The sequence below is a fragment of the Felis catus genome, chromosome B4 (genome assembly GCF_018350175.1).
Source record: "Felis catus isolate Fca126 chromosome B4, F.catus_Fca126_mat1.0, whole genome shotgun sequence".
Classification (NCBI taxonomy): Eukaryota; Metazoa; Chordata; class Mammalia; order Carnivora; family Felidae; genus Felis; species Felis catus.
This window is the reverse complement of record NC_058374.1, coordinates 74323397-74395485: the sequence shown is the minus strand read 5'-3', so window position 1 is coordinate 74395485 and position 72089 is coordinate 74323397. Positions and strand designations below refer to the sequence as shown.

Genomic DNA, 72089 nt, shown 5'->3' with positions numbered 1-72089 from the left:
GATGAAAGGCGAATCAGGAAAAAATAATATCATCCTATAATTGATTGAGATGAAATCCAGAGGACATAAAACCAACCATGTTTAAGCGAATAATTCAATGGATTTAGGGCACTCACAATACTGTGCAAGTACCACTTCTATCTAGTTTCAAAACATTTCCATTAATCCAAAGTAAAACCACTTACCCACTTAGTCATTTCTCCTCATCATCTCGTCCACCCCCAGCCCCTGGCAGCCACCTAATCTGAATTCTGTTTCTATAGATTTATCTATTCTGGATATTTCATATAAATGGAATCATGCAATATGTGACCTTCTGTGTCTAGCTTCTTTTACTTAGCATAATGTTTTCAAGCTTCATCAACATTGAACCCTACAACAGTACTTTATTCCTTACTTCATTTCAGTACCTCCTTCTTGAATGATGTTCCATTGCATATTTTTTAAAAGTTTATTTATTTATTTTGAGAGGGAGAGGAGTGGGGGAGGAAGAGAGAGAGCGAGCGCACAAGCAGGGGGAGGGCAGAGAAGGAGAGACAGAATCCCAAGCAGGCTCTACACCATCAGTACAGAGCCTGATGCGGGGTCCAAACTCATGAACTGGGAGATCATGACCTGAGCCGAGATCAAGAGTCAGACACTTAACTGACTGAGTCACCCAGGTGCCCCTATTCCCTTGCACATTTTTGCCACAATTTGCTTATCCATTCATCAGCTGATGGACACTTGGGCTATTTCTACCTTTTGGCGATTGTAGACAGTGTTGCTATAAACATAAATGTACACATCCTTGCTGGAGCACCTGTTTTCAGTTTTGGGGGGTAGATACCTAGCAGTTGAATTGTGGGGTCATATAGTAATTCTATGTTTAACTTTTTGAGGAGCTCCCAGACTATTCTCCATAGTGGCCGAGCCATTCACATTCCAGTCAGTAAGGCACTAGGATTCCAGTTTCTCCACATCCCCGTCAACACTGGTAATTTTTTATTTTTTGCTATTAGCCATCATAGTGGGTCTGAAGTGGCTGGTTTTGATTTGCATTTCCTTAATGATTAATGATGTAGATCTTTTCATGTTTTTGTTGTTGTTGTTTGCCTTTTGTATATCTTCTTTGGAGAAATGTCTATTCAAGTCCTTTGCCCGTTTTAAAAATTGGGTTGTTTGTCTTTTTGGTTGTTGAGCCATCTAATTCTCTACATATGGGAGTCTAATTCTCCTTCAGGATTTCTAGAGGATACTAAGATTTTTTTCCTTTGTCATGGATGCAGATGAACCAGCCAGAGAGTTTGTGTTCAAACACAGATTAATGGCCTCCTCACCTCTCCCTTCCTAGATTTTGACTCAAGGGGTCTGGGAGGAGGCCAAGAATTTGCATTTCCAACCAGCTCCCAGATGATGCTGAGGCTATCGGCCCATGGACCACACTTTGAGCAGCACTACTAAGATAGACAGCTTTTTGAGTGGCTGCTCCATCCTAAACTTCTGTTCTGAGACCTCCCTCTTATTTTTTCAGAATAATAGTTTCCTGTGCCCATACATATACTCCATGATTGCTTCCCTCAGTTACAAACTGTTAGACTCCAAAAGCATGCCTGACCCAAGGTGGACCAGCCAGATTTTCAATTTTGGGAGTTTGTAATTGGCACTCAGAGATATTAGTCAATTTTCTACCGGTCTCAGGAACCAAATCGTGTAGGGGCTAAGCTGTGGTGTGGCCTCCCTCTGTCATGTGCTTGTAGAGAAATTACAAAGATGATGCAGAGCCCCTGTATGTTTCACCCAGTCTCTCCTAATATGAACATCAAATATTGCATATTTGTCAAATTTGTCAAAATTAAGAAATTAATGTTGGTACATTACTATTAACTAAATTTCAGACTTTATTTGGATTTTTACCAGTCTTTTAAAAAAAAAATTTTTTTTTAACGTTTATTTATTTTTGAGACAGAGAGAGACAGAGCATGAACGGAGGAGGGTCAGAGAGAGGGAGACACAGAATCTGAAACAGGCTCCAGGCTCTGAGCTGTCAGCACAGAGCCCGAAGCGGGGCTCGAACTCACGGACCGCGAGATCATGACCTGAGCCGAAGTCAGACGCTTAACCGACTGAGCCACCCAGGCGCCCCTTTACCAGTCTTTCTTTACAGTAAATGATTACCCCCAGTTTGGGTTCCAGGATCCAATCCATGGTATCTCATTGAATTTAGTCATCATGTCTCCTTAGTCTCTTGGGGTTTCTGACAATTTCCCAGATGTCCCTTGTTTGTCAGGACCTTGACGGTTTTAAGGGGTGCTGACCAGACACTTTGTAGAATAATCCCAATTTGAATTGGCCTGATATTTTTTTTTTAAATTTTTTTTTCAACGTTTATTTATTTTTGGGACAGAGCGAGACAGAGCATGAACAGGGGAGGGGCAGAGAGAGAGGGAGACACAGAATCGGAAACAGGCTCCAGGCTCCGAGCCATCAGCCCAGAGCCCGACGCGGGGCTCGAACTCACGGACCGCGAGATCGTGACCTGGCTGAAGTCGGACGCTTAACCGACTGCGCCACCCAGGCGCCCCGGCCTGATATTTTTCTTATGGATAAACTGAGGTTAGTGGTTCTTGGGAAGAATTCCATAGAGTGGAAGTGCCCTCCTCATCATTTCATATCAATGGGTTGGGGGGGGGCAGTTATGATATCTACAAGATTTTTAGAGTGAAATGGCATGTGCTCTGCAGTGTGATCCCCTTGTGACTTGCCTGTTCCCAACCTTCAGTAACGTTCCTGGAAACTGGTAAAGGCTTCTCGTCACTGGTGTAGGGTCAAGACAGAAGCAGACAGCATGCACATGGGGAGGATGATGTCTAGGTACAGAAGGATGTAAGTAAGAAAAAGAAGCATGCATCAAGTTTCAAATTTTCCATGATGCACACATATGTGTTATGTATATAATAATACACAGGTTGACTACAAAGAAAAAGGCGAGCGTGAAGTCAGGAGATGACTAACAAAACCCAAGTCTTTGCTGGGCCTTCACCTCGCCGCACTCATGGAGTAAGACTGAGGTCCCTTCCTGAGTCGGCTTCCACTGCCCTAGGATGTGCCACGTGACTTGTTCCCGAAGGTCAGAAACACCTGCTGTGCCACCACCCTTCTCCTGCATGATCCTGCAGCTCTCCTAAAGGGCCATTTCTCAGCCCCTGGGACTCTCTTCCTGCCAGCAAGCTGTGATGCACCTCTTGGTGGTACTCACTGGGTTGCTTTGCCCACATCCACCGCTGGTGACAGGGCCATGGCTAAAATGGTAAGCTGGCCTGTTGTTTCCGGCCTCCTTGCACGTGCGCAGCGATGACGAGGCAAGATTTCTTGACTCCCCTCCCCCCGGCTGGCAGCCCCCCTCCTCTGTGCTCAGGCTGGGCCATTCTCCCTGGGGAGCTGCAGCTGGACCGCTCTGCTCTTCCCTGTCATGGGGGAGAATAAGTCTCGTCCTGCAGGTGGGCAGGCACCTCTGCTGTGGCGGCAAAGGGCATATCGCCCACTTCCCCGGATCTCCCCCCAAACTAGGCTGGTTTTTCACTGCAGTGGAAGAGAAAAGGATGCATTCTGTTACTCCTACAGGGATGTGTTCAAAAGGATACGTATTTCTAGATCTGCAAACTTATGACCTGATGAATAAGTTGAACGAGGGGAAAACAAAAATGAATATACTGAAAACATAGCACGATTACGAAACCAGGCAGTTTCCAGGATGATCACCCACGCCCCACGCTGCCGCGGGCAGCTGCCGCAGCAAAACAGAAGACAAACAGGCACTGAAGGATGTATCTTCACCACAGGCCCCCACGCAGCCTGTCCCCGCTCCGTCTACACCCACCACGTGTCCTCTCAACTTCAACAAGCCCGTTGAACCAGCCAGGCCCCTTGGAAGTGCGGGACCAGATGATTGCCCTGCATCCTCCCTTGGGACTCTGAGTCCTTCACCTTTTCCGGACAGCCCGGTGGGGAGCATCGGGAAATGGCATGACAGGACTGGAAGATGAGATTTGACTGGTACCCTATAGCTAGTTCTTCCTTGATGAGTGAGGAGCAGAGCCCCTAATAGCACAGCTTTTTCGACATTGGCCAAGGAGAGGGACCTTTGAGAAAAATGTTTCAGCTGAGTCAAATGCTCTGCTAAGGTGGCTGTAACGGTGGGCTTGGGAGTTGCTCATGGGTGACTTGGCTCAGACTGGATTTTGATTTCTCTGGGCCTTTCTCCTGCCTTTTTTGCCCCCTCGTCTTCACCCCGGACCTGAAGATGGTCCTCTCAAGCATTACTCTCCCTGCAGGTAGCACTCAGGGCATGTGAGCAGAATGGGTATCCCAATGAAAGTATGTATGGTGCTCGGGGAGAGACTGGAAGGAAAAAAGGGGGCAGAGGTGAAGGGTCAAGGCACCCAGGACAAAGAAAAGCAGTAAAAACTTCTATGCAGCACTCTAAAATTGTTTGTGGAGCAAACCAAAGACCAGACCCCTTATGGAGGCTTGCCTGGACAAATGCACTGGCAAAGCATTTGGGTGGCTAACATGTGATTTTAAGGATTTTGAGAAAAGTGACTTTGGTGCCAATTTGAGCTTCCAATAAAGGAAGAAGTGGAGTGACATCATAAACTCAGTGGCTGGATATGCTCTTCTGCTTTACCAGTTCCGAGTTCCTTCCTCTGACTTGTTGGAGGTGAGTCTTTCTCTTGCAGAGAAGCCGCACCCTTGGGGCCTGAGCCCCGAAGAAGGAACCAGGCCAAGTCTTCCAACGAGGGCCTCCCCCTTCATGCCAGCAACGAAGGAAGTATGTTCCAAGCGTGGATTTTTCTGGCAGTCAAAGCACAGAGGGTGGGAGGCTTTCTTGAATACGTAACAAGGGATGGTAGTCACGTCCATAAGGTGGGCTGGTTAGGCTGTCTTGTTGCAGGACTCGCTTGTGTTGCTTCATGTATTCATGGGAAGGTTGCATTTAGGGCTCTACGCATAATTAGGGTCTTAGCCCCACAGCCGGGCCTCATGGGCACTGAGGTATGATAAAATAACCACACCCCAGGAGGACATGTAACCAATATCCCTCAAAATGCAGAGCCACTCTAGGATTTTCCGGCCATCACTTGAGTGTTTCCAGGGCCCAGGGCCCAGTGCTTTGCTCTTCCTCTGCTCCTCTTCATAATATAATACGTAGAAAACCCTAACAACTCCACCAAAAAACCATTAGAACAAATAAATTCAGTGAGTTGCAGGATACAAAATTAACATACAGAAATCTGTTGTGTTTCCATGCACTAACAATAAAATAGCAGAAAAAGAAATTAGGAAAACAGTCCCATTTAAATTGCACCAAAAGGAATAAAATACCTAATAATAAATTGAACCAAGGAGGTGAAAGACCTGTAATTTGAAAACTGTAAAACATCGATGAAAGAAATGGAAAGCAATGCAAAGAAATGGAAAGATATACCATTTTCATGGATGAGAAGGGTTAATATTATTAAAATGTTGGGGCACCTGGGTGGCTCAGTTGGTTGAGCCTCTGACTTCGGCATAGGTCATGATCTCACGATTTGTGGATTCGATCCCCATATCAGACTCTCTCCTGTCAGCACAGAGCCTGCTTTGAATCCTCTATCCCCTTCTCTCTCTGTCCCTCCCCTGCTTGTGCTCTCTCTTTCTGTCTCTCTCAAAACAAATAAATAAACTTAAAAAATAAAAAATAAAATGTCCATACTACCCAAGACAATCTACAGATTTATTTATTTATTTACTTTTTTTTTAACGTTTATTTATTTTTGAGACAGAGAGAGACAGAACATGAACGGGGGAGGGTCAGAGAGAGGGAGACACAGAATCTGAAGCAGGCTCCAGGCTCTGAGCTGTCAGCACAGAGCCCGACGCGGGGCTCGAACTCACGGACCATGAGATCATGACCTGAGCCGAAGTCGGATGCTTAACCGACCAAGCCACCTAGGCGCCCCTATTTATTTACTTTTTGACAATCTACAGATTTAATGCAATTTCCATTAAAATACCAATAGAGCCTTACACAGAACTAGAACAAATAATCCTAAAATTTGTGTGGAACAACCAAAGACTCTGAGCAGCCAAGGCTCTCTTGAAAAAGAAGGACAAAACTAGAGGTTTCATAATCTTAGATTTCAAGAAATACTATAGTAATCGAAACAGTATGATCCTGGCACAAAAACAGACAGATAGATCAATAGAACAGGTTGCAGAGCCCAGAAATAAGCCCATGCTTATTTGGTCAATTAATCTATGACAAAGGAGGCAAGAGCATAAAATGGGGAAAGGCAGGCTCTTCAGTGAATGTGCTGAGAAAACTGGACAGCTACATGCAAAAGAACGAAAGTAGGCCAAACCATACATACAAATAAATTCAAAATGAAGGCCTGTGAGACCTGAAACCATAAAACTTTTAAAACATTGCAATAATCTCTTGGCAAATGAGACTTAGCAACATTTTTCTGAATATCTCTCCTCAGGTGAGAAAAAGAAAAGCAAGAATAAACTATTATTGGGAACTACAACAAAATACAAAACTTTTGCACAGCCAAGGAAACCAACGAATCAAAAGGCGAAATTACTGAATGGGAGAAGATATTTGCAAATGATGTAGCCAATAAAGGTTAATATATAGCCAAAATATACAAAGAACTTATACAACTCAACACCGAAAAACAAATAATCCAATTAAAAAAACCCGGAAGCTTTTCCACATTGAGCAGGAGGTTAGCCATGCGTCTGTCACACATGACCTGTCATATGTGATATGTCATATATGTCAAATAATCTACTTTTTGATTTGGAAGGGAGGTCGGAGACTGCCCAACTTTCTTGTTTTATATGTGTGGAAATCGATGCCCTTGAGTGCCAGGCATGAGGTCATCAGGGCAAGCTGCAGACATAATCACGGCTCTCTGCTCCTCCTGTCTCTGCGTCTAACTACTTTATTTTTCACCACTCTTACCATTCTATTCAGCATCCATCAAGCAAGAATCACTATCAGTTGGCATTTTCATATTTTACTTGCACCAGGATAGTTAAGGTTTCCAGTGGTGACCCAAGAGATAAACAGGTAAAACTGTGTTCAGTGTTTGATTATTCCATCATTTGCCATTTCCTGAAAACTGAGCAACTCTTGTTACTACACTTGGTAACACTTCCTAACCCCTAACCTCATTTTCATCTCATTCTATACTTGAATGGTTCAGGAGGTATTTTAGGAGGATTCTTCACTCTTTCTTCTTCGCTGTCCTCCTTTTTTGCTCGGTGGAACTTGGAATATTTCTTTTTTGGGGTAGGTGATCCTTTGGTCCCCCACATGGCAAGCTCTTAATTAGAATTTTTAGAAAGACCTTTAATTGGGCGGTATGGATTAGACTAGTTTGGACTGTGCATAAATGTTCAGAATCACACCTCAGGTTTTAAGAGTCCCTCAACTTTGCTCGCAAGTACTGGCTGGATCATATTTCACTTTCTTGGTACCCCTCCCCCCAATCCGCCCAGCCTTCCTCAGTTCCCTTTAGTGGAATTCTCCAAGGCAGTATCTCTTCATATAAAACAAACACACACAAAAAAGTTGATAGGAGAAACTAACTCCTTGGCTCTTTTATAACTATGTTCTCTCTCTCTCTCTCTCTCTCTCTCTCTTTCTCTTTTTTTTTTTTTTTTTTTTTAACTTCCAGGCTACTGGCTGAGACCTGTTCCTCCTTCTGATCTCTCATGGACCTTGCCCCTTTTAGGAAAATAAAAACCAACATAGATTGCTTTGAAACTGTATTCCCCACAGAGGTGATCTCAGACATCTAAGTATACCTTGTTCCTTTCCCAGAATAGATTCGAGACAGTATTTTAATCAATCAGTAGCTATTACAAACACAATTAGTGTTTGCTCAGCACTGTGCTCAAAGCTGTGGGTTGACAAACAAGTATGAAGTATGATCCCTGCTCCTGTGTTCCAGAAGGGAGCACGATTTAGGGCCCCAGTTTAAAACCACTTACTACTTGACCTTGGGCTTGCTTCACCTCTTCAAGCCTTAGTTTCCATGCCTGTAAATGAGGTTAATAATCCTCCTATTCCATGGAATTTTAGTAAGAATTTAATGAAAGAGTGAGTGAAAATGCTTAATGTAGTGCCAGCTGCATACTAAAGGCTCAATAAATTTAGCTAAATGACTATTGTTATTTAGAGAAGCAGAAAGATATATTTGGGGTAGATGGTGAAAACTGCATAAAGAACTTAGATTTCATGGGGTTTGGAATGTTAGAAAGGCATTTATGCCTTCAGTCTTCCTCATCTCCCTTTAATGGAATTCTCCAAGGCAGTATCTGTCTCCCTCTCTCCCCCCCCCCCCCCGTCTGAAAATAAATAAACATTTAAAAAAAACTAAAGAGAGATTACCTATACAGAAGGAGTAAGACAACAAAAAAGGAGAAAACTTAAAAGCCATTCCTAGTTTGACTAAAAGGAAATAAAGGAACTGTATCAGTCAGGCCAAGTTATACTGTATATACTGTATATACATATACAGCTCCAGAATGTCGTGATGGAACACCACACGTTTCTTTTTCATTCCCAACACATGTCCAACCCAGGTTGGTGGGGGGCACTCTGCTCAACCTGGTCGCTCAGAGACCTCTTTGGACACAAGACTGCTGCTTCCTCATATGCTCATTGTCTGCATTATTCCCCTGTGATTCTTGTCGATTTCCTTCCGGTATCAACGACCAGCCTTCTCCCTATGGAGCCATATTCAAACTTTCGAAGAGAGGAAATCTAATCGGCTCACGAAGTCAAAACCCTTCCAATTGCACCGTAGGCCACTGCCCAGACTCCTGTTTGCCTTTTTGTCTAATTCTCTGTGGCCAAGAGGTCACGTTAAATTAAGTGACAGCCCAAAAAATTAACCTGAAGTCCTCAGAGCTTCAACTCTAGCCACAGGAGGTTTGTCCTGAAGCAGCCCCACTTACAAGGTTATTCCCAAAGGGAGACCATGGAGCCAGTATTCGAGTGAGAGCCCAGTGCTTTTTAGGGGGTGGGGTGGGGGGGGAGCTTGGTCTATTTGTAAACAGAATCCCAACTAATTTGCACTCATAGACGTGTTCTTGTTTTCCTCTTTTTCTTCAATTTCTAAAGTCATCTCAAGGTAAAAGTGTCTCTTTTTGTGGTCCATATGAGTGCAGCAAAAAGAGATAAGAAATGCTTTAATTTACTACCTTTGGTTTATTTGTAGTATGAATGCAATTCAGGGAAAATACATAAACTGAGTTATCATTACTAGAAGAAATGTTGTAATGTCAACTATCATATTTATGAATGTACAATGGCGAACAAACAAAGGCAATTGGAAATCAGCTCCCAGATGCCTTTCCGCTGAAACTCAGCATCTCGAGCTCAGACACTCAGTAAATTAGAGGACTGACCAGGGCCTAGTCCTACACGCAGCAGCCAGAGTGCTTTGCTACCTGGAGAGAAATGCCTTTCGTTTGTGCAGAATTTGAGAGCTAACAAACTGCTTTTCCCTTTCCCCTCACTGGTGTCATCTCCAGTCTTTTAAGGTAACCAGGTCTCACTTACCCTAGTTGTCAGCTGAGGAAACTAAGGCCAGAGAAGTTGTAATTTCGCCAAGATTTTGAAAGAAATGTAGACACACATTAGTATGCAGGCCTTTCTAATTCCCAGCGTTTTGTTCTTTGGCCTTGTAAGATGCTGCAGACCCAGCCCTCTCCCGCGCAGCACCTCCTGCAGGGACTAAAATGCAGATGTGGCCCTCAGCACTGCCAGCTGTGTGACCTTGGACAAATCACTTGGCTCTCTATTCTTCATTTTCCTTCTGTATAAAATTGAAGTAATTATAACCTAACTCCAGGGCCTAATGTGATTTAGATAATGTCTTTAAAGTACTTAGCATATGCTAACCGCTTGCTAACCGGTGGCTGTTATTACCATTAGAAGGATCCATTTGGGTTAAGCTGTTGCGGTTGTGTCAAAATGTAAATAGGTCTTTTAGCAGGTCAAGCACATTCACCTCCAGCCGCAGTGAACTTATTAAGAGGGAACTGAGGCAGGCAGGACAGCTACGTTACTAGAGAGAAACACGGGTGGGAGACAGTGCCCGGAAGACATGTCCAGATGGGGCTCCTTAGGTAGGGGCCCAGACAGCCAGCATAGTGGTTAGGAAATTGGGGCATGGCGGCTCAGAGCCCTAAGGGGGGAGATGGGGTCACGACAGAGATAAACCCCACACTGTCATCTTTTTTGCCGTGGGTTGGCGTTTGCTGCTGGGAATCCCTAGGATCTCTTCAAGCGAGTGAGGTTAAGAATGTCTTCAGTCACAGCTCAGGAGAGGCCATTCATTTTTGCGGACCATTAAAGAAAAGTTCTCATTCAAATGAGGTGGGGACACACTTGGAGAACCGCCAGGGACTAGTCTGCCTCCCCACCCCCCCACCCCCAGCCCCGTTCCCAGATAACAGAGGTCAGGCTGGAGAGCAAACTTGTTTGGGGAGAAATAGAGACGACTAATGAACTGAAGAAAATATTCTCACTCTCACTAGAAATGCAAGAAATGAGAAGTGTACTGATTTTTAGATTAATAATAACATACTTTGGAAGGGTTGTAACCAAGGGAGGATTGTGGTCAGAACGCTTTCTACAAAAAATTTGCCTCCAACTCTCTGGTGCGTCAACATGGAAATGGTCAAGACACAAAATTTGTATTAAAAAAAAATAACAGAATGCCCCAAACTGGTATTGCAGTCACTATAGACATCATGCTCAGTGTCTCTTCCACTCACTTGGATGTGCCTGCCTCCCTCTGCGCCTGGCCCGACACACCCCATCGCTCCTCCCTGCTCATTCATTCTATTTTCCTGTTTGTGTTGCCAGGGATGCCACCAGACTCCACTATCTTTTTCCTTCCGTAATCCTTTTATGTTTCTTCTTCTTCTTTTTTTTTTAACATTTATTCATTTTTGAGAGATGGAGAGAGACAGAACATGAGTGGGAGAGGCACGGAGAGAGAGGGAGACACAGACTCTGAAGCAGGCTCCAGGCTCCGAGCTGTCAGCACAGAGCCCGACGCGGGGCTCGAACTCATGAACCGTGGGATCGTGACCTGAACTGAAGTCGGACGCTTAACTGACTGAGCCCTCCAGGTGCCCCCCTTTTAGGTTTCTTGTCTGTGTTGCACAGTTAGAGCATTTCACCCACTGCACGTGTTGGAGTGCTTGGCAAACAAAGGCAGAAATCTCTGCACTCAAGTTGTTTACAGCCCACTGGAGTTGAAGAGAACCAGGATACATGTCAATGTAACACAAGACACAAGGGGGAAAATGTCCCGTTTTAAATATAAATGACATACTGCAGTCTTTCAAACAATGAGGAAGGTAGAGTTAGCTGTGAATGTGTTTTTCGGTCTCCCATTTTAGAGAAGGTAGGGTTGAGGCCCACAGGGAGAAAGTGATGATCTTTGGTACCAGGAACTGGTTTGGGTACCTGAACTCAGGCACTTCCTTTGTATCTGCCTTGGGGAGCAGGACTCTGAGTTGGCCGGGGTTCCGGTGAGCATTCTGAGGAACTTGAGTCAACCAAGGGGCTCCGCTTTGGTGGTCAAGTGTTTGGGAAATGAACGCCCTTTCCTGGGAGGGTCAGAGTGGCCATTCACACATAAAGTTTCCTAGAAGTTCAACAGAGAAGAAAGCTTTACTCAACCCGGAGAGGCTGGAGTCTCCCCACACACTTTCTGACCCCTGTGGACCCAGTCTTCTCTTCAGAGAGGCTACCAAATACCCCTGGAGAGGCCCTGTCTTTGTCAGTCCCTCAATGACCCTTCCTCTTCCCTTAAGTTGGGAAACTAAGAGGAAAGGAGAGAAAAGCCTCTGAAGGTGAGCTTTTCCCGATTCCTTCCTCGGGCTGGCTCGCTTCCCAGGCACATATTTGTGTTTTCATTACGAGTAACTTTTTCGATGAAGGACATTTATCTCAGCGTGTTGGTTAGCGACAAAATTCTGGATCACGTGTCTGAGCCCGTTTGTCATTACCCGTGATATATAATTAACCCCTTCTCCGGGAACTTTCTATTTCAATTTTTTCTAGTTAATTCTTTTCTGTTTAATTTTATATGCCAAAATAATGTGTTAACTTTTACTCGTTTTAATATTGTTTGTTTTTAAAAGAGGTAATACAGTCACGTGGCACAAGATCCAAAAGTCAAAACAACAGCAACAACAAACCCAAAAGAACCCACAAAATTCAGAAGGCAAAAGGGCCTGAGGTGAAAAGTGTCCCTTTCAAACATTGTCCCCCGGTAGCCCAATTTGTACTGTGTGTGTGTGTGTGTGTATTTTCTTTGCCTTTCTTCCCACGCAAATGGCCTGATACACATTGTTAGCTTTTCACTTCCTGCACTTACAGCTGCATCTGGAACAGTGCATTTTGAGTGCATAGAGCGTCCTCATTTGTTTCTCTGGCCGCATGATGCTGGATGCGCTACTATTTATTTAAACATAACATTTAGGTCATTTCCAGTCTTTTGCTCTAGTCAGTGCTGTAGTAAATAATTTGAGAAACTGAGGACACTGGTAAAATCAGTAGCAGCCTCCTGCCCTCAAACCTATCCAGAAAGTTAGCTGCTGATCTCTGAAAACCCTCTTCATAATGTGCAACATAGCAAGGTGGCCTGAAATTCAGGTCATTCATGTGCACTGGTGAGCACACAGCACACGGGGAACAGAAGACAGGATTCAAGGCCCCCGAAGGGTCTGGGGGTTTTATTTCAGCGTGAGATGGAAGTGCCTCATGGATGGTTACCAAATGCTCCCTGGGTGCTTAAAGGGCAATGAAACTGTTCACGTAGTATTAATATGTACTGGATTTCTCAATTTTTAAAACTAAGAACGTTAAAAACTTCTTACTTTTGCACAACGCGGGGGTTAAGGGCGCCAACCCCCTCACAGTTGAAAATCCGCGTGTAACTTTTGACTCCCCCCCCATCTAAGTAATAGTTTACTATTGACCAGAAGTCTTACCAATGACATAAACAGTCAATTAATACATAGTTGGCGTTTTATATGTATTATGTAGATTGTGAAATTGAATACATATTATATTCTTACCATGAAGTAAGCTAGAGAAAAGAGAATGTACTGAGAAAATCATAAGGAAGAGAAAATGCATTTGTGGTACTGGACTACAGTTCTAATTAAAAAAAGAAAATCTGTATATAAGTAGAGCCGCATCATTCAAACTGGTGGTGTTCAAGGGTTGACTGTAATTTTAGGGGCACCTGGATGGACGTTTTAGCCGACTTTGGCTCCGGTCAGGATCTCATGGTTTGTGGGTTTGAGCCCCATGTCGGTCTCTGTGCTGACAGCTCAGAGCCTGGAGCCTCCTTCGGATTCTGTGTCTCCCTCTCTCTCTGCCCCCTCCTTGGCTCACATTATCTCTCTCTCTCTCTCTGTCAAAAATAATAAACATTAAAAAAAAGGTTGACTGTAATTTTAAAAGCTATCATTTATTGAGCACTTACCATATTCAGACACAGTTATGAACACTTTACAGACATTACCTTATTTAATCTATTAACATCCGATGAGACTGGCATTATTATTATCCCCATTTTAGAAATGAGGAAATTGAGGCTGAAGGAGGTTCCGTAGCTCCATCAAGAGCACACAGTCAGTGGGAAATGGAGCCAGGTTTCTGAATCCAGAGCTTCCCCCAACCTTGGCCACTGCTTGGTACCTACTGTGGGTCTTCACTTTTAAGTCTTCTCCGCTTTAACCAACAGCACAATAAAAAGAGATTTGAAATTTTTATATTCCTAAATGCGTCATGGGGTTTTGTGGTCAGCTTTGAGGACGTTAAAAGCCGTCTGAGTGGCCCATAATTCGAATAGATGAGCCATTGATTGTTACAGAACAATGTTTTCCTTTCCTCCTGTGTTGCTCTTTCTGCTTCATGTGCCATGATTGTATTTCGATTCTTGTTTTTGTTCCCTCAAAGTAATCTGCTTGCAGCCCAACATGAAATCAACACTCTGAAAACGACTTTGGCATTTTGTTAAAGATAAATGTCCTTCATAGGCTGTGATATTGGGTTTATTCTTCCCACCCTGTTCTTTCAAAGGCTGAATTTATCCTTCAAATAAGCTTCCAGCTGCTTTATGGAGGCAGATGGTGGTGCAAATCCCCTCTCTTAAGGTCCAGTGGGATCACCGAAGGCAAGGGACAAGTACTGGGAGGCTCACAAAGACGTCAGGAAAGATAACGACCAAGAACGGTTTACCAACAAAACGTAACGCCTCTCTGCGGGCTCGTTCTGTCCCTGTTGGTGTTCGAAATTTGGACAGCTCTTGCGTTTCGGGTAGGATTTGCTCTAATTTGTGAACCAAATTATTGGTGATTCGCGCCAGTCGAGACCGGCGGAAGCGGTGTCCTGCCGGCCGAAGGTGGTTATTTATCATCCACACACCATCCAATTCCAAAAAGCACTCGAGTGGCTACTCAAGTGAGCTAAGCGCCCATGAGGTAGAGACTTGAAGACCTGCCGGTAAAACCAGTCCCACTGGAGCCTCAGGTCCCATGTCCTCTCCCGCAGAAGGCCGCCTTTGGTCTTTCCAAGGGGAAGCAGTCTCAGCGCATTCTTGGGGAGCCCAGGTGCCAGCTTTCTCCTCCCTTGAAAGGAATTCCTTTGGCGCCTTTGGAAAAAGGGAAGTCTTTGTCAGACGCTCTTTCCGGTGTCACTCAAGGGCAGCCGGGGTCACGTGCTGGCACCAACGCGGTCCGCTCTCCGTGGTCTTCTTCTCCCTCTTGGCTGAGCACAACTCTGGTACCGGTACCGAGGGGGGCAAGGGAGGCAACCAGGGCCCCACGTTTAATTTCAGGAGGCATTTTCTGTAGGGATTGTGTAGGCTCAAGGTCCATCCTGGCCCTACCCGGCCGCCCTGAACTCCACGGACTTCAGTCCTTTGTTGAGCAGGATGCAGGTGCGGTCTGACCCGCGTCACCTCAGCAGCAACGTTACCCCGGGGCCGGAGGACACGAACCGGAGGGATGGACATATTACTTCATCTCTTTGTACCTCGGCGTCCTCGTGCGTAAATGGGTTGACGACGGTAAAAAGCTAGCCCACCTTGTCGGGATGCTGCGCATTCAGACAGGTGAAGCGCAAAGAGCAGCCTCGGCACACGGTAAACCCCCAGTAAAGCCCACCCTTCTCCCCTCTTACTACTCTTCCGGTTCCCGTCTCACATACTTCCGGGCCACCGCCCCACGCTGTAGATGTGGATGAAGCTTTCTAAGAAGGTAGGAGGAGATTCAACAGAATTTGAAAGGAGAATTTTCAACTGTCAACCAAAACATTATTTCCTGGAGACTCAAGGGGAAAGGTCCCAGCAGCGAAGGGCTAACAGGAAGTGACGCACTTCCCGACTTCCTTTCTCTCCTCGGGCTTCCGTCCTCTCCAGGGTACTCCCATTTTCAGTTCTTCGTTTTCTGGATCTTCTGCCACCGCCTGCTTTGCGGCAACGTCATTCTATCCCCACAGAACTCTCGCCTCCAAATCCGTCCTGTTTCCCCAACTGAATACTTTCCCACCCCAGACTTTTCAGGCCAGAATAGCACCTGCAGCCATCAGCAGCCCAGTCCAGGGTGGGCCGTGGTAGACCGTGTCCAGTCTCCTACGAGGTCCCCTGGGCAAATGTGCCTCTCAAAGGGACATTTTCTGGTTGTCCTCCCCATCTGCCTTTCCCCCTCTCTCACCAACACCACCTTGATTTTCTATTGAGGGAGTCACTCCTTCCCTATACTCAGCCCTGAAGTCAGGGTAAGATCATCTCTTCCCTAGCTCTAGCGCTGAACTAAAGCCAACAAGTCCATTCCATACTCCTGGCTCTGGTGACTGGTTCCAGATAGAGCTCCATAAGGCTAGTCCCCAACAATGAGATAAGAGGAGACATTTGCTGGGGCTTCTGACAAAGCTGGCTTCTTCTGCAGGACTTTTTATAAAAATGTTTATTTATTTATTTTTGAGAAAGAGAGAGAGCGACCATGAGCAGGGTAGGGGCAGAGAGAGAGAGAGAGAAAGAGAGAGAGGGAGTCAGAGAATCCAAAGCAGGCTGCACAGAGTCCAAGGTGGGGCTCAAACTCACGAACCGAACCATGAGATCATGACCTGCATGGGAGTCGGATGCTCAACCAACTGAGCCACCCAGGGGCTCCCTGCAGGACATTTCTGAAGTGGCTTTTGACCCTCACAATCTCCCTCCCTCACCAGATATATATGAGGGGGGATATAGCCTTGGAGTGCTGCAGCAGGAGGGCAGAGCCTGCCTAGGGATGATGTCAACACCAGATACACTCACACACACAGAAAGTGAGGGGGAGGGAGGGAGAAAGAGCGAGAGGGACAGAGAGACAGGCAGAGAGAGAAAGGGAGGGAAGAATGTTAGGCTCTATATCAAGTCTCTTTTGACTGTTCAGTTATGTGAGACAATAGATTGCCTTTATTGTTGAAGCCAATTAGAGTTATGTTTCCTGTTATTTACAGCATAGTGACCTAATTGATTTTGGTGTCTTTGTTTTCTAAGAGTCTAGCAGAGAGTGTAAGGGTCAAAATCAATCTCTCTCTCTCTCTCTCTCTCTATTTCTCTGCCTCAATCTCTCTTCTTCCCTTCATGAAATGCACACATTCCTTAGGGAAAATATTAATTCTTAGATGTTATAAAGTCACTGTCATTCATAAGAAGGAAGAGCAGCATTTTTTCGCTTAGCTTAGAGTCTTCAGGGCATTCTTGCCCAGAGAAATGATAGTCTCTGTACATTATTATGCACGACCATTTTAGTACATGTTTCTTATCTGCACCTCAAATCTCAACTTGTGCACTTGAGACCCGCCTGGAGTAAGAGACCAAGCCATTACTGAGCTATTCACTTCTTAATGGCTGCTTCGTAAGCTCCTTGGAAACTAAGTTAAAGCTTCAAAATTATAACTTGTAAAGGCCTGATTAGTTTTCCCACAAGGCCATTCTCTTCCCTAGTTGAGGAGGCTGGAAGGAACCTGTGTCCTTCCCCCCCCCCCCCCCCCCCCCCCAATACTTCTAGTTATACTTATTCCAGAGGTCAAGTTGAATTAGGAGCGTCATCACATTGCCTGAAGAATTGTGCGGTCTGGTTGATCACATCTCCTCATCTGCTAACCCAGGTTAACCAAACTTCTCTGAACACTTTTGATACTCAGAGCAATGAAAGATATTAAGCATTGTCCTTGACATTGACTCTGAAGTCTTTGCCCTTCCACAGTCTCTGAACTGGTTGCCCTTCCGGATAAGAATGCGGTTCAAGGACAACTTTCATTTCCCTGTAGGGCTTTGGAGAAAAATTAAACATTTGAGATAAAAATAAGCCTCAGGATGCCATATTTTCATTCTATTTTACATTCATAATTCGGCAGGTCTGAGAAGGATGTGCCTATCTCACTTTAATGGAAAGGTTCTACTTTAGGAAAGGCTTTTGTCTGAATGTTGGGGAAAGTATTATAAAAAGAGAATACATTTATAGCAAACCGGTTTGCAATGGTGTTAGCTATTATCTGTAAGTAGAGTGATGATGTTGTATATTGTGCAAACCAAACCACTTTTGAGGATGAAAGTGGGGAACTATTAATAAGGACATCAAGGAACACCTGGGTGGCTCTGTTGGTTGAGCATCTGGCTTTGGCTCTGGTCGTGATCTCCTGGTTTGTGAGTTCGAGCCCCATGGCGGGCTCTGTGCTGACAGCTCAGAGCCTGGAGCTGCTTTGTATTCTGTGTCTCCCTCTCTCTCTCCCTCTCCCCCACTCATGCTCTGTCTCTGTCTCTCTCTGAAAAATAAATAAAAGTTGAAAAAAAACCCACAGAAAAAACAAGGACATCAAGACGTCCATAACTGGTCAAGATGGAGAACAGGGACAGATTTACCCTCCCACCTGAAACAACTAAACAACCAAACAAAATATATGAAACTACAGTTTTTGAGACATTGGACGTCAGACAATGGAGGGCAGGGATCCCTGAGACATAGAAAACGTATGACGTGAGCCTGTGATTGCCCCATATTACTGCTTGAGAGAGTTTCTGGTCTGTAACACTAGGAGAGGGGACCCAGGTAGAGCCAGGTGGACTCCCGGAGTTGAGGAGACATTGCTGGGCACCTAACACTGTGCTGCTGGAGTTCATGGGGCAGAGTACTAAAGAGGAAAGAACTACAGAGAGAAAGGGAGAGCGAGAGAGAGAGAGAGAGAGAGAGAGAGAAAGAGAGAGGGAGAGAGCATGCACTCTGGAGATCTGTATAAAGGTCCCTGTTAAGTACTCAGCTGATGACTGATTGGCGCACAGGTTTGAGGAAACAACCCAAGGTCAGGGAAACAACCAAATGAATGGATTAAATGAATTTCTGGAGCTGACACAACGTGAGGGACTAGCTCTCCCTCTCATCAGCCCGAGTGGAAGACCTCATAATGCCTGGGGCCTCAGGAAGATTTTTATCTCAGTAGTGGGGCAACATTAACATTCAGCTTTGCGGTCCCACTTAAGAGAGCTTAAAAGTGAGGCCCGAGATGCCCAAATTATTTCCAGCCACTTTAGTTCTGTCTCAAAGCAAAGTGGAAGAATTTTTATAGAAATACGAACATATCCAACACCCTAAAAGATTAAATTCACAGCATTTAGCATCTAATTAAAACTTGCCAACGTTCGGGGCGCCTGGGTGGCGCAGTCGGTTAAGCGTCCGACTTCAGCCAGGTCACGATCTCGCGGTCCGTGGGTTCGAGCCCCGCGTCAGGCTCTGGGCTGATGGCTCAGAGCCTGGAGCCTGTTTCCGATTCTGTGTCTCCCTCTCTCTCTGCCCCTCCCCCATTCATGCTCTGTCTCTCTCTGTCCCAAAAATAAATAAAAAATGTTGAAAAAAAAATTTTAAAAAAGATAATTGAAGGGCGCCTGGGTGGCTCAGTCCGTTGAGTGCCCCATCTTGGTTTCAGCCCAGGTCATGATCTCATGGTTCCTGAATTCGAGCCCCACATTCGAGCGCAGAGCCTGTTTGGGATTCTCTGTGTCCCTCTCTCTCTCTGCCCCTCCCCTGCTCACTCTCTCTCTTTCTCTCTCTCTCAAAATAAATTAAAAAAAGATATGTGACTTAAATGTTTTTTAGATGTTTATTTATTCTTGAGAGACAGAGAGAGACAGAGCATGAGCAGGGGAAGGGCAGAGAGAGGGGGAGACACAGAATCCGAAGCAAGCTGCAGGCTCCGAGCTGTCAGCACAGAGCCAGATGCGGGGCTCGAACTCACAAACTGCGAGATCATGACCTGAGCCAAAGTCGGGCGCTTAACCAACTGAGTCACCCAGGTGCCCCGAGATAACTGACTTTTTAATACAGACTATTAGCAGTGTCTTGTGGGGTTTATAACATACGGCGACATGAAATGTGTGGCTACGATAGCACAAAGAAAGGAAGGAGAAATGGAAATACATACGAGTGGCATAATATTAGTAGAAGAGAGGCTGCATTGCCTTAAAAATATATAAACTGTAATGCAACACTAAAGATAACCGCACAAAGTGATAGCTAATGTAGCAACAAAGTAGATAAAAAATAATCATAAAAAATACTCAATCCAAAAGAAGGCAGAAGAGGAGAAAAGGAAAATGAATGGAGAACTTATGGAACGAATAGAAAAATGAATAGTGATTATTGGGGTGCCTGGTCGGCTCAGTTGGTTGTGCATCCGACACTTGATTTTGGTTCAGGTCACGATGTCATGTGTCTGGTTCTGTGCTGAGAGCACGGAGCCTGATTTAGATTCTCTCTCTCCCTCCCCCTCTGCCCCACCCCTGCTCATGTGTGCTCTCTCTCAAATTCCCTCTCTTTCTCAAAAAAAAAAAAAAAAAAAAAAAAAAAAAAAAAAAAAAAAAAGACCTTGGTTGTCAGATTGGATAAGAAAAAAAGCAAGAGCTGACCATATGCTGCCTACAAGAACCACTTTTAATGTAAAGAAAATAGGTTGAAAGTGAAAGGATGGGGCTTACAACAGAGGCTGGAGCCACGTCACCTGGGACGTGTGGGATTTCTCTAGGGGAGGGAGGCCACCTGTTCCACAGAATCATGAATCTTGGAATATGGCCAATTTCTCAGACTAGAGAAAACTTACCAACGAGAATCAGGAGCCCAGTCAGCTTCGAGTAACTGGGTTGACTTGGTGTCTTTTAGTGGAAACTGGGTGTGACATGTGTGAGAATGATCCAAAATTAGGAGGAACTGAAAAGAGAGAAGCTATTCCTGGATTGACATAATAACCATGTGCAGAGATAAACTAGCAAAGTATGAAGAAAATGCTCCTCTAGGAACATTAGAGGATGTTATTAGGAAATAACAGATGAATGCAAGAAACACTTGCACATGGAAACAGGAGTTGTATCTTGTTTGAGGCAAGGATTAAGATACTTTATAAAGAACATCTATACTTGGATGGTGCAGTTCAGTATATCTGTGATCAAAGTGGATACTTGGGTGTAAGGCATGCAGAGGACAAACCGATTCAGGTTTGTATGGAGAAAGGAGACAGAATGCTTCCTAGGAGGGACTTGTCAACACCTTACTCTGGATGAAAGGAGCCATAGAAGGGCAAGGAAGCTGTTTGTTGGAGAACGGAAACTGCTGAACACAACTCACCAGCTGACCATTTTGATGTTCAAGGACAGCTTACAAAACCTGGGGGCACAAACAGCCCAGTGGTGCTCTCTTGAAACCAATAAGCCCTTCAGAGGTCCTGAGTGTGATAATTAAACAGGAATTACATCGTTTCCCCGTTGCTTTCACATTGTGAACTCGAAGCTAGGCTCTTTCTCCTTGGCTAGATCATCTGGTCAGATTTTTTAAAATGAAACAAAACTGGTTTTGACATGAGATAAACTGTGAAAGTGTGGATACATTACATTTATGAAATTCCTTATGATTCGTTTTCTCTAACGAAATCAAGAAGAGTGGTTCAGTGGATCTGTGTTGGCATAGACATCCAACCACAACCTGCATGAAAGCTTAGTCTTCCAAATTATGACGACTTAGCATATTGTACCTGAATATTACTCTGAGGCTTTAAGTCAAATATCTATTAATGCCATCCTTGCCCTATAAGGAATAATAGTAAATAACATAAGCAAGCAAATGGAAGACACTTCTGCCCACCACCCTTCTTTTTCCTTATTTTGAGGCGTTGGGGAGAAAGCCTATCACTGGACACGCTCTCACTTACACAACTTTCTTGTTCAAAGACAACAGTCTTAATTTTACATAAATGAATGTCCACACCTTCAATTCATGCATGTTTAGTGCTTTTGTCTAGTTCCTTGAAATCACCTTTGTTCAGAGTCTTTGTTTCAGGTTCTGTGTATCTCTGTGAATGAAAAGGTGGCTCCAGCTCGGAGCAGAGTGCCTAGGCTAACTCCCAGCATCGCAGGGGGGTAACAGGGCCATGTTCTTTGACGTTCATGTTCCAAAAGGGATGGTTCCCAGGACCTTGAAGTTGTAAATCTGGCAAAAATTTACACCCATGTCAAAGGGAGAAAGAAAGGGTTCACCAACATTAGGCTTCTCACAGAAATGCTCGTAACAAGAGAGGAGAGGATTGAAGCCTCTTTCTCCTCTGGCATTTGGAAAATTCTAAATGCTTTTATTTGCCCCTACCTTACCCAGAAACCAGGTGGACAGGGGGACATCGCTGTGGAGAACAGAGGAGGCAGGAGACCAAGAACCAGGAATAAGTCAAGTCCCCTTCTCCCAATCATCATGAGGATACAGAAATCCCTTTCTTAAACTTCCAGGTGTTTATCTGGAAGAACAGCCAGGGAGGAGAAGAAAATTGGAAGTTGAGCATTTATCCTGATGATATGAAGTTTCCTTAAGAGATTATGCTTAAAGCATTAGCTAGAACTGAATTTATCGACTGTGCTATGTTATTCTTTTGCTATTCAATGGAGTAGGAGTTCATGGAAAAAAAAAAGAACAGTTATGACAAACATAGAAGTAACATTTTCTTTACCACTGTGTATCTGATACATAGACTTGTGTTTCTGCTGGACAGCTATCTATAATTCACTTGCACCATTAATTAATTCATTAATTAATTATTATTTTTAAAATTTACATCCAAGTTAGTTAACATCTAGTGCAACAATGATTTCAGGAGTAGATTCCTTAATGCCCCTTACCCCTTTAGTCCATCGCCCCTCCCAGGACCCCTCCAGTAACCCTCTGTTGTTCTCCATATTGAAGAGTCTTTTATGTTTTGTCCCCCTCCTTGTTTTTATATTATTTTTGCTTCCCTTCCCTTATGTTCATCCGTTTTGTATCTTAAATTCCTCATATAAGTGAAGTCATATGATAATTGTTTTTTTCTGACTAATTTCACTTAGCATAATACCCTTTAGTTCCATCCACGTAGCTGCAAATGGCAAGATTTCATTCTCTTTGATTGCCGAGTAATACTCCATTATATATATACCACATTTTCTTTATACAGTCATCCATCGATGGACATTTGGGCTTTTTCCATACTTTGGCTATTATCGATAGCGCTGCTGTAAACATTGGGGTACTTGCACCATTATTTTTAATTTGCATAATTGGACCTGGCTTGGCTCATGTGTGGGAAAATCAAACCAAAACATAGCAAACAAAACCCAAAAAACTTTTAAGTACAGGATAAATCACTTGAAACTCATCTATGCATGGCTGTAGTATGAGATAAATACATACGCTTAGGAGTTAATATCAAGTCTTGAACACTGTGGACAGAGTTCAATCTAAGACATTCTTAAGGTCTTGTTCGCCCTTTTCCAAGACTCTCCTTCTTTCTGCATACAAACAAATGAACAAAAATTAGAAAAACATGTTATCATACATATCCTACCGTATCAGAGAGAAAGAACAAATATTGTGTTGAAATATTTGTTCAGTATTTGGTTTAAACAAACCTCCCAACATCAAAGGTTCACAGCAAAAGGGGTAAATGTTGGTGAAATTAGCCAGTGGAGCAAAGAACTCTTAAGTGGAATCCCATTTAAGCAAAAAGAAAAACACTGTTTCAGAACGGGTTACATGGAACGAAGCTCCCTAGGGCAATGCTTTTGGTGTAATTATTTGAAGCTTCCTATTAAACAGCGAGCACTCTGGAGATTGAGTTTGCCTGTTGTATCCCAGCTGAGAGAAACCCACACTAATGGCCTTCCAGCTTCCAAATTGGGGCCTAAAACACACAATACTGAGTGTAGCCGAACCTTTCCAAAGGACTGGTTGCCAAATCTTTTTTTCCTTTTAGAAGCAGTGAATCCAATTTCCTAGGAAGTCTAGAATAAACTGCAAGGAATAGATGGGATTTTTATGTTAAAAGAGCAGTAATTAGATTGTATGCACACAGCTTCCTAGGACCCTGTGGCTCCACACTATTTAGAGAGGGTTGTATTCGATTCATGTAAGTCATAGTCTCTTTGCTCAAGACATGGCAGTCAGCTGATTCCAGAAAGGAGACAAACACATTCCGCAGGCATGTGTGGAGGCTTAGAGCTGTCTAGTCTTAGGAACTGGTCCTTGATTTGTGCTGACTCGTTTTGTTCAGAAACAGTAAGGGAATTTAGATTTATGCACAAAGTGTCTCCCATTCAAGAATTTTGAGAAGTTCTCAAAAATGAATCACACTATTTTAATGAATCTTACAGAAAAAAAAAAAAAACACCCACTGCCAAACTCAAACTCCTAGACAAATCAAGAGACTGATTTACTGAACTTTGTTTTGGTTCTTGGCCCAAGATGATTTTTAAAAGGTTATTTTTAAAAGGTGAGCACAGCCCATCCAGAAACATCTCACAACGTTGAATGTTAAAAACATTTCTTTGCTAGGCTGCTTGATTGAGAAAGTATTTGCTGATAAAACCTCTTTGTTGCTGTTGCTGCTGTATTATATGATGAAAGGGATACATCCTGCTACTCACAGACTAAAGACTTGGATTAGTTCACAAGCTTGTATTTGACTCCAAGATGTCTCTGGGACAGTGAAAAACAGCCATCTGGGGGCGCCTGGGTGGCGCAGTCGGTTAAGCGTCCGACTTCAGCCAGGTCACGATCTCGCGATCCGTGAGTTCGAGCCCCGCGTCGGGCTCTGGGCTGATGACTCAGAGCCTGGAGCCTGTTTCCGATTCTGTGTCTCCCTCTCTCTCTGCCCCTCCCCCATTCATGCTCTGTCTCTCTCTGTCCCAAAATAAATAAATAAACGTTGAAAAAAAAATTAAAAAAAAAATAGCCATCTGTATATATCTAGATATATCTACATATAGAATGTATATATGTATAGAATAGATATACATATATCTATATATAGCTATATCTATCTATAGCTATATCATCTATATCTATATCATATATCTAACTTGGTAGAGATTCCTGTAATTATTTGCTCAAAGGATATTTGTAATTTCATTCCAAATTCTGCTTCTAAGAGACTAGAACTCACTATTGTTACTAATCAAAACCCAACATTATGTCTGACAGTCAGAAAGGCGTTCATTTTTTTTTAACTGAGTAAGAGAGATTCCACACTTAACTTTCATTGGCTACCGCTCCTGAGTAATTTTGGAAATGGAAGAGGGGAGTGGTGAGAGAGAGGACTGGCACTGTGATTTGAGGCCTATCACTAAAGCACATTTAACACTAAGCTCCACAGTGCAACTCTACCCTAGGTACCAAAGGTGGCCATCAAAGGTTTTCAATGTGGAAAAGAGGGATGGGATGGGAACAGTATTTTAGGAAGAGTAATCTAGCCTTTAGAGACTTGAAATTTTCAATTTCAGTGCTGGGTGTAATTTAGGCATGGAAAACAATTGATCTACCCTGTGTCACAAACACAATTCCCTTTATCATCTCTCTGAGCCCTGTAGGGTCTTCTCACTGTTTCCAAACATGCAGAACTCATGCCCATGGTAACACCCTTGAACTTGACATTCATTCCCTTGGAACGTACTACTTTTTTATTGGCAAATCCTACCATTTCTTTAACTCTGCTTAAGCCTTTCCCACCCCCTAAACACATACACTACTGTGATCTCTGTCTTTAGAGAACTCCAGTAACTCTTAGCTGCACCATTTCCAAAATGCTATCACAAACTACCTTGTAGTGCAGGCTTTGTGTCTCTGGAATCAATGGACTACAGTGTCTTTGAGTGAAGGGACTATGACTTTGTGAATTGAACGTGGCCCCCTCCCCCAACATTAAACTGTAGATAGTACATGAGCTTGATGGATGCCATGTGCACAAATATTAACTGATTTCACCCCCACCCTTACCCTATATACTCTGCTTGTCTTTTCAATGTAGTCAGAAACTAGAGATAAGAATCTTAGTCTCTCCATCACTTTGTACGTTCCATGCTCTCTGCAACAAGGTGGCTTTCACGTTCTCTAAGGAGGATTATATTTCAATAGTAGGGACAGAATGGCAATATTAGCTTGCAGTTCATCCCATAAAGAAGTAGAGTCTATTTCTCTCCCCTTGGAATTTTGGTTTGGCCATAGGGTTTGTTTTGGCCAAGGGACATTAGCAAGCATGGCATAAACAGAAGTTTGGCAAGTGTTTGTTCACTGGGACTTGTTCTCTGTCTTGTTGTTTTTGGAACCAAGCTGCCTAATAAAAAAAAAAAAAGCCCAGAGGAGCCTGAAAGACACTGGAGATATGTGACCCAGTTACTCTGTGGCCCCAGCCAAACACCAGACATACAAGTGAGCCATGCAGCACCAACCAGTCCCTGGCTGGTCTACCAGTTGACTGCAATGGCATGTGTGCTCCTCAGTAAAATTAGCAGAGGAAGTCTAGTCCAAATGAGTGATCTACGGAGTTACAAACTAATAAATAATCATTTTTAGTCTCTAAGTTTGGGGTGTTTTGTTACACTGCAAAATCAAACTGATTTTGTATAGAATACAAAGTTGATTTCATATACAACAAAATCAAGAGATTAAAACATCTCCTTTTCATGCATATTTGTAGAAGTCAGCTGTGCTTTGAAAAAGAGTGCACACAAGGGGCACCTGGTGGCTCAGTCAGTTGAGCGTCTGACTCTTGGTTTCGGCTCAGGTCATGATCTGACAGTTTTGTGAGTTTGAGCCCCACATCAGGCTCTGTGCTGACAGTGTGGGTCCTGCTTGGGATTCTCTCTCTCTCTCTCTCTCTCTCTCTCTCTCTCTCTCTCTCTCTCCCCGCAATCTCAGAACAAATAAATAAACATTTAAAAAAAAGAGTGCACACAACTTCTATAGAGCAGCCTAAGAATTAAGTTATCATCTATAGCTGAATCTAAGGAAAACAAACAAACAAATGAACACACAAACAAACCGCAAAAGAAACCCATGACGTAGGTAAGTTCATTACTTCTAAATTTTATCACAGAGAGGCAGGAACAGCTTCTTTCCTCTCTTCCTAGAGGACAGAGTAGAGATAAAAGCCCTATACCATGGAAGAAAAGAACAGATTGCAGCTGATATGGTTCTTTTCTCCACAAATATTTTTTTGGTTGCCCCAATACTTCAGCAGGAGACAACAACGTCAACAGAGCTAACGTGGTCCAGGCGCTAAGCTGAGAGCTCTTCATAGATGGTCTTACTTAATTCTGTCTGTTATTCTATGAAGGGGGCAATGCTCTGATGTCCGTGTTAAGGATGAAGAAATGCATTTAAAGCACTGAACTAACTGAACTAACTAGCTCAGGAGATTATTGAACTAGGAAAGTGGTGAAGCTGGAATTCAAATCCAGGCAGTTTGGATTCTTAACCAAGATCTACACTCTTAAGGTGCTATGCTGCCTCCCAAACAGAGGGCTTAAACAAACACCCTGCAAAGACTGGTTTGTATTTTAGTATCCTAGTTTGGCTAATGATAACGTGATAGTTTCACTTTTATTTTAACTATGATTCGTAGGCCTGGAAGCTAAAAAAGAAAAGGTATAATCATTAGGCTACTTTCATGTTGGATACCATCATTTTTCACTTTCTACTATTTTAAATTATTTCCTTTTTTTTTTTTTTTTGTCTCTATGTGTAGAATTTCAGCCATAGCAGGAAATGATGTATCTTTACAATAATGAAGCTTTGGTAAATATCGGGAGATCAGAGAAAATGGCCCCTTCTGTTCCAGAAGAGTTATAGCTATAGGATCCAAAGCATAGGATTAAAGACGTTTACAGATCCATGCAAACACAGATGTTAACACTATAGAATTCACTCACAACTCAGTTTACTAAGTCAACTAAATGAATTCACATATTTAAAGTACTCTGTGTGTTGTAAAGTGTTATACTGGGTTTCGTTTCTTTGTTTGTTTGCTTGTTTGTTTTGCTAAATCAGTTCTCCAGAAATATAGACACAATAGGGAAAAATGATGGCAAAGCCTAAAGGGTAACAACGATTGTACTTCGTTAGTGCTTTTGTTATGAGGTTCTGCCTTATAGCGAAGCATCATGGAAATATCTTTAGGCACCTTTGACTGCTCGATGCCAGCCTAACAACTCTATTACATGACAAGCTGCATCCTTGAGTCATTTTGTAGAGCTTATGTAGTGTTCTAAAACAGACAAGCATTTACATTCTCTTATCAAGTCATTTAGATTTTCGGAGCCTCAGTTTCCTTCGCTGTAAAATGGGCATCATGAGATCATTGTGAGATAAGGATTAACGTATATGAGGATGTTGCTAGAAGCATCCGTGCATCTCAACATTACAGTCACTTTATGTGAAAAATATGGACCAACCCAACACAGTGAGTTCAAAACCACCAAGTCAGTGGTCCCCAAAGGCCTCATAACTATTCGTTTGCATCCAAATTAGAAAGAAGTAAACACTCTATCCTCAACAAATTCTCTCTGTCCTTACAGTGTTTCCTGTGTTCTTCTCTCTCTTTTCTCTGCCCTGTCTTTTTCAAAGACTCTTTAGCAACTACAGTTGTATATCTAGCCATCATTAATATTTGATTATCACAAATAGCACTCTGTAACTGTCTCTCTATGACCTTTATTGTCCCTTGTTCACAGAAATGTACTGAAAGATGAGACAATCCTGGCCTAATATGTGAAATATGGTGAAAATATGATGTTTTCTCAGAAACTGGAATAGAGAACAGTCCTTGGTTAAACCACTCTTAATACTTAAGATCAGAATGTCCCTTTTATTTTATTTTATTTTATTTTATTATTTTATTTTATTTTTTCATGTTTATTTATTTTTGAGAGAGAGAGAGAGAGAGAGAGAGCGAGAACAAGAGAGAGCACACACGAGTGGGGGAGGGGCAGAGAGCGCGCGAGAGAGGGAAACACAGAATCCGAAGCAGGCTCCAGGCTCTGAGGTGTCAGCACAGAGTCCAATGAGGGGCTCGAACCCACAAACTGCGAGGGCTGGAACTCACGAACCAGCCCTCACGAACCGTGAGATCATGACCCGAGCTGAAGTCGGCTGCTCAACTGACTGAGCCACCCAGGTGCCCTGGAATGCCCTTTTTAAAACTTACAAAGAATGTGTGTTGCTATTAATAAACATTCTCTGAGTACTGATTGAAAAAAGCTCTCATAACATAATGTTTAAAGTCTGACAACGTGCTACTGGTTTAAAAAATTCTCTAGGAGGAGCTGACTTAAAATAATCAAGTCCACTGGGCCACAAATGAGAAGCTATTTGGGAATTTGGGAAGGTGTATTTCTGCTGGCTCTGTCCTTGGAAGAGACCCTCAGAAATCTTATCTTTCCATAGCAGGAATTACCCGAAGCATCAGTAATGACAATGATTTTGCTGTGTGTGAGACCTGCTCTCAGGCACCCTTCTATCTTTCTCACTGCTCCCAGGGGGCATTATTTATTTTTTTTTACATGGGGACAGTCTACAGGTCACTGAGTCAGTAAGAGATGAGTAGGGACTGAACCCAGCACTCTGACTCCAAAGCTCTGTGGTTCCTCTTTGACGTAACCTCCTGAAACTCCCTTCCTCATGGGAGGATCCTTCTCAGCTGTTTTCCAGGGCTGATCTTGGCCAACTGTGATGTCTTCTTCAGTACTCTCCTCCTTGCCTTTCTTCGTTCCCTTCCTTGCTCCTTCCCTTTGCTTGACCTGGCATCATCCAGTCTGCCCCCTGTACCGTGACCACTTAGCTGTCCTTTACAGGCTCTGGCAGGCTTGGACCTCTCAGATTCTACCAGGAGGGAGAGCTTCTCCATCTGCCTTCCTCCAGATCCGCTCCTTCGAGGCTACAAAACTCACTAAGGGTCAACAGCAGCTCAGTGTCATTCTTCTTGGGGGTTGTTTGGATTTTTCGATAGGAGATAGAATAATGGCAGAGTTAAGCAGCGAAGCAGGCAGAGGTAGCTGGGACAGGGCATTCGGGCAGGGGAATTGTCCTAGCATGTGTTAGTTGGGGCAACGGATGCTTTGACACTGGAAAGAGTGTTGCAATCAACTGGTGATGCCAGCTTTAGCCAAGGGTGTGGCTACCCCAGAGAGGGGTAACTGGCAGAAGCTGAGGCTTGAAAGATGTGTACCTCAAGGCATGTTCGGTGCATTGTGAATACTCAATTTAGTTGAAGGAGTCTTTCTGCTATCGTCACTTCTGGTTTTTGCCTATCTATATCTATATCTATATCTATATCTATATCTATATATCTATAGATATATATCTATATCTATATATCTATATCTATAGATATATAGATGTATATATTTCTATATATACATAGATATATATACATATATATAGATGTATAGATCTATATCTATATATCTATATCTATAGATATATAGATATATAGATGTATATATTTCTTCTTGCCTCCATTTTGACACTTGGTTGTGCACAGATCTGCAGCCCTGGGGCAGGGGGGTGGGGTCCAGCCATCCATCCATTCCTGGGCCTGTAGAAGAACATTGTAAGTAACAGACACCAAGCTGGCTGTGAAGCCTGCGAGTATGAAATGGATTGGGAAGAATAATCATAGCCCTATTCGTTAGGACTCAAAGAATCAGGGTCCTGGGAAATTCTGTGGCTCTGTGTAGAGGGAGGACAACAGGCCCACTGCTCCAGAGGGCCAGTGGGCACTGCTCGGTGCTTGTAATGCTGTTTCCTGGTGGCTGACCCGTCACCCTCGGGGACTCCCCTTTGAGGGGCAGGAGCCCAGAGACATGTGCAGCCTGTCCCCTGGAGATAAATGACCTTGGGATGATTCACGCCTTGCTTTCCTGCTTCTTCTCATTTTCATATCACCTGTCAGTTCAGTTTTACATGGTGCTTCCTACTTAAAGCATCATTTCACCAAATAACGGAACCATTTCCCACCCCCTTCCCAGTGTTATGCCTAAATCTGTGGGTTTATTTTATTCCAAAAGTGTGAGTAGAGGTCCATTATATCCCTGTCTTTTTCAAATATGTAAAAAATAACGGTTTCTCTATGATTCAAGACAGCTGTCTACAATGACAAAAGCAGAAAAATAAATAGATGGGATAGAAAATAAAACTAATAGACGTATTATATTCTGTCCAGAAGGGCCTCCGTTTCTGGATCATCAGCAAAGATTTCACCTAGGTCTAGATGAGAAACAAACTGGTCAGTGGCTTTCATTAATTTATTTTTTTTGGGGGGGGGGAGGGAATATTTGTTACATTCTTAAAATACACAATGTTCTGAAGACAACTATAAAATATTTGAGGTATGGCTATAAGCCTGGGAGAAGATGACAAAACCATGATTCTTCTGCTGAAGCCTCTTGAGATACAGAAAATATTTTCCTCTTCCTCAAGACTATCTCTCAGGATAAATCCACTGGGATCACATCATGAGAGAGAATTCTTCAAGTGAACTGAGGCTAAGGAGAAAAATAGGCATTAAAAATTTTTCTGGCATTCTGTCTTCCTAAAACAGAACGCTAGATACACAGGCTCTTATGGAGTATGTTAAACACGATGCGGAGATGCGATTACATTACAGAAGTAAAACATAAGTCCCTTCACCTTGTGAGAATTAAAATGTCACAGGCTAAATTATTTCTGCTTGCCACCCAAATTCTAGTGCCCTCTGTACAGGAAGACTTTTCTGTGTATTCTTACATATTTTTACTTGCATTTACAAGCATTTGTTACTCATAGAAAATGTATGTTATTGTGTTAGTGAGTATGCTTGTTTTCAACGTTTATTTATTTTTGGGACAGAGAGAAACAGAGCATGAACGGGGGAGGGGCAGAGAGAGAGGGAGACACAGAATCGGAAACAGGCTCCAGGCTCCGAGCCATCAGCCCAGAGCCCGACGCGGGGCTCGAACTCCCGGACCGCGAGATCGTGACCTGGCTGAAGTCGGACGTTTAACCGACTGCGCCACCCAGGTGCCCCGAGTATGCTTGTTTTAATACGAATGCTAACATTCTGCATGTGTCGTTCCGCAACTTTTTTCCATCAACAATGTGCCTTTGAGATATTTCCATGTGAGTACGTGCAACTCTCTCTCGTGTAACGTATACCCCACATCACACACATAAATGTCAGTTTTTGAACTAATCCGGAATGTACCATAATGAGTACGTGCTTAGGTTATGTGACCATTCAGCTCCTGATGGAAAGACACATGGGGTGTTTCCACTTTCACTCTTACGTATCTTCAACATGCCTTCTCCATCAGATGTGCAAAGTTTCTTCAGGGAAGATACTGAAAAACAGATTTGCTGGGATATAACATAGCTACCGTTGTGGATTCTGTTAGCTGGTGATCAGAATAGATATTTGCTTACATTCTCTACCTGCACTAATATTATCAAACATTTAAATGTTAGCCAATCTGATGGGTTAAAAAACGATATATTACTGTTTTCATTTTCATTTTCTTGATTTCCAATTGAATTGAGCACTGTTTTTGAGGTGCTTCATGCCCTGTTTGTAGCTCCCTTCTGTGAGTTGCCTGCTCACATGTTTTGGGACTTTTTTTTTTTTTGGTCTGTTTTTACACCGGGTTATTTGCTCTCCCTCCCATTTTTAGAGATTTTTTTCTTTGTCTATTCCAGAAATCAATCTTTTACCTATCACATGTCAAAGTATCTTCTTCTAGTCTATCATTTTTTAAAACTCGTTTTCTGCATGATGTTGTCACGATGTTATATTGTCATATTGGAAGTAGCTAAGTTTATGAGTCCTTTCTAATGATTTTTTTGTTTTTGTATCCCACAAGGATCTACCTACCCAAGGTCACGAATGTATTTTCATTTACTTGTTTTGAATACTTTCATGTATTTTGATCTTATCTTTAGGACTTTACTCCAGTTGTAATTTATTTTGTAACTAGCATGAAATGAAAATATATCTTATTCGTTTCCCAATAGATCTCCAGTGCACCTAATGCTATTTATTTTATTTTTAAAAATATTTATTTATTTTTTGATAGAGAGACAGTGTGCGTGCATGTGAGCAGGGGAGGGGCAGAGAGAGAGAGGGAGAAAGAATCCCAGGCAGGCTCCAAGGTGTCGGCGCAGAGCCCGATGTGGGGCTCAAATTCATGAGTGGGGAGATCATGACATGAGCCGAAATCAAGAGTCGGATGTTTAACCTCCTGAGCTACCCAGGTGACCCAACACAATACTATTTATTAAGCAACCTTCCCACTGATTCGAAATGGTTTCTTTTGCAAATACGAAAGAAATTTCCATATGTGTGGAATTTCTGTTCTAGTCCAGAGATGCACCTTATTCCTGTTCCAATACCACATCGCTTAAAAATTAGTATATCTTATAATAAAGTTTGATACTGGAAATATCAAAAGTCCCAGAATTTGTTCATTTCCAAAATTACCTTGATTACTGCTTGCATTTACTGTTTCATGTGAATTTTAGCATGATCTTGCCAAGTTACATAAAAAGATAATTTGAGGATTTTCATTAGAAGCACGTTGAATTTACAGATTAATTTGTGGAGAGTTGAATGTACAAACACTAAATCTTCTTGTTCACAATCAGATATATTATTATTTTTTTTAATGCTCATTTATTTATTTTGAGAGAAAGAGAGAGAGAGAGCAAAGTGACAGAGGGGCAGGAGAGAGGATCAGAGAATCCCAAGCAGGCTCAGCACCATCAGTGTAAAAGCCTGACGCTGTGCTTGATCCTATGAACCATGAGATCATGGCCTGAGCCGAAATCAAGAGTCGAACGCTTAACTGAGCCACCCCGATGCCCCACAATCAGATACATTCTTGAGTAATACTTTTGAATTTTCTCTAAAAGGGTCTTGTGCATCTTGGTAAGTTTATTTAGATACTTTATAGCTTTGTTTTGTTGCAAATAGCATATTTTTCGATTGCTTTTTGCATGTGTTATAGGAAAGGATAGTACGTTTAAATTCTTTTTTTGGTAACAAGTTCCCTATGCAAGGAAGACTTACTCTTTTCAGTGCTGGGAAAAATGTATTTGAAACTTTAAAATGTCTTTAAAGCTTTAAAAGAGTGAGCAGAAATGCATACAAACGTTTTTTCATCAAGAAGTTGGGTCTTTCACCAACTGTTTGCAGTAACGCTGGGAGTTACCTGTTGTTCTAATTGTTTCCAATACGGATTCTGCTGCTCCTCTCATTTCCCTTAAGAAGGAGTTCTGATGGGGGCGCCTGGGTGGCGCAGTCGGTTAAGCGTCCGACTTCAGCCAGGTCACGATCTCGCGGTCCGTGAGCCCGAGCCCCGTGTCGGGCTCTGGGCTGATGGCTTGGAGCCTGGAGCCTGTTTCCGAGTCTGTGTCTCCCTCTCTCTCTGCCCCTCCCCCGTTCATGCTCTGTCTCTCTCTGTCCCAAAAATAAAATAAAAACGTTGAAAAAAAAAATTAAAAAAATAAAATAAAAAAAAAAAGAAGGAGTTCTGATGTTTAAGTCAAATAAGGTCAAATAGATATTAATCTTGACTATATTAGCCTTAAAGCAAGGTAGATAGATTTTTTTTTTTTTTAGATAAACCAGTAAATATGGATTGGAAACTTTTTGTGTGAGACATAGTTACTGTGAAACATATAAAAATGGATCAGAGGTTTCCCCTGCCCTCAAGGAACCACCATGGAGTTAGCACTGAATGCGTTCTCAAGAAGCTTAGTGGTCACAAATTCAGCAAAATAATAAGAGCTAAACTTACTGAATGAGCGCGTACTCTATGCCACAAACACGTATTGCTTTATTTAATCCTTATAACACTCCCATGCAGAGGACATATTACTATTCCCATGTTAGGGATGAATCTTCTGAGTTTAGGAGTATACAATAAGTGATTTGACTGGCCTTTGTTCTTCATTCCTGGGAGGGAACTTGTAAACCCTTGGAATTTCCTTCAGTAATAGAAGAATCTTTGTTATTCACAGTGGGTCCTCAGATCACAACCCAAAGTTTATGACAATAAAGTGACTCACGAGGGCCCCTAGATAGTTTGCGCTAAGAGGATGACTCAACACGGGGGCTGGCCAGCCAGAAAGACCAACCATGTGATGAGAGGCTTGAGGCTCTGAGCCATGATGTTAGTCTGATGTCCAAGGAGATGAGGGGCCTGGAGATTGAGTTCAGTCATCTTGCCAATGATTCACTTAGCCATGCCTACGTAATGAAACCCCGACAGAAACTCTGTGCACCAACGATCCAGTGAGCTTCCATGGTTTGGAATACTCTGAGGATTACCACAGATCATAGCCAGGAGGAGGCAATGCTGCCCAGGACTCCACGGAGAGAGGATGATTGGAAGCTTCATGTTTGAGACCCGCCCAGAACTCACCCCAAATGTCTCTCCCTTTGACTGGTTTTGATTTGTATCCTTTTGGTATCACAAAATTATAATTGTAAGTATAGCACTTTCCTGAGTTCTGTGAGTCTTTCTCGTCAATTATGGAACCTAACAAAGTTCGTACAGACCCCTGAATCTTACAGCCAGATGATTTGAAGTGAGGGTGGTCCTGGGAATCAAACTTGCTGGTGTCTGAAGTGAGGGCAGTCTTGCAGATGACCGTGCCCTTCACCTGTGAAGTCTGGCCCAATTCTGGGTAGTTGGTGTTATAAGTCATTGCAGGAAGTTCACTGCTTGCAGAGACCCCCTTGTGCAAAGTAAATGACTCCCCTCTAATCAATCTCTCTCTTTTTTAAGTTTATTTTTTATTTATTTTTAAATGTTTTATTTATTTTTGGGAGAGAGAGAGAGAGAGAAAGAGAGAGAGAGAATGAGCAGGGGAGGGGCAGATAGAGAGGGAGACACAGAATCTGAAGCAGGCTTCAGGCTCTGAGCTATCAGCACAGAGCCGACCGTGGGGCTGGAACTCGTGAACCATGAGATCATGACCTGAGTCGGAGTCAGAAGCTTAACTGACTGAGCCACCCAGGCGCCCCAAGTCTTATTTTGAGACAGACAGCGTATGTGGGAGGGGCAGAGAGAGAGAGAGAGAGAGAGAGAATCCCAAGCAGGCTCCCCACTGACAGTGCAGAGCCGGATGCAGGGCTCAAACTCCTGGACCGTGAGATCACAACCTGAGCTGAAATCTAGAGTTGGATGCTTCCCTGACTGAGCCACCCAGGCACCCCTCTAATCTACCTTTCTTAAAGTTTTGGTCTTTGTGTAGTTGGTACCCAGCTGGGAGAGGGGCACATTCCCCTCACTGTTTTCCATTCTCTGCGGCAGAGGTAGCCACACCACAGCCTTCATGTGCGTAGGCAGTTGGGGATGAGTAAGGGGAAAAGCTCACTCCGTGCTAAATCTCGGTCTCAAGGCTGCATTTTCTGTTTCGCATCAGAGTGTGCCAAAGAAAACCAGACATCAGGGCTGGTGGAGAGCTGGATAAGGACTCCTTAAAAAGAAAACTCCCAGACAAGGATTCTGTGAGCCTCTCAAACCATATTCATCTTGCACCTTAATTAATAGGCAGCTAAGCACAGAATGTGTAAAATGCAATTAAGATGCAGACGTGAGTCAGTTTTACAGCCACTGGCTTAGAAAACATATGCTTTCCTAGTTGAGAGCCACAGGATTTTTTAACACTATGCAGCAAGAACTACACACATTAACATTTTTTTTTAAGTTGGTAGTGCCTGTGAACAATGTTCAGTCTATACTGACTGACCCCAATACGCATACGTGCCCTCCATATGAACAGCAAGCAGTCCCCCCTCCAACACCAAACTGCCCTCCTAGGGCATTTTCCTACTCAGAGTGGTCCAAGAATTTTAGTTTGTTCAAATGTAGTTCTAGAAAAAGAATTCTGAAGAAATTCTCCTTTCTTAACTACTGAAAGTTTCTCAAAGTGTCATCTATGTGTGAGCTCTTGGGCAGGGTTGGAGCTCCTGTCCATTTCTCTGGGGGGGGGGGGGAATGGCACCGATGTCTTTTGTGAGCAAAGCCTCAGCATCACTCAGTGCATTGCTCTCTCCCATGACTGGGGCAGCAGAAGCTATTTCTTCCAAAGCTGGAGGGTCACAGCTGGATTCTGTGCCGCATTCTCCACAGAGGGTTGGTTTGAGGACATCTCTGAGCTGTGGCCACCATGCTTGTAGGAAGGAAGGAACGAGTAAAGGAAAATCTCAGTATGTGACATCTTGTATTAGTTTTCTAGGGCCGCCATAACAAGTTACTACAAACTGGGGGCTTAAAACGAGAGGAATTTATTCTTTCACAGTTCTGGAAGATAGACAAAATTAAGGTGTCATCAAAGTCACATGTCCTCCAAAGGCTATAGGCCAGCATCCTTCCTTGCTTCTTCTAGTTTCTGATGTCACCCGCCATTTCCTGGCTTGTGGCTCTATCACTCCAAATTCTGCCTCTGTCTTCATGTGGCCTTCTTCCAAATCTCCCTCTCCTTTCTCTTATGAAGACACCAGTAAGTAGATTCAAGGCCCACCCGAAATCTAGGATGATTTCGTCTCAAGCTCCTTAACTAATTACATCTGCAAAGGTCCTATTTCCAAATATAGCCACATTCTGGGGTTCCGGGTAGACGTGAATTTGGGGGAGGGGGACACTGTTCAACCTCTACAGCATCCAAAGATACAGTTTTGAGTGATGCATTTTCCTGATCTCATCTTTCTTGAGCCTCAGCCCTGATTTGTAAACTGAGTCTGCTAATGACCCTTACTTACCCCACCACCACCAACATTGTTAAGATTGAATGAGATAGTTGATGTGAAAATGCCTTGTAGGCTATCACAGGAGTAAGGGGATAAATACGTAATGCAATATCTTAATAGCTGGCGATAAGATGTACTATTTTTGTTCTGGGAAATATTTTGATAGGGCTGCCCGCCGCGGCCAAGAATTTGTCGTGGGTGGTAACCCAGGTAACAAACGCGGGTGCCCAGACTGCCCTGTAATACGTCAAGAAGAGGAAGATTGCATTTTATTTTATTATCTTATTTTATTATTTCATTTTTTATTTCCCTTGAGGAGAATGTGAACAGGGAGAAGCTCGGACATAACCTGGGTTTAAAGGCTGCGCCTAAAAGCAGGGGAGCTGGGAATTCTTAAAAGCGGAATGTGTGCTTTAAAGTTATTTGCTCTGTTGGTGTGCGGTGGGACCCCTTCCCATGGTGCTCAAGTCCTCAGAAGTGTCAAGTGCACTCAAGGGTGCTTTCGGGAGGCAGGATGTGGGGGAAATTTGGGGGAATCATATCAGGAGATCAGTTTCAGGCTTCGGCCGGTGTGATCTCGGACAGAAATTGCATACGTATAAACTGAAGCCGTGAGAAGAATATCATCTTTCCCCACATGCCTCAGGAATTGGCCAAAAGTTGATGGTTGGTCTTCAGGCATGCAATTTGGGGCTGAGCCCAGCTTATCTAGAATTCCCAAGACAGGACATCCCTAGGTGACACTGTGTTCTACAGCACTGGATATAGGTATTAAGGAACTGAAATGGTTTGCAGAGAAACAGAATACTTACAAGCGGTAGAGGTGGGTTCTTCCCCGAGACTGCACCATTGTGCTCAGCACTGGGCTCACAGCTACGAAAGGCACAGTTCCCAATCCAGAGAAGCTCAGGGTCTAGAAGGAGAGCTGGGTCTGTGAACAAGCAGCCACACAATAGGAAGCACGTCGCCAGCGATAGGTAGAGGCTACAGAGGCAGCAGGTGGGGCCCGGGTCGACACCTAATTCAAGGTTGGATTTTGGGTAGAGGGTTGTCCTGACGGCTTCCGGGAAGCTGAGAATTTCCAACAGTCTTAACTAATGAATGATAATTGGCCAGGAAAAAAGAAAGTGGGGGGGGGGGATCCTTCTAATACCCCTGGCCCAGCCTACTTATCTTTCGGTACCTCACTTTTCAGTAGGAATATCAGGGGCTGAGCGAGGGCTGTTTTGGAGATGGCAGGGTCTGGCTGTAGCCCCTCTGCCTATAGCTGATGATCAATCGCATTGCAGTTGATTGATTTTCACTTCACAGGAGCCAACACGAAAGGTGGCCTGCACCTCCAGTTATGGTTACAATAAAGCAAAAGATAGTTCCAAGGCAAAACAAAAGTAATAAGAATATGTTACTATTAGAGCAGGTTGTAAAAATCCATTAGGTAGCCAAAGAAATTGTATGAGATAAATTACTGATATGCACTAATCACTTGCTTAATTATGAAGGAAATTACTCCTGATGTTTCAAAAGCTTTGTAGCACCAAGTTAACAGTCCTTCTTATCGAATTGTGCCTCATTACTTATTCAGCTTGGATTGCACCAGATGAATTATTAGTTGTCAGTCTGGATCCAGTTGCCATTTTCTCCAGAGAATGAGGCTTCTACTTCCAAAAAACATGAATATTCTGTGCGCGCGCACGCGCACGCGTGTGTGTGTGTGTGTGTGTGTGTGTATATGCATATTAGCTTTATTCATATATATATATGTATGTATGAATAAAGCTAATATTTTACAAAAACATATAAAAATACACCATGCATGTAGTCAATCCTCATTATTTGAGGATTCCTTATTTGAGAATCTGCCTACTCACTAAGATGTATTTGTAACCCCCAAATCAATACCCTCGCTGCTCTCCTACTGATTTGCAGACAGGTGCAGAGTGGTAGAAACTTTGAGTTGCTTGAACAGGCATGTTCCCAGCTGAGGTACAATAAGGCAACAGCTCCTGCTTGTTCTGGCTCTCCTGCCGGGGTGACCAGAGGATGGTGACTGTGGGGTGGTGCAAGCTCTTGCTCTGGGGCCATCTGGGCCAGGTTTGAATCCCAGGCCAGCTCCCAGGCCAATCCCCAGCTCCTGCTCCTGGGGCATCCTCAGGCAAGGCACTCAACATTTCCTGAATCTTGTTTTCACCTCTATAGAATAAAGAAAATAGAATCTACCAAGATGAGTTGTTTTTAGGATTTAAGATGATAATCTCTATGGGGGCACCTGGGTGGCTTAGTCAGTTAAGCGTCCGACTTCGGCTCAGGTCACGATCTCACAGTTCGTGGGTTCGAGCCCCGCGTCGGGCTCTGTGCGGACAGCTCAGAGCCTGGAGCCTGCTTCGGATTCTGTGTCTCCTTCTCTCTCTGCCCCTCCCTCACTCATGCTCTTTCTCTCAAAAATAAATAAATATTAAAAAAATTTTTTTAAAAGATTACAATCTCTGTGATACACAGTCTATATAGACATGTATAATATACAGATTTTTTAAGTTTATTTATTTATTTTGAGGAGGGGGCAGAGAGAGAATCCCAACCAGGCTTCGCACTGTCAGCTCAGAGCCCGACATGGGGCTCAAGCTCACAAACTGTAAGATCATGACCTGAGCCGAAACCAAAAGCCAGACACTTAACCCACTGAGCCACCCAGGTGCCCCAATATTTCCTTTAGACACAGTTAGTTTACAGAACATAATGACTGAGAATAATTAGAATCAATGATACACATTACGTATGTATGTATACGTATGGATTTACACATGCATGCACATGCACAGACACGCATGGAGAGAGGCACACATATACTTGAATATTTATAAATGAGGATAGAGTGTGTTTGTCTATTTGCTTATTCTCAAATACATACAGATATAATCAATAGGCTATTGCTCATGGCTCTTATCTCTTCCATTTTCAGAAGTGAAGAAATTATCTCTCAAAAGAACTTTCCTCCTATGAAAAAAGAGTAAATTGCTCACTTTCTGTAGGTACATTAAGTCTTTTGGGGAAAACCTACCTGAGCCTACTCAGTAAACTACCTCTTTTAACACACTGAATGATATCCCATTAGTCTTACCAAGTTAATGCAGCTTCAAAAGGGAAATAATTTACTCCTCTTTCAGAAATATGAAGAGAACTATAATGCACATTTTCCCCACTATTTTTCTGTAGTTTTCTATTCATTGGCTAGGATTGCTAGCTGAGACTTCCATTATTATAGTAAAAGGATGGCTTCCCATGACAGGTAAAAAACGATGCCACTGACCTAACAGTAGCCTAGGAACTTTGAGAGATTTTTTGCAAGAGTGATAATGAGTTTGTTATGTTCCATTCCTGCTCTTCTTCTATGGCTCTTGATGAACAAGGGAACAGGTTTGCCAGACGGCTGGAAAGTACCGGGCCATCCATCCTAGGAACTGGGCGAACAAACTATGAGAGATATAGACTTTCAGTCTTGACCTCTTGGAACCCAAAATACAAAGCTATTGAGCCAGCGAAAACATTTTCAGAAATGGAAGTGAGGTTTTTAACCTGTCACAGCCGAGGGCAAAACCAGGTATCTCTGTCTGATGTCAAGAAGAAAGAATCTCCACCCAGAAGTCTGCAATTTTTACTAGAAAAGAGCTAGAGCTGTTTGCATTCCAAATGCTGTATTGGCTGAGGTAGATTAAGTTCAAGAATAAGCAGGCCCCCAAATTGATGACGACTCAAACACAAGATAAATGAACCTCTCAGTCATGCGAGAGTCCAAATGGTTGCTTCTGGATGGCAAGCATATTCCCTCCATACGGTGTCTCAGGGATCCAGTCTCATTCTGTGTCTGTGTCACCTCCTAGGCCCTCATTGTCATCTGCATCTAGCCGGCAGGAGGAAGAGTGTGGGTTGGCATAGCCACTTTGTAAAAGCTTTGGCTGAGAAGCCCCGGCCATTATGTGCGTGTTCCATTGGCTAGACCTCAAGTCTGTGGCCGCCCCAAACTGCAAGGGGTGCTGGGAAATATAGTTTACCTATGTACCCAGGAAGAAAGATATCATGGATTTTTGTGAGCAGCTAGCCATCTCTGGCATGATGTTGTTATGCTACTGAATCTGGAGGGGGGCTATAGACAACCCCTCACCAGAGGTGGAGAATAAGATCTCAGAAAAGAGGTGGGCCATTTGTGGTGTAAGTACCCTGGGGAGGACGCTGGTTTCTTTTCAGAAATAAGAACTGAGACAAAAAGGTCAAAGGCAGAAGGTAATCCATTTCTGTCTCTCAATTTTCTTTTAATCTTAGAATTGACGGGAAAAATAGTTGAGATGTTTCAAAAACAGTTCCTCACATGCAAGTGAGGAACCCAGGCAATATGTCTATGAAATTATGCCAGCAACTTGAAGCTAGACACTTCTGTCTCCTGGTATGTGGAAAAAAGTAGTGACATTTGTGGGTGTAAGAGGACATCCTCATAGATTTTTAATCACTTCTTCACATTTTTGTAATTCTTCACCTACTTAGAGTCCATCAAAGGTAGTTGTATTTTCCAACCTTCCTTGCCTCTGGGACGCAGATTGGTGCCTTTGATTCTCCAAACAAATGCATGGGGGTGATTTGGAGACAAACTACCTGAGGGGAACAAGCAGAGCATTGGGGCGTCTGTGTTGCTGGTGAGAGTGGTCAGGATAGGGTATTTCTGGGGTTCTCAGCGATGGAGGCGACCTCCTGATCACAGAAGAGGAAGTCAGTGGTCGCAGCTACTCTGTTACCTGGCCAGCTCTGCGGGCTGATCCCGGGAGTTGCCCTTGGAAGCTTAATCTCACACTAGTCTTCCAGATCTTCCAGTGATTCCGTGAGCTTTTTACTATCCCTTAATAACTAGCATAAACTGGCTGGAATGAATTCCATTGTCTGCCTGCGACTCATAACCAAAACGAAGCTGGCTGTAGTAGAACCACAATCATTGCTTTGTATAGAAGACCACTTACGTTCCTTAAACTCAGACTTCACATTTTCTTATTCCACCCAGAATCAACACGGAGCTAAAAATATGCAGATGAAGAGCTCTGTCTATATTGTGCCTGAATATTAAAGCTAGAACAGAACACACTTGGAAGAGTCATGGTTGTGGCAGGACAATGCCATGGTGGGGGGAAGGTACGTTTCAGGAAACTAAGTCAGGGCCACTTATTTGGCTGGCCCTCCACATCAGGGAATTATTCTTCCTGAGTTAACCCGGAAGGTTCTGGGGGTATGATTTATTAAAAGGGATAAATTCCTTTATAGATAGACTATAAAAAGAAATCAACTACTCTTTTTTTTTACTAAACATTTTTTTTAATGTTTTATTTATTTTTGAGACAGAGACAGAGCATGAGCAGGGGAGGGTCAGAGAGAGAGGGAGACACAGAATCCGAAGCAGGCTCCAGGCTCTGAGCTGTCAGCACAGAGCCCGACGTGGGGCTCGAACTCACGAACTGTGAGATCATGACCTGAGCTGAAGTCGGACGCTTAACCGACTGAGCCACCCAGGCGCCCCTCAACTACTCTTTACAAACGGGTATCTCTAGATACCAAGATGGCAATGGTTACTTGGATCTAGTGTGTGGAAAAGTTATTTATTTTATTAAAAAAATTTTATACCCCAAATAATGTTTCTAGGGTAATGCCAGCCTAATGGAGCCCTAGACCAAGGGTAAGTACTGGATATACAGAAGTGGCCATGGTTTGTGAGAGGAAGCTTGGTGTAGTAGGAAGAGCGTTTGAGTTCTGTTATTTAAAAGCTGTGTGTGACCTTGGTCAAGTTACTTGACTTCCCTGAGCTTCATTCCTCATCTATAAACTGGAGATAATAATCACAGGACCTTACTCACAGGATTATCATTAGGCTTAATTAAAGGAATGTTATGGTTCTTTGTGACAGGCGATAGGAACCAACCCTGGCTGACATCGGCAGAAAAGCAATTATTGGAGGCTATTGAGATGCTCACAGAATTAACAGGAAGGTGAAAGAACCAGGGTCAGAGAATGAGCAGGCATTAGGGAAAGTGGGCAAAAGAAAAGAGTCAAGGTCACCAGCGGGTATGGTTGGTGGAGCCCATCCCTGGCTCCTCTACCACTGACACCAGTTCCTGCCGTGGCTGCCACCTGGCACTGTCAGTCACTGATGCCAGACTCTTCCCCAAAGGTGTCCAGGCATTGTCCCCTGTCAGAGCTGTACCGCACGGGAATCCAACCTGCTCGTGAGAGACTACCGTGAACCATTCAGGAGTTTTGCAAAATGGGTGTTGAAATATTTGTCGTTTGAAATCAGCCACTGTAATCAACACCACATAAATTAGCCAATGATAAAAATCAGGGCGGGGTTTTGTTTTCCCAAGAGACCCAGTTTCCCAGCCCACTGCTGCCTCAAATACGGAATGTTGAACGTTGGGCGTGAGCACCTGATCCCTTGAGTCCTGGACACATGGCTGTGCATCAGCCCTAAGGGGATGGGGAAGGGGAGAGACGGCCTTTTGGATTGCAGGAGGAAGTGGCCGCTCCCTTACCAAGACTGAAACCAAGAATCCAAGAGGATTCTGCCCAAAAGGCTGGAGATTTCACTGCTGAATCACCTCCCCAAATTTCAAGGATTTTCTACGGTATAGAAAGGGCTCATCTAAAGCTATGCCTTTACTCGTAACGAGTTCCCAATACGTGCTGGGTCCCTCCTTCTTTCTCTCTTTTCCCCAGTTTGGCCACATGTATAACCCTAACTTTTCTATTTGGTATGTGTTCTGAAATTCTGGCTGTAACAAAAATGAAGCCTTAATAAAGCCTTGTCCTAAGTTGTATGAAGTTAAGGAGTTAAGGAGTTAAGGCCAGCTCAAAGCTTCCAACATTAAATCAATAACTGTAAACATTATGTTCTCCATTAAGGAAATGAACATCTTTTGATGGAAGAGTTATTGTCCTTAAATCTGCACATTTAAGTATTTTTGAAATAAAAGTAACTAATATAGGCAAACACTTGAAACAAGATAAATTTCTTGCAAAGATACTAAGGGTCTGAGGTGCCTGGCTGACTCAGTAGGGACAGCATGCAACTCCTGACCTGGGGGGCATGGGTTGGAGCCCCATGTTGGGTGGGGAGCCTACTTAAAAAAAAAGATACTGGAGGTTTTTCTGTGTATTCAGTTATACCAAATCCTACTGGGAGAATTTTTACTTGAAAAAATGAAGTTAGAGCAGAGGAATCTTCCAAGTGAGAATATAGGGCAGACAGTTAGTCCTCTTTTTCCTTCACATTAATAAATAAGTTACCTGGTTAATCAGCCAGAGGTTAGAAAAAAAATATTCATAAATTTTCATGAAATTGCTTTTTTTATAATATTAGCTACAAATGATTTCTGTCCTAGGACTTGAATGAAGAGGAGGAAAAAGTGCTTTTCTAATAGAAATTGCATTGCCCAACATGCTTTTTCATATGCATCTTTAATTTATGTTTAATTCATGTTGCATATTCAACACTCTGTGTGTATAGTTGGAGGGTGCCTGAGCTCACATTGGAAATTAGGAAAATTTGCCACTATTCAGAGTCAGCTTTAATTTTTTCTAGATGGTTCAAGAGGAAGAGACTTTTTTTTTTCCCTAGGTGGAATAACTCATTCTGAAAGAGGCATTTGGAAGTTCCTTTACCTGCAGCTTTTGCTCAAGGGTCTGGAAGGGAGGATGTGGGGGTTGAGGGCAGGAGAGGCACCACGGGCTGGGAGAAGGAGCTCCACTTGGACTCAACCCCAGTGTGTTAGTGACAGGAGCAGGTCTCCTGGCCTCCTTCGGGTTCCCCATCTGAAAAATAAGGGTGCATTCGGTAGTTCATTTTCTATTTCCGTTCCCCCTGAACATTTGCGTCCCCGTTACTGATTTTGATCCCATCTCTCAATCGAAAAAGAACCCTCCATTGCTTGTAGTTCAGTTGGACGTTAATGAAAAATTGGCAAACAGACATGAAGGGATTTTCAATCAGTGGTGCCCCAGTTCACACCCGCATTTCAGAAACCCCTGCTTGTGACCGTTCTCAAGGAGTACACACGGATTTTTTGGTAGTGCTGGCCGGGGAATAGCGTCTCTATAGAAACCAGGTGAATGCTTCCTTGCAATTAAGTATCTTCTCGACATTTGCGTGTCAAGTTAATTGATAAAACGGGGAGCTCTTCCAACATCTCCAAGTCCTTCTGTCAGCTTACAAGTCAAATCCTAAATTAGATACAACACCTGAATGGGGCATGCAAGCTGAGAGGAGCCCTCAGTGTTGTCATGACAACAGGGAAATGCCAGGTCTCTCCACACATGCATATTCCACTGTCAGGTTTTTTTTTTTCCTTTTTTTTTTTCAACTTTTTTTATTTTTATTTTATTTTTTTATTTTTGGGACAGAGAGCATGAACGGGGGAGGGGCAGAGAGAGAGGGAGACACAGAATCGGAAACAGGCTCCAGGCTCCGAGCCATCAGCCCAGAGCCCGACGCGGGGCTCGAACTCACGGACCGCGAGATCGTGACCTGGCTGAAGTCGGACGCTTAACCGACTGCGCCACCCAGGCGCCCCTCCACTGTCAGGTTTTTACACACTGGTTGTTATTATATTTTCTACCGTGAGCAGAAATGAAGTAACATCTTGGGTTTTCCCTAAGGGATTCAAAGCCATTTGTATTCTTGTGGTTGGTCTGCTTCCTTCCTCTTCTATAACCCCCAACCTGGGTGTTTTCAGAGTTGCGGCATCTGCTAGGACTCAGCTACCACAGGGCATCTCTAGAGGCTCCCAAGCAACATTTGGGGGCTGGGACCGGAGCAGTGCAGATCTAGGGAGCCTATGCTTTCATACTTCCGAGTCTAGCTTCTCTGGAAACCAGCTTTATACGATGGTTTGAGAATAAATAGAAATAATGGAAGCCCCCAAATGCATCACTGGTGGTAGGGCTATTACAGCCAGGAAGAGATTTCATTCGTACCCAAACTATAGGGCTAAACTAGGTAACACACATACAGTGTTATTCCATTCCCCCCCCTCCAGCCCATAATGTATAGATGATTGTGAAATTCCAGAGTACTACCTGTCTTCTGGAGGATGGTGGAATGATAAACTCTGGAAGGGAACATTTTCTGATGGGTCAAGCCCAGTTTCCTTGCACCTGTTACGTCTGAAAGAATCAAGAGGCTAAACCCCCCTAAGGTTTGGTTTGGAAAGCCAAGCAGGGTGTGTATCAAGGCACTGTGATAGGAAGATGCATCTTATTATAAAGAAATTGATGTGCCGAAACTAGTCATAGTTTTGTGCCGAGCCCTTTGTTTTGAACGTCGGGTGAACAGGGAATCTCCATTCAAGAGAGATCAAGACTTTCTGACCTGGGGCTGTGTCACAGGTAGGTTTAGATCAGTTTAGAAATGTTGGTTTGATTGTTCACCCTGGAATGCTCCCGGTGCTCTGACAAGAAGAGAAACACGCTTTGTTCTGAAGCATATGCCGTCCCAGCTCTTCAGGCAGGTTTGAAACCAAGAGCCCAAATGGACGCACGCACTGTTTTTAATATTTTGTAGCAACGCATGTCTCCGCATTCACTCCAAGCTGGCTCAGTTTTCCATTTCCTGTGTAGATTTATTCTCAGACTGGGAACAACTTCATCATCTACTTCTGCAGATTAATTCCTGAGTCAGGCACAGTTTCTCCTGAAAACCGATCACAAAGTCTAGGTTTTGAGAACTGGAGTTTGACCATTTCTTAGTCTCAGTGTTCCAGGATCGGATGATCCGTGAAGATCTACTGTGACAGAACCACTTCTGATTTATGAGGTGGCCTGGAACCTCCAATGAGCAGAGAAAAGAAACAATGACAATTCCATAAGACTGCTACCGATTATTAGGAATCTGCTAGATTCCGAGCATTTTGTGTATCTTAACCTCACTTAATCTGCATTTGTGCATCTGTGCATTTGAACTCGTTTTCGGAGGGAGAAACTCGTTCCAGAGATGAACTTGCCCAGATTACATGGCTCTGGTTTGCTAAAATGCAAACCTGAGTGGGCCTGAGTCTTCTGCCCGACAGTTACACACTAAGCAGTGCTGTGTCACTAGTCAATCAACCACAGAGCATGGTATATTTCTGTCTGTACCTGTAAGCTTAGTAAGTATTTTTAATGTTTGTGTTCTGGAAGACCGTGGCTCTCTATTGCAGTGAAGGCCATAGAATCTATCATAATAACAGAGAGGCAAGCCCTTGATGAATAGAAATTGAATAGCGATAAATTGGAATAATACTATGTGGAAAGGAAAGAAGATATTTCTTACTAACTAGATGAGATTGTGTCCAGGGATGTAAGAGGCGATCCTTCAGTATTTATTGGAATGCCAACAGAAGCAGAGTCCCGTATTAGAGTCGTTAGCAAAAACTCAGTACAAAACCTTGGCTAACAGCTACCGGGGTTTCACTTTTCATGAAGTACAAGCGGAAGGTAAATGTTGCTTGTGCTCTGTCAAGTGACATTTACCTTGTGTGAAAGGGTCTGCCGACATCAGAGGTCAGGAAAAGGACGAGTTGCTGGCAAAGGAGACTGAAAAAAGGGAAGCGCCAGTGAAACACAAGGCAAACTATGAGTTTCGTGTCCAGGATGAAAAATAAGAGGAGGGCTTTAAGGAGAGACAGATGCTGGTCATGTGCTGCTGAGTATCGGTGAAGTCCAGGGATTCCTTCCCTCTGCATTTTCTGAAGATGCTTCTTCCTCCTCACCCCCATGACTGCTTCCCTAAATACATAGATACAACGTAAATTCATAAATACAACAAAAGTAAGTCCAGAAATACAGCAGCCCCGCAAGGGACCTCCTCGCTTCTTGATTCAGCTTCGCACGGGCCATACCCTGTGCTGTCCCCAGGGTGGGTAATCTCTCGGGACTGCAACACCGTATGTCTCACCCCGACTTAAAACTGGGCAACGGCTCTCCATTACGCACAAAATACAATCTTAGCTCCTTATGATGTCCTAGGAGGCCCTCCACCTCCCAGAACCTGACTCCCCCTCCTCACCAGCTCCGTTTCCTACACGCCGTTTGCTGTACCCCCCGGTAAATTACTTCTAATGTACTCTGCTTTTTGTTTCAACCTCCATGCAATCCCCGCTGGCAGATGCTGTACTCTCTGGCTAAAATGCTTTTCCTCACCTTGTCCTCCTAACCCTTTTTAATATATAGGTCTCAGTTCCAGAGTTATCTCCTCTCTAAAGTCTCCCCTGACTTTCTCTGAACAGATTAGGCATCGTCCATCTTAATATCCCGTAACTTGTCATATATATCTTGATTGTAGCACCCCATTTGTATTACAGCTGATTTTTATTGACATTAGGATACCAGCTGCTACCATGAAGCCATGAATTCCTTAAGTAGGGACCATGCCTCCTCTTGTAATGTCCCCAGGGTTGTGTACAGCATTTGATTTCCTATGAGAAGCTCCACAAGTATCCACTGAATGAATAAGACGTCAAAGACTTCATAACAATCTGCATTTTCCCATTGACTCTACTTTGGCAAAGCTTTCTCTCAGGGGATTAGTCACTTATTAAAAGTCATGGCTAATTACTCACCTGGCTCTTACCTTGCATGTTCCGGGTGAAAATACTGCCCCAATACTCCCAGATTTGGTCATTGTTCTGTTTTGTGATTCATCAGGGTACATTGTTGATCATTTCTTGCAGGGGCTCACAACTGTGAGTCATACAGTTGGTTCCTTATATTAGGGAAAAAAAAAAAACCCAAAACAAAGCCACTTGTCTCATTTATTGAAAGCTCAGAGCGGTGTTGCTTTAATTAAAATGAGCCAGTATTTGTCAAAGTTCCTCCAGCTACAGAGAGTATACCTTGAGACATAAGAAAACTTACTCTATTAAGGCTTCACATTAAAAAAATTTTTTTACTGAGGGTTGATGGGAGTGGGAGGGCGGGGAGGGTGGGTGACGGGTATTGAGGAGGGCACATTTTGGGATGAGCACTGGGTGTTGTATGGAAACCAATTTGACAATAAATTTCATATTAAAAAAATAAAAATAAATAAATAAATAAAAAGTTTTTTACATTTATGTATTTTTGAGAGACTGAGAGAGACAGAGCGTGAGTGGGGGGGGGGGGCAGAGAGCGAAGGAGACACAGAATCAGAAGCAGGCTCCAGGCTCTAAGCTGTCAGCACAGAGCCTGACCCAGGGCTTGAACCCATGAATTGTGAGATCATGACCTGAGCCGAAGTCAGACACTCAACCGACTGAGCCACCCAGGTGCCCCAAGGCTCCACATTTTTATTAATATAATTTTTAAAGAAAATACCTTATATAACTTAGCCGTAACCCATCTAGAACAGATATAGGGAGGAGAGGGGAGTAGACTACATTAGTTTAGAATTGCAATAGTTTCTTGAGATTTATGGAAAGCACAACAAAATCAGATTCTGGCATTTAAGTACATTCCAGTAGAAAATATTGTAATATTTCCCTGACACTAGGTTGCGTAATATTATGAATATGATCATCTCTCTCTTGTTTTTTTTTTTTTTTTTTTTTTTGTCTTGGCATCTATTAAAAAAAGCTATTTCAAGATCTATTTACTGCTAAAAGATTAACAAGATAAAATTCAAGCTTTAAGTGTTATTAAAGCAGGCATTTTGACCTCTCCAAATTTGGCCTTTTAGATATATTCTGGCCCTTCCCTCTGTTTTGTTACTAAATTCATACCAGAAGAATGAGAATCTGTCCAATTTTTAGAGGCCTAGAAAAGAAATCTCCACCAGGAACTCATTTGAGCATACACTAACCCTCCAGGACTTCTTTCTCGTGTCTTCTCAAAGCATGTCCCTATGCTTCTGCCAAAGCCCCTTGCCTTCTCCAAACCTGAACACCACCATGCATAAACCCACATCTTCTATGGGAGTGCTTTGACTTCACCTAACAGAAATCTGAATTCAAACGGCCTTACACAGTCAGAAAACTTATCACCCCTCATAGCAGCCGGTCAGAGGGTGTGTGAGTATCTGGACTTGTTTGATCTGGTGGCTCAAGAATATCCGTGAGGGCACAGATCTTTCCATGTTCCCTTGACCATCCCCAGAGCATGCTTCCATCTCAAGCAGGCAGCAGGATGGCTGGACAAGTCCTGAAGACAAAATTCAGAGGGAGAAGAGCGGTTACTTCTTCCTACGTCTCCTTAGGAGAGAGGAAACCTTTTCTAGGAATCCTCCTGCACACTTCTCCTCGTGCTCTTGGTCAGAATAGGCCATTCTTGAACCAGGCACGGACAAAAATGGTATGTCTATGGTTGACCGATCACGGCTGGAGTGAATCACAAAGGCCACCACATCTGCCTGGCATTCCTCTGGCATTCCTCTCTGGCCTCTGGACCTCTCCCGATACCCTGTGCCATTTCATTCAGTGAGCGGGAAGAGAAGGACCAAGGAGAGGAGGACAAGAGAACACAGAGAGGAAAGCGAGGGTCATTCAAGATTCTACTAGAGATTAACAGCTTCAAAATGGAGAAGAGAATTGATTGGAACAAATCCTTTTCCATATTTATTAAGAGAGTTAGCTCATGTGATTGGAGTTCCTATTTAACTCTAAAATGCTCGATAGGAGTCTGGACAGTGAACTTAGACAAGCGTGTGTGTCTTAAGGTCAATTAGTTTCATTGTGTTGAGCCTCAGTTTACTCATTCGAAAAATAAGAGTTATAAGCATCCTGGGGGTTGTCATGAGCACTAGAAATATTTTACAACAACTGTCAGCATCACACCTGGAATTTTATATACAGGTAGTTAATATGTGACAGCTGTTGTTTATAATAATAAAGAGAAGGAATTAGAGATGCTAGGACAGTTGCCAGTACAGTCAGCAGCAGGGGCCCCAGGAAGGCAGAACACTTTTGATTGATTATCATGAGATGGTAACTGTCAATATTGAATTATTCATTGTGCGAACTGCATTATTTATGCTGTCTCATTTAACTCTTTGTTGCTCTTCTCCTTTTAGAGACGAGCATTCAGAGGGTCACAGGGGTGGTGAGGGGAAGAGCCTGGTCTAGAATTTGGATTTACCTTGTGTCAAAGCCCAGGGTGTTAACCATAACATGATAGTTTCCAGACATGAGTCCCTTTTCTCAAGGTCACCTGGCTTGTACATTCTGAACAAACCACACCAGCATAGTACAACCACTTTTATATTTCTTTGATTTTGCTCCCTTTATCCCATTTTGAATCTTTTAAAATTGCATGTATGTTGATAATCTGTTATCGTAGACAGTCTGTTTTCACTCCTTGTCGACACAAAACCTCTCCATAATCCCTACAAAGAAATCTGCTGGCACCAATGATTAGTGAGCAAAGCAAATTTCACTAAAGACTTTATGGCAGGGACAGAAGGGGGGGATTATATTATACACTTCACAGCAAGCTATTGATGATTCTCAACCAACCCATCTGCTCTCAAGATTCTTGCTTTGCCACCGAATCTGCAGTGTGGTGGGTTATTCTCCTCGGTCCTTCCCCGTGGCAAAGCCTTCTCTGCGTCTTATCTCCTTTCACTTGATCCCTCATCTCCAATCCAATGATCCCATCCCCCTTTTCTTTGCACGACATTTAGCACTTCTCCGCCTTCAGCCTTCAACTTACACACCCGGCCCATCTCTGGAATCAACTAAAAATGTCTCCTCCGCATAGGAACCCAACATCCTTAGGAAACGGGCAGGGAAGAGAGATAAATAAGAATTCCTCGTCTTTTAAATGTAAAAACTGCCTCAGATCATCTTGGGTTGAAGTAGGGGGATACATAAATAAGTATCTCATTTACCTGGTTACGCATGCTGGCCAGGTTCGCTCTCCAGCATTTATGGCCTCTGGCTCTACTGACCTGCTTCTTCATTTGTTATCAGGATAGCCTCCTGGAAAATGTTTATGAGATTACGTGACTATTAACAGTTATCCTCTTTATTTCCACAGGTATTTATATATCTTTTAGAAATATTTCCTCTGACTCTCCAGGTAGTACATGCTCATTATACATTATACGGAAAATCCAGGAAAGTATCATGGAAAACATAAAAATGACTTACAATTCTACTGCCCATAGTGACCCTCTGTTAACATTTGCGTATATTATCTTACAGATTTTTTTTTTCTTTTCTGTCTCTCTTTCTGTCTACCTTCAGATCTCTTAAAGAATTAAAGAAGTGTTCAAGAACAGAAAGCTCTCTTTCCTTCACTGTGGAAGATGAAAGGGGAAGAATCAGTTCAACAAATGATCTCCAAGATGAGCATCAGAACGACTCTTTGCTCCCTGTGATGAGAAGGGGAGGCCACACAAGATTAAAGAGAAAACTACAAGGGCACCTAATTTCTATAAGGACAGTCCCCAAATTCCCGCCACTCAGGCAGTAATGGTAAAATACAGAAACACAAGAAATATGTGTGTAATTTTTACATTTTTTAAAATGTTTATTTATCTTTAAGAAAAAGAGACACACAGAGTCAGCAGGGGAGGGGCAGAGAGAGGGAGACACAGAATCTGAATCAGGCTCCAGGCTCTGAGCTGTCGGCACAGGGACCCACACGGAGCTCGAACCCACAAACCGTGAGATCATGACCTGAGCCGAAGTCGGACGCTTAACCGACTGAGCCACCCAGGTGCCCCAGTAATTTTTTTTCAAATAATTTTAAGAGTTTTATTTATTTACTTATTTTTAACATTTTTTTTTTTATTATTTATTTTTGGGACAGAGAGAGACAGAGCATGAACAGGGGAGGGGCAGAGAGAGAGGGAGACACAGAATCGGAAACAGGCTCCAGGCTCTGAGCCGTCAGCCCAGAGCCCGACGCGGGGCTCGAACTCACGGACCGCGAGATCGTGACCTGGCTGAAGTCGGACGCTCAACCGACTGCGCCACCCAGGCGCCCCTATTTACTTATTTTTAAAAGATAATTTATTGTCAAGTTGGCTAACATACAGTGTATACAGTATGCTCTTGGTTTTGGGGATAGATTCCCGTGATTCATCGCTTACATACAACACCCAGTGCTCATTCCAACAAGTGATCTCCTCAGTGCCCATCACCCATTTTCCCCCTCTCCCCCGTGCCCACCAATCAACCCTCAGTTTGTTCTTTATAGTTAAGTGTCTCTTATAGTTTGCCTCCCTCTCTGTTCGAAACTATTTTTTTCCCCTCCTCTTCCCCCATGGTCTTCTGTTAAGTCCCTCAAGTTCCACAAATGAATGAAAACATGATATCTGTCTTTCTCTGACTGACTTATTTCACTTAGCACCATACTCTCCAGCTTCATCCACGTTGTTGCAAATGGCAGGATTTCATTCTCATTGCCAAGTAGTATTTCATTGTATATGTAAGCCACATCTTTTTTTTTAAATTTTTAAATGTTTATTTATTTTTGAGAGAGAGAGAGAGAGAGAGACAGACAGAGCATGAGCAGGGGAGGGGCCGAGAGAGAGGGAGACACAGAACCTGAAGCAGGCTCCAGGCTCTGAGCTGTCAGCACAGAGCCTGACGCGGGGCTCGAACCCACAAGCCGTGAGATCGTGACCTGAGCTGAAGTAGGATGCTTAACTGACTGAGCCACCCAGGCGCCCCTAAACCACATGTTTATCCATTTGGTGCCCCAGGAATTTTTACATTTTAAGAATATATAAAACAAATATAGCAATCATCCTGAACCTGTGATTTATTTTTATTTTTTATTTATTTTTTTAAGTTTACTTGTTTATATTTAGAGAGAGAGAGAGAGCAAGAGAATGAGAGAAAGGGTTGAGAGAGCGGGAGAGATAGAATCCCAAGCAGTCTCTGCACTGTCAGCATGGAGCAAGCCCAACATGGGGCTCAAACTTATGAAGTGTGAGACTATGACCTACACTGAAATCAAGAGTTGGATGCTTAACTGACGGAGCCCCCCAGGCCCCCCAAGATCTTAAGTTTTGATAATAAAGGCACAGCAGTAATGAATTTCATGAAACCAACAAACGAAACAAACCCCAAATGTCTTGTTTGGTCTCCTATAGGAGAAAAATCTCTTTTATTTCTTCACTAACAAACTCTAAATTCTTTTTTAGTTTGAACTCCAGTTTTGTTTTGTTTTGTTTTACTGACTTCCATCCCCTCTCTTCAGCCATATCAATGTATCACACATCTTTTATCCATAGCTTCCATTTCTGATCAAGCCTATCCTATTGCTACCTTACCGGCCTTGTCTTTCCTTCTTTTCTCCTCCCATATAATTCTGAGACTATCTTTTCAGGCTTAGTTCAAATATCTTCTCTTCTGTAAAAATGTCACAGACTAACAGTTCTTGCCATACTCTAAACTCCAGTAGCAACTTTGGTCTAATTTCCCCTCAGTTAGGCATTCATTCAGCAATTATTTATGTTGGACATGATACCTTAACATTTGACGTGTGTATACACTACTTCTTCAAATGATTGTAAAATTTTCCAGAATTGGGCCTATGCTCTATCCTTCTTTGTCCTCCTAGCCTCTTTCTCCTCCTTGGTGGCCACCTCATCTACCAGCAGGTGGGATAGCACCTTGTAAAAAGTAATCAGTTAGCACTCGATGGATTGATTTATTGACCACAGTGACATTCCAGGAGACAAGACAACAATGACCCTTTTGAAGCAATGCTTTACCTTGGGTGAAGGGGGCTGTATAAAAGCCAGTGTAAACCCCAGGGGTGGTAGTTCATCCATGTTTGGGGCTTGATGTGAAATCAGCAGAAGTTATGCCAGCCCAGGTGGCTCTCAGAGAACAGAGATAATATAGATGCCATCACATGGGACGCTCAGAGCAATCCATTTCTACCGACATTTCTACAGAGTCAGGCAGTTTTTCACTATTTCCAGCTTCAACGACCTGTTCTTATGAGTAAATGTGACTCATTACACATATTTAACGAGTTCCAGTCAAGGGGAAAAACACCTCGAACTGGCAGTGGTGCACGGTAGATGCTCGGAAATCTTTCCTTTGCCCCCTTAGCTTTGGGTGGCAAATGTTCTGGTTGTTTCCAAAGATGGCCCCTCTTTGCCCAATTCCCCACTCCTGCCTCAGAGATTTCATGAGATGAGTTTTGGGTTGTGGATGACAGTTCTTTATATTATAGTGCTTTATGGTATACTAAACCACTTCCAGGTGTACGATTTCATTTGGGTGTCACATGACTCCAGTCAGATGGAGATTATTAATCCCTACTTTTCAAGTGGGAAAATTGAGCCTCAGAGAACTTACATGGCTTGCTTTTGGTGAATAACTTGAACTTGGATTTTCCAATTTAATAAAGGAGAAAGAATGAAAAGAAGGAGAGGAAGTTTTGTTTTGTTTGGAATGGTATTACCTTGAGAATACCACTGTGGTGGAGAGACTGCTGATGGTCTCCCAAATACAGGTAGATGTACCATTAAGTGAATGTGTTGAGTGGGACTGGATGTTAGGGAGCCTCAGAGAGCCTCAAACATTTCATGGTTTTCCATTAGCACAAAGGTAAAGATGTACCTCTGTAACATGGCTCAAATGCTCAACAGGATGTAGCCCAGCTGTCCAGACCCATCAAAGGCTGAAAACCATGAAATGTTTGAGTGTGGGGTACGAGGAGAGCTATAATCACATAGGCCTTAAAAATTAAACAAAACAAAACAACCCACTCCTTATTGGTGAGTGGTATTCCATGGTGTAGAAATACATAGCTTATTTAACCATTTCCTTACAGAAGGACATTATGATTATTGCCAGTTTTTAGCTATTACAAATAAAGCTGTTATGACCAAGCATGTATAGGTTTTTTGGGTGGACATAAGTTTTCGTTTCTTTGAGATAAATGCCCAGGAGTACCATTGCTGAGTCACGTGGTAGCTCTATATTCAACTTTAAAAAAATTGGCTAAACTATTTCCCAGAGGGGTTGTATCATTTTACAATACCATCAGCAATATATGAGAGATTTTGTTTCTCTCCACCCTCGCCAGCATTTGGTATTGTCACTACATTTGATATTAGCCGTTTTTATATCTCACCGTGGTCTTAATTCGTACCTCCCTAATGGCTAGTGACGTTGAAAATCTTTTCATATGCTCAGTTGCCATCTCTATATCTTCCTCAGGGAAATGTGTCTTCGTGTCTTTTGCCCATTTTCTAATTATATTGTTTGGGTTTTTTGAATGTGAAGTTTTGAGAATTCTTTATCTATTCTAGGTCTGAGTCTTTGTTAGGTATGTGGCTTGTCATTTTTGTCTCCCGCTCTGTGCCGTGTCTTTTCATCAAGGTTTTTCACAGAGCACAAGTTTTAAATCTGGATGAAGTCCAATTTATTAACATGTTCTGTTATAGTGTCATGTTAAAGACCTCTTTACTGACCTTTGAGTCTCAAAGATTCTCTTCTGTCTAATCTTCTAAAATTTTTATAGTTGTTGTACATTTAAGCCTACGACCCATTTAGAGTTAAATTTTTTTTATATATGAGACAAGATGTGGGTCAACCTTTTTATTTTTGTTTGGTCTGTGGGTATCACATTGCCCTAGCGTATTTCTTGGCAATGCTATCCTTCCTCCATCAAACTGCTTTTGCACTTTTGTTAAAAGTCAGGGAGCCATATTTTATGGAGGGATTTCTTGGTTCTCTCTCTTCTGTTGATGGACGTGTCTTATCCTTTTGCTAATACCATACAGTACTGACTACAACTACATAACAACTCGTAAAATCAGGTAGACTGATTCTTCTCACTCTTTTCTTCTTTTCCAGAATTGTTTTAGCCATTCTAGTTCCTTTATCTCTCCATGTAAACTTTACAATAATCTTGCCGTGTCCACAGAAAATCTTGCTGGGGATTTAATACGGATAGCGGTAAGCTGTATATCAACTTTGAAAAAATGGACATCTTTATTATGTTGAGTCTCTTGATCCAGAAACAAAGAATATCTCACACCATTTATTTTGATCTTTGATTTTTTCCCACCAGTGTTGTGTAGTTTCTGGTGTATGAGTCCTGGACATGTATTTCACTTAAATTTTTTTTAAAGTTTATTTATTTACTTTGAGAGACAGAGAGATAGCAACCCAGGGAGGGGAAGAAAGAGGGAGAGGAAGAGGGAGAGAGAGAGAATCCCAAGCAAGCTCCACACTGCCAGTGCAGAGCCTGACAGGGGAGGCTTGAACCCATGAACCGTGAGATCATACCTGAGTTGAAATCTAGAGTCAGACGCTTAACTGATTGAGCCACCCAGGTGTCCCCATGTACTTCACTTTTTTTTGTTTTTTTTTTTTTTTCAACGTTTATTTATTTTTGGGACAGAGAGAGACAGAGCATGAACGGGGGAGGGGCAGAGAGAGAGGGAGACACAGCATCAGAAACAGGCTCCAGGCTCTGAGCCATCAACCCAGAGCCCGACGCGGGGCTCGAACTCACAGACCGCGAGATCGTGACCTGGCTGAAGTCGGACGCTTAACCGACTGCGCCACCCAGGCGCCCCTGTACTTCACTTTTTAAAGCAGCTGTAAATGGTTTTGTATTTTTTGATTTCAGTTTCCAGATGGTCAATGCTAGTATATAGAAATGGAATTGATTTTTGCATGGTGGTTTTATATGTTGTGACCTTGCTGAACTTGTAAGTTCTGGGAGTTTTGTGTAGATTCCTTGATATTTTGTATGTAGAATATCATGGAATCTTCAGATATGGGCAGTTTTATTTCTTCTTTTCCAATCTGATGTACTTTATTTCCTTTTTTTGCCTTATTGCTCTGGACAGATCTTCCTGTATTTTGTCAGACAACAGTGATAAGATTCTTCATTGTATGAGGAAAGCATTCATTCTTTTATTGTTAACTGTAATGGTAGCTAGAGATTTTTTTGTAGATATCTTTTACTAAATTGAGGAAGTTCCTCTCCTTTCAGAAAGTTTTTTTAAAATCATGAATGGCTATTGAATTTTTTTCAAAAAATTTTTTTGCATTTATTGATAAGATTATGCAACTTTTCTCTTTTAGCCTGTTAATGTTGTGATTCACATTGATTTAATTTTGAATATTAACCAGCCTTGCATTCCTGGAATAAAGCCCACTTGTGCATAGTATATAATTCTTTCTATATATCGCTGAATTCTGCTTGCTAACATTTTGTTAAAATTTTTTGGACAAATACTAATGAAGGCTAATTGGTCTGTACTTTTCTCTTGTTTTGGAACTGTCTTTGTCTGGTTTTGTTATTAGGGTAATACTAGCTTCATAAAGTGAATCGAGAAGTTTTCCCTTTATCTTTTATTTTGTACATGAGATTGCATAGAAATCTGTGTTCATTCTCCTCTAAGCATTTGGAAGAATTCTTCAATGAAATTATCTGGGTCTAGAGTTTTTTTTTTTTTTTTTTTGGAGAGTTTTAAAATTACTAAGTCAATTTCCTTAATAGTCATCGGGCTATTCAAATTGTCTACTTCATATGGGATAAGTTATGGTAGTCTGTGTTTTTGAGGTATTACCCTTTTGATGTGTACAGGTTCTGAGCGGCATTCCATTTCATTCCTGACACTGGTATTTTGTGTCTTCTCCCTTTTTTCTCCTTCTCAGTCTTGCAGGATGTTTGTCAATTTTGTTGATCTTTTCAAAGAACCACCTTTTTGTTTCATGAACTTTCTCTATTGCTTTTCTATTTTTAACTTCATTGATTTCTGCTCTTATCGTCCTTCCTTCCTTCTTTCTTTGGGTTAATGTTGTCCTTGACTGTACGACATCACTGTAAATCAGCATCTCAAAAGACAGGGACCACCCGACTTGTGATTAGGTAACTGGAAGCCCAGGAAAACTGAAAAATATACACACCCCAATCCACTTCTCTCCCCTTGGGTAGAAACTGAGAAAGATAAAACCCTTCAGGTAAAAAATTAAGAGTTCTAGACAATAAACTCAAAACATTGGCAAATTTCTGCATAAAAGGAGTTGTCTTTAAGAGTCACTCAGGGGTGCCTGGGTGGCTCAGTTGGCTGAGCATCCAACTTCAGCTCACGGATCTCGCGGTCCATGAGTTTGAGCCCCGCGTCAGGCTCTGTGCTGACACCTGGGAGCCTGGAGCCTGCTTTGGATCCTATGTCTCTCTCTCTCTCTGCCCCTTCCCCACTCACACTCTGTCTCCCTCTTTCCCTCTCTGAAACATAAATACACATCAAAAAAAATTTTTGTAAGAGGCATGCAGTTGGCCCTGAGCTCATTCTTTATTCTGTTAGGGCCCCAGAAATCACAATTTGAAAACAAGGAATGAAGGAAAGAAACCAATACAGCTCCACGTAATAACGTGACATAGTCATTCCATTGTGACATGCTCGCTGTGAGAGAGGTTCTGCGACATGCAGGCTGTGTGTGTGTTCTCCTTTAGTGTCAGTCTCCTTTAGTGTCTGATGGAACCATCAGAGGAAGAAGAGCTTTAACTCAGTCAACCGACTCTTCTGAGCATCTAGCATGAGCAGGACACTGCGGCAAGGTTCGCGTATGGTACAAAAAAAAAAGAGTTTTAAAAGTCAAGAGGGGGTGCTTATCTTTAGCGAGGCGTTAGAATCCTAGGCACTGAAATGGCGAGTCCAGCTCCAAAATCATAGTCCCATGGTCTCTAATCCACCAGCGTATAAAATACCCCAATCCTGGGGCGCCTGGGTGGCGCAGTCGGTTAAGCGTCCGACTTCAGCCAGGTCACGATCTCGCGGTCTGTGGGTTCGAGCCCCGCATCAGGCTCTGGGCTGATGGCTCAGAGCCTGGAGCCTGTTTCCGATTCTGTGTCTCCCTCTCTCTCTGCTCCTCCCCCGTTCATGCTCTGTCTCTCTCTGTCCCAAAAATAAATAAACGTTGAAAAAAAAATACCCCAATCCTGGCAGATAACTGAGGCAGGTAGAACACGCCAGTGCTTCTGGATCCTGTGAGGAGTGGGCCCAGGGAGTACCGAATCAGGACTGTGAGAAACTGCTGGTGAATATCTGTCACCTGCTTGGGAAATGGCTGAGGACGAAGTGTGGCTGTCATTGCCTTTCTTTTACTGTTATTGTTCAGCATGCTCCTCCAGAGCTAGCGAGGAGGAGAAAAGGCACAACATCCTGACAACATTTATTAACACTTGGAGAGCTAGAGGCAGCTCCCCGGGGACTTGCAGGTGCTTCGCTATGCTCTCTTCCCACACTAGATGTCATCTCGGATGGGCCTGGGTCCCCCAGCTGGCTTGCAAAAGTCTCACGACACTGGGGGCACATTTCATGGCATTTCCCTCAGAAAACTCTAAAGCCAGTATACGCACTGGAGAACCGTCCTTCATTTTGCATTTGTGCTGTCCTTATTCCACAAAAGAGAGACCTGAAAATGTCAGCGGTTGAATACAGAACGGGGTTCTTAAAAATGGGTTTAAAAATGCATAATGGCAAATTTAAGTTCACAATTAAGGAAGGTCCAGGATTCTGCACTTAGTAGCAATTAGATCTTCCAGACTCTTTTATTTTGAAGTGCATCACCTTGTAAGGACTGTAAGAAAGACGTCCCCCTGAGCCGGGGGCATGAAAATATACATCCCCAGGGAATTCACAGAAAACACTGAGGAGGGTGTTTAACTGTCTAGAGTCTGTGGGAAAAGTAAGGTTTTGCACATTTCAGTAAAATCCCAGAGCTAAATAATAGCTACCACTGAGTACTTACCCTGTACCGGCACCGGCATTAAAAAATACCTCAGTCCAATAGGTATTAGTATCATCCCCATTCTCATGATTGTAACGTCGAGGGCTGGAAAGGCTGGGTAACATGCCTAGTGTCAATTAGCTAGTACATGTTTATGCCCAAATGAAGCCCCAATATATTTGATCTCACTGCATCTTCTGACTAGTGCTTCATAGTCAAATAAATAAAAGAGCAAGGAATCCAATTACCCATTTTTTCTATAAGTTGTTACTTGTGGTGCCATATCTGTGCCCCAGCTGTGCCTGAGAACATTAAAAGCAGACCACTCTTGGGGCGCCTGGGTGGCTCAGTCGGTTGAGCGTCCGACTTCAGCTCAGGTCCTGATCTCATGGTTCGTGAGTTCGAGCCCCGCATCGGGCTCTGTGCTGACGGCTCAGAGCCTGGAGCCTGCTTCCGATTCTGTGTCTCCCTCTCTCTCTGCCCCTCCCCTACTCATGCTCTGTCTCTCTCTATCTCAGAAATAAATAAACACTTAAAAAAATGTTTAAAAAAGTGGACCACTCTTTCAGACCAACAGTGGTACAAATCTACAATAAATTTTATTTCTACTCTACCCAATACAAAAAAATTTTTCCAGGGGTACCTGGTTAGCTCAGTTGGCCGACTCTTGATCTGGCTTAGGACATGATTTCATGGTTCTTGAGTTCAAGCTCCGCATCCAGCTCTGAGTTGATGGTATGGAACCTGCTTGGAATTCTCTGTCTCTCCCTCTCTCTCTGCCCCTCTCCTGCTCGTGCTCTCTCTCAAAAATAAATAAATACACATTAAAAAAAAAAAAGTTTCCAAAGCACAAAGCCTCTTTCAAAATGTCCCTTAAATTAGGCTGGTTTCCTCTTCCTGAGCATCATCTGTGGTATTCTCCTCCACGCACAGTAGCAATTGCCATGGTGAACTGCATTCTGGAAGCCCACGGGCCTCCTTCTGACATACAGTCTGAAGGTCAATAGTAGCCTTGGGCTACGTCACAATACTGACATTATTCACCTCACTCATCTCATCATTTTATCCTCTCACATATCATCACAAGAAGAAAGGTAAGTGCAGAACAATAGGATATTTTGAGAGAGAGAGAGAGAGAGAGAGAAAAACCACATTCCTAAATAACTTTTACCAGCATGTATTATTATACCTGTTCTATTTTATTATTTGTTATTGTTGTTAATCTCTTTCTGTGCCTAACTAATAAATTAAACTTTACCCTAGGAACGTCTGTATAGGAAAAATCATAACGTATATAGGGTTCAGTGCTATCTGGTTTCAGGCACCCAGTGGGGGTCTTGGAATGTAGCCCCCGCAGATAAGGGGGGCCCACAGTACTTAGAACTAAAATATTCGTGTCTGTTGGGGAGTACAACCTCGATTCTTAACTGAATGAGATCAAAAGAGATACCGGAGTGGCTTTGTTCTTTTGCTGTTTTCTAGTTAGTGACACGCCAGCCTCCGGGGCTCATGAGTTAAATTGGAGAATGTTCTCCCACTGCCTCAGGAACTTGTTTTCTGTCATCTCTAAGAATCTTAGGGACTTTACTTGTACGGACAAACTTGGTTCATCGATGGCATGAATATCGACAGAAAAATGTATAAACAGACCGGGACGTACTCTGATTTAGAAGGTAGAACAGAATAAAACAAAGTGAATATAAAATTACCTCTGGTAGTTAGTACTATAGTCTTTGAGATGGATTGGGGGCATCTCTGGGGAGAGTGAATTAATAACAATCCCTATTTATGGTAGTGCATAATAAGAATAATTAAGAAAATGAATATGCTGCATGGAGTTTCTCCCCCCCCCTTTTTTTTCCAGTGGACCCACAACACTGGGTGATTCAGCTCCTGCTGGAGCTGGATTCTTTTCCCAGGATCAACTGTGGGCCTCCCTGATGACACTTTAATAGAACAAGTGGGCACAGAGTGACAGCTGATGATGGGAAGCTCAGGCACAAAGTAGAGCTACCATCGCCTGGAGCTAAGCAAAAATTATACTGTTTAAAAATTCAGAGTCCAATAGCTGATATGTTGTCCACAAAAGGAGGAAAGGCAGAAAGTTTCCACTAAGAGGGGTAAGTTATAAACGCCAGGAAGTCATGAAGTGTGTATTTTTGATTGAGGCAAAAAGAGCCGATATAGAAAAGGAAACAGACTGAGGACAGATGACTTCCTGAAACTCTCACACATGGTGCCCTGGAAACAAATGTGGTTCCGGGGACTCACACGTGCCTGGGGGCCGAGAGGTCTTGAGAAGGTGACTTTGCCTTTGCAGACCTCAGCCTCCTCACCTTGACAGTGGCATCCTCTGACGTCCATGGCGTTGAAAGAGGCCCCCCTTGGAGAAGCTCCTCTCTACAAAACCACCTGTGTCAAGGAAAGAATTCTCGGGGAAAATGGAGCTGACTTGCTGTTCGCTCTAACAAATGGCTTTAAAATGCAACCAGAGAAAGATGGAAAGAGGAAATGCCACTGTGGCAATGACAGGTCTTCATGACGTTCTTCCCCTGATAATTTACTCTAAGTGAAGGGAAAAACCAGGACACGGAACTTTTGTCTCAGATGGAAAGAGGAAAATGGAAGCCGGGCATTTTGTTCTAATTCCTGTGCATTAAAGAAAAAAAAAAAGAAAGAAAGAAAAGAAAAAAAAAAAAACACATCTCCTTCTTGGTTTCCATAGCTACCCCACCCCACCAGTTTTCATTTGCAGCCAGCCTAACGCAGAGGTCAGGGACTTGTGGCATCACAGCTTTCTCGCCCTCCCCACAGCGCGACATGCCCTGGGTGACGCTGATCAACACCCCCGGATGTCACCCGAGGAGGGCAAAGCAAATTCAAACAGCTAAACAATTACCCTTTTCCCTTTTGGCTCTGAAATTCTTATCGAAAAGTGGCTCAAGAACGTCCTTCAAGCTAAATGCAAACTAGAGCACTGAGGTAAACAATGATTGTCTGTAACAAAGTAAAAACGGATTTAAATATTGCCAACAAATATGTTTCGTAGCCACAGTTTGAGGCACAATTGAAGATACTATGTGTTTTAATATTGCAATACAACAATGAAAAAATACTCTGAGTGACAGGATCAATTTTTCTCCTAGGGTTCCCTCCCTGAGTAACCAGGAACATGTTCTCTGGTGTTCTCCTGGGCTTCTCACACCTTCTCTGATATTACTCCCCAGGACTGTTTTCTGTCCCATTGTCATTCCAAGTGTCGATAGAGTCCACAGTCTCCATGTTCCCAAGCAGAGTAGGTCCAGACAGGGATGTCAACCACCTTTCCGGAACGTTGGGGAATGTTGGATCTTGGGACCTTCGGGCCCTGAATAAAACCTCAGGGTCTGTGCCTGGTTCCTAGCAGGCTCCCACGCGACTCACCCTCCCATAGTGACAAAGCTGTGGAATGAGGGTCCTCAGCCCAAGACGGCTCCTTGCTTCCAGTCCAGGGCAAGAAAATCCACCTGAGCACGCTCCCGGTTCTTCGACGAGAAGCTCCTCCTCTGCCCTCCTCCCCCTGAGACATGCAAGAGCAGATGATCTTCCAGGAGCCACACAAGTCTACACGTACATTTAGAGGTTTCCTGAGTAAGGATGGTTTTCTGATCAAAGACCGAACACACACGCTCATCTTCCTTCCGGAGGTCCACTGGAGAGATATCAGGAAGAAACACCAAAAGTTGCAGCTCCAATGGCGAAGTGAATGGAAGGCAGCCTCAGTAGAAGAGTTATTTGAACAGAAGTCTGAAGGATGTGAAGTCAATGGGGGGTGTGAAATGGACGGAGGAAGCCATAATTTGCATTGTTCACAAAGGGGCATCTAGACAGTCTGCCCCATAAGCCAAGCAAGGACCTCCTGCACATTTGAAGGCACCCGCCAACAGGGGCGAGGTGGGGTGTGTGGGCCCAAAAGAAAGAATGAACATTCAGGGAGAAGAACGGAGGTTTCAACTGAAAAAGAAACTATAATAACTACTCATGGTATAGGAAGGTCTCCTGGAAGAGGGTTGGAGCAGGTCTTGCGGGAGCCAGTCTGAAATCTCTCCGTTCTACAGGCACACAAAATAACTCAATCTGACGTTGAGTCAATTAACAAGTATTGATTATCCATCTTTTGTGTGTTAAGCTCATCCTGGGCATTGATGGTAGCCTATTTTATTTTTAATGGCATGTGATCAATTATATTCGTGGCACTAATCACTTTCATCTGTCCCTTGGCTCTTTTACCGAGTGCAGTCTGCCCAATGGGGAGTGGGAATTATAGGAACAGAAGACCTCCTTCTCCCACACAGACATTGGAAACAGTCCCTGCAAGTGAAATGATGGAAAACGGTAGAACTAAGTACCACCTGACCTACTCCGTGATGCTTTAGAGCTTGCGAAAGCACTTCTTTATCTCACGTTGTCCTATAACGCTGTAAAACAGGATATTTTTCCAACTGGGCTTTCCCTCCAAACCAGTGCTGAACCTACTGGGAAACGTAAAGATCGGATGACGTGATGCCTGCAAAGAGCTCCACGAGCCTGCGGTACCAGTGCCTGGTAAGAGGCGGCGGCTACAATGAGGCTTGGGACACAGAAAAAAGGAAAGTGGGGCAAAGTTTGCCTTTTCTTGTCATCACTCCCCCCCCCCCACTGTGCTTGCATGACTTTCTCTTTCTCTCTGTACCCCAATGTGTCTAGATTTTTACCCCCGGGCGCCCAAAGTCCCTTAGGTGCCCCCCACCCAGCCTTTAACCTCTGCTCCTACCTCCCATTCAAAATACATCAGTCTTATATCTTTTCTCTTACTTTTCTCCCCCCCACCCCCACCCCCAGACTATTTGGTATTTCTGCTCTTAGCTTTGCAATCCCTTTGTGAAGGCAAGGGCTAGACTTGACCGTCCTTGCCAAAGCAGACTGAATCCTTTCTACACAATTCATAATAAAATTTAATCCAAGGCTAATGGCATAGACACCCTTTCAAATGAGTTGGAGGAAAGGAAACAAAGTTCAGAGATAAGGAGCTTCTTTTAATGGTGACAGTGGTTGATCCTGGATCCCGAAGGTTTGTTTCAGAATCACAGAAGAATCTTCAACATAGGACATTTCTGTCTTTTTGCAAATGGAAAGTCGTAATTATTCGGGTATTCAGGAAAGGTCGGGGTCTGTTGGCATTGGAGGTTGTACCACCCAGGCAGGTGGGTGCCTGCTCTGTGGGCCCAAAGAGCTTGCCACAGGATTAGCTGAATGGAAGAAGATTCAGACTCTCCTCAGAAATACGTGTTGAGGGTTGGGGGGAAGAAAAGGGCTTTCGCTAGAGATTTAGCCACTGACCTGTGGAATAAATTTCAACTTTCTTCAGAACTTTTTTTTTATGTTTATTTATTTTTGAGAGTGAGAGAGGGACAGAGAGGGAGCATGAGCAGGCGAGGGGCAGAGAGAGAGAGGGAGACACAGAATCTGAAGCAGGGTCCAGGCTCTGAGCTGTCAGCACAGAGCCCGACGCGGCCCTCGAACCCGCGTCACGCATCGCCAGATCATGACCTGAGTCGAAGTCGGAAGCCCAACTGACTGAGCCATCCAGGCTCCCCAACTTCAACTTCCCTCAAATAGAGGAAGCAGCTTTAAGTCTTTTCCACAACAAACTCCACCTCTGAGCCTGGCACCACATCAAATTTCCTAGACTGAATATATAATTTTTACAACTACGTGGTAGAAACTTGGGTGAATATACGGTAGAGACCTGATTCCCATACGAAGACTGCTTGGTGTATTACGTAGGGTGGGTGCTATTGCTGAGTGATGGAAATGGTGAATCTGAGTGTGTGTGTGTGTGTGTGTGTGTGTGTGTGTGTGCGTGCATCCATCTGCAATGAAAAGGAGAGTGAGACAGTGGAATATTTACCTACAAAATTTGGCTTCAACCCCCCCCCCCATTCTATTTTGTTGTATATTATTACAACCATTTTCAGCCAAATAGGGCTTGTCTCACTTGGATTTTACAGGAAATAAACCCAGCATCCCGTAGTGGTGGGTGGTTGTGGAGTGATACTGTGATAGGAATTAACCATCTGCTGAATGGCTAAGCAAGGATCGTTACTGCCCAGATTCTAAGTCAGAGCTTCCTGTGGGGTCAGATGATTTCAGAAGAATTTTTATGGTGAGAATTAACTCTGAATGGCCCATCTGCCCACACTCCCTGGTCCAAATGAGAGCTGCCTCAGCCACACTGATCAACCACCTCTGAGGTTGAAGGGATCCTCCTAAGTTACCGGCACCAACTGGATGTGGACCCTGAGTGCGTCACAGTTACTGTTTTTTGTTTTTTGTTTTTTTTAACATTTATTTATTTTTGAGACAGAGAGAGACAGAGCATGAACGGGGGAGGGTCAGAGAGAGGGAGACACAGAATCTGAAACAGGCTCCGGGCTCTGAGCTGTCAGCACAGAGCCCGACGCGGGGCTCGAACCCACGGACCGTGAGATCATGACCTGAGCCAAAGTCGGGCGCCCAACCGACTGAGCCACCCAGGCGCCCCCACAGTTACTGTTTTTATCTCCGTGAGCTATGGTCTGCCTGTGACTATATATTAATAAAAGGAAGAGACAAAATGATTCTGTGCAGATGATCTAATTTTCCCTGAGAAAATCTAAAAGAATTAATTAAAAGGTTAGAACACAGTAGCTGAATACATTAAAATCAACATGCAAGATTGTGATGAGGAAAATAGGACAGACTTGGCGTAACCAGGATGAAGTCTAATGGAGGGATACCATGAGCCATTGTCCGGGGACAGCCTGTCCTCTGAGCTGCCTGATAAACGCTCTTGGTTCAGGGAAGAATCCATAAGCAGTTAAATTCTTTCCTTTGATAACCCTCAGCAGCCTCTTCGGGACAGACTGTCCAGACAGACTCTTTTGCTAGACACAAGCTAATCAGTTTACTAGGAAATGTAAATAAGATTCCCTCTCCTCTTTCTCCCATAAATTCTGAAATTTTTGCCTTCCTTCCAAGACAATAGTCGATCTATTGTTCTTGCTCTTATGAGTAAATTTGCATGCTTACAACAAACTATTATGCCATATCAATAATCACTTGGAAAACACAATTTTAAAAGAGGAATTGCAGTGGAAAAAGCAATCAATCGAAATTTAAACCTGCTATCAATTTTAACGGAAGAGGATATCTTTTCTTTTTTAATTTTTTTTTAACGTTTTTTATTTTTGAGACAGAGAGAGACAGAGCATGAACGGGAGAGGGTCACAGTGAGAGGGAGACACAGAATCTGAAACAGGCTCCAGGCTCTGAGCTGTCGGCACAGAGCCCGACGCGGGGCTCGAACTCACGGACCGCGAGATCGTGACCTGAGCCAAGGTCGGATGCTTAACCGACCAAACCACCCAGGCGCCCCAAGGATATCTTTTTTTAAAACTTTTTTTTTTCCAACGTTTTTTATTTATTTTTGGGACAGAGAGAGACAGAGCATGAACGGGGGAGGGGCAGAGAGAGAGGGAGACACAGAATCGGAAACAGGCGCCAGGCTCTGAGCCATCAGCCCAGAGCCCGACGTGGGGCTCGAACCCACGGACCGCGAGATCGTGACCTGGCTGAAGTCGGACGCTTAACCGACTGCGCCACCCAGGCGCCCTGAGGATATCTTTTTTTAAAGGTGTACATGGCAGCTATGTTTTCATTGCTATGTAACAAGCAAACTACCCCAACTTGATGACTCAAAACAGTGCCATTTTATTCGTTCGTGATTCTGTGGGTTGGTTGGGACTCGGCTGGGTGGCTCTTCTGTTGTCTCACTTGGGGTTCTTCATGCCGTTGCAGTCAGATGGTAAATGGGGCCAAAACATTCAAGATGGCTACACTCACGTGTCTGGAAACATGGAGTTTCCATGTTTCACCAATTCATGGGATTGGTGAGGACAGCTAGAAGGCTGGAACCTCTCTATCTGTCTTTCTTTCTCTTCATGTGGCTTTCTCTGTGTGGCTTGCTTGGGCTTTTTTACATGATGGAAAGGCTCCCATGTGCAAAAGCTTGCCAGTCTTCTGCTTACATCATACTTACTACTCTCTCAGTGGATGAAGTCTGTGTGGGTGGGGTCTATACAAGAGTATAAATACGGGAGGAATGGCCAAAGTATAGGTCTACCACAATGGCTCTCTGCTCAGCCTCCAGGGGCATTGGTCAGCGCTGTAATTGCTAGTTTCTTCCCAGACTCTAAGTGCCATGGGTTACAGTCTTGTTTAAATACATTCAGAGCCTAGCATAGTACCTGGTCAGTGATAAACAGCCATCGGTTGAATGAATGGAGGGATGAACACGTAGAGTCACATACTCCAGTCCTTGCTGGGAGAACTAAAGATGAAGACATGAAACCAGCTCGTGGTCTCTAATGTCTCTAGTCTCTACCCTGCATCCTTCCTGTGCCCGCTGTGAGGTGGCAACACATACAGAAAAGAGTGCCTTCCGCTAAGTTCTGTCTGCTTTTGTCACAGCTTTACAAATCTCTGCGTCGTATCTCTCCTCAGTGCTTTCCGGAGACAATCGAATCCTGCAAGCTATGGCATCCCGAGCTTAGCAATTTTTCAAAAGACCAGTTGAGAAATGAATTCTAACACCGGCCCAGAATGAGGCTGGCCGGGGCCACCAGGCACACGGCAGCGGACGCAACGCGATGACTAGCGAAGGATGAGGTGTTTCTCACAAGACGGGGTGGTACTCAGAAGAAGCCCGTTGAGCCTGGCCTGGGGAATTCTCCTTGAATATATTATTCAATCCTTTTGAAAGGTTGCTTTAGTTGAAAGGATGAACCAGGCTCAGGAACCTAGATTTGGGTGTCCGCAACGAGATTGCCTTATTTGCCCTCGTGATACGGGCTGGCGTTTTCCTTGTCACGGCCTGGGAAGTGAGAGGGGAGGCCAGCTCGGGAGCTTTCCCCCTGCGCTCCTGTCTGGCTAGGGAGGCGTCCAGGGGGTTGAGGGGCCAACCTGACTTCAAGCAGCCCTCCTCTGCTTTCATCTGTCTCCTGTGTACGAACGTGTTCTTTCCGCTTAATACTTTGTTTGAACAAAAGGTCTTGCTACTCAAATCCATCGTTTTTAAAAAAATTCCTCTCATCTCTGGAATTCCGTGGCCCTTCTCAAAATCCACAGACTACTTTGAATAACCGGTTATATAATTTCCTGTTGCTTTTCTTTCAGGGAAAGAGAAAAAAATATGGAAAGAAACCACATTAGAAAAAACAGCCCCCGGCTTTTGATGTTGTTTTGTGTTTATTATGACACCTATAGCCAGGGCTAGGTGGGTGCTGACCCAGCTTCTGGTCTCCAGGACGGAAAGGCAGTTTGCAAACGTTCCTTTACAAGCCCTGTGACAGGGCTTGTACTTTCCAAATAGTTACTTTCCAAATTACCACCAGTTTCAGAGCCTTCGGAATCCGAAGACTACGCTATTTGTGTTTTGTATTCTCACATAGTCTCTCCTTCCCAATATTTTGGTTATGTAGGCTTATGAAACAGAGGATTTTGTGGTGTCTGTAGGGCCATCTTTCAAAGCATGTCTCATTTTCTGATTGTCAGGATTCCCTCCTGGCCGTCGTGTGCAGAAATGCTTTCATTTATTCAATCAATTGAACGAGCACCTCCTATGTGACAGATACCGTTCTCAGCACTGGGGATGCAGCTGTGAACGAGAGTCCCTGCCCTCATGAATAGGAGAGGGAGACAACAAGGAAATAAATCACGTACTTTCAGATATGAAGAAAAAAAAAAAACCCAGTAAGGGAAAGATCATTAGCATGATATGGTTGTAGAGTAATCAGGGAGGACTCTCTGAAGAGGTGTTCTTTAGTTGAAAGATAAAAAATGAGTTCAAAGAGCTGGGGACATGGAAGGGGACTTGGTGGGGGCGGAATGTTCCAGAAAGGGGAAGCCACGAATCCAAAGCCGGGAATAGAAATGGAGCTTTATATTTTTGAAGGACAGAAAGAAGGCCAGAACAACTGGAGATTACTGAAGGAGGGACAGAATGGTAGGAAATAAGGTTGGAGGGAGGCCAGATCATGTAGGGCCTTGAAAGACATGAAAAGGAGTTTGGATTTTATTTCAAGTACAACGCAATTGACAGCCGGGGTGTGAAATGAGCCGATGCCCATTTTTAAAAGCTCGCTTTGGTTGCCGAGTGATGAATGACTCTCTCTATGTCAATGCCCTATTTTATCTTTTTTACAGCATACATCACCATCTTTAAAAATTTTTTTTTAATGTTTATGTATTTTTGAGAGAGAGAAAGACAGAGCGTGAGTGGGGGAGGGGCAGAGAGAGAGGGAGACACAGACTCTGAAGCAGGCTCCAGGCTCTGAGCCATCAGCACAGAGCCCGACGCGGGGCTCGAACTCACGGACCATGAGATCGTGACCTGAGCCGACGTCGAATGCTAGACTGACTGAGCCACCCAGGCGCCCCGCATACATCACAATCTTAAATTAACTCGCCTGCTTATGTATTTACTTGTTTAGTGTCCGTCTCCTCTACCTGTACACTAATAAAATGTAAAGCCCAACTGTGATTAGTTTGCCTCTTTTGTTCACTGCTACTCAGCCCAGTGTCTAAAATAGTGCCTGGCACATAGTAGGTGCTAATACTTGCTTGTCGAATGAAAGAGTGACTAGATAACTAAACCTGAGAGGAGCGTTTGTGGTATACGGGTGGGTGATAAAGTAGGAAACGATATTATTTTGTGACCCTTTCCTAGTTGTACCTGGGGGCAATGATTCCCTGAACACCCCTCACCACTCCTGCATCATGTACAGGTGCAGTAGGATCACAACGGATCTTAAGTCTATTCCCGGGGTGCAGGGACCTACGTGTGTGCCTTCTCACAACACTTGAACTATGATGAAGCATGGAGAGAGCAAACACTGGAAACAGGACAGGTGTGGCGTCCAATTTTTCCTCTGGCTCATGCCGGCTGTAGGGTTTTGAGTCAATTGCTCTAAAGTCACCAGCATCCTGACCTCACGACTCTGTCATGGGTGTTTTCTATGAGGCAGTTACCCTGTTCTGTGCTTAGTAACCACACGAACCAGAAACTTGCTCAGACAAGTGCCGCTTCCCTTCCCAATGGGAGGAAGGGGCTTGGGTGGGGACGGAGAAGTTGTAAGGCAGTTAGAGGT

At 43.5% G+C, this 72089-nt stretch overlaps 1 long non-coding RNA gene across 1 annotated transcript; it reads right to left on the bottom strand.

Moving 5' to 3' along the window:
- Positions 1-44331: 44331 nt before the first annotated feature.
- LOC123386585 lies at positions 44332-52138 on the bottom strand. Its single transcript, XR_006600684.1, has 5 exons — positions 52044-52138; positions 50183-50359; positions 48805-48947; positions 47717-47971; positions 44332-45022 (listed from the first exon to the last, which is right to left on the bottom strand). It is a non-coding gene; the product is annotated as an uncharacterized LOC123386585 (long non-coding RNA).
- Positions 52139-72089: the final 19951 nt, after the last annotated feature.